The sequence below is a fragment of the Hibiscus syriacus genome, unplaced genomic scaffold, assembly GCF_006381635.1.
Source record: "Hibiscus syriacus cultivar Baekdansim isolate YM2019G1 unplaced genomic scaffold, ASM638163v2 tig00111409_pilon, whole genome shotgun sequence".
Lineage (NCBI taxonomy): Eukaryota > Viridiplantae > Streptophyta > Magnoliopsida > Malvales > Malvaceae > Hibiscus > Hibiscus syriacus.
The window spans coordinates 905,907-977,995 of NW_024063086.1; the positions used below are offsets into that span (position 1 = coordinate 905,907).

The window sequence follows — 72,089 nt, forward strand, 5'->3', positions numbered from 1 at the left end:
TTTTGTTGTTTAAAAAAAACCCAAATCCCCCTCTATTTTTTCTTTTTTAAACTCCCTTAATCCTCTTCCTAGAAAAATGGTTACCTCCCCAGTTATGTCTTCTCTTCAGATATAAGTCATGATCTTCATAGGGAATGATTTCCCTATATTTGAGCATGTAACATCCCAACTTCAGGGCTAGTGACTAAAATGTAAGTTCTGAGACTTTGAGGTCTGATTTCAAAAAATTAAAAAGTTCAGGGACTTAATTGGAGAATTTTTATATTGGATTTAAAAGTAAAGTTTGAAAGTAATAAGGGTATTATGGTCTTTTCAAAGAGAAGATTTTTATTTTCTCTTTAAAGGGGTATATATACACGTGGTAATTAGGAGAGGAAAAGGAAAAGTCTGGAGATGAGCTTCCTCATCCTCCTCTTCACCGTGAGCTCTTCATGTCTAAGGTGAGTTCTCTTGTTAGTTAATTATTCATTGAATTTAAGTTGGGTTTATGATTCTTAAGTGCTAATTAAGCCTAAGGAAGGCTTAAGTTAGCTTTAAAACAAAGAATGAAAGAGTTAGGAGATATTAAAGTTAAAGAGTTTTTAAATGAAATCTTAAATAAGAGTTGATAAGTTAATTTAGAGGCTAGATTTGACTTGTCAATGGTTAAATTAAGAGATATGAAGTGATAGAATTAAATTTAGAACAAGTAGAAAATTTGGTATGATTCTTGAATTCTATGTAGAGGATATGATTTTGAGGTTAGAGATATGATAAAGGAGTATTAATGAGTTTAAGCATGTGTATGTAAGTTAAGAATATGAAAGGGGATGAAATATGAAGCATTTGAGCTGAAATGAAGTGATTTTCAGGCTTAGAAAGTGATTTCTGTGCAAGGGGTATCGATACCCATTCAACAGGTACCAATACTTCAAGAGTAAAAATAGAGAAGATCTTCAAAGGGTATATATACTTGGGGTAGGTGGTATCGGTACCCTAGCACAGGGATATTAACACCAGTTTAAGGGTATCAATACCATCAAATTTCAAACATAATTTTGGTATCGATACCAAGGAAGGGTATCAGTACTGTAACACCCTAATTTAGGGTCTTAAAAATTAAAAAATTATATAGTGGTGAATTTAATTGGTATTTTTGGAAGAAATTGGGGATTAAATTGTAAAATTTCAAAGTTGGCAGATCATTTTAAGAAGTACAGAAAGTTCAGTGGCTAAACTCATGATTTGACCATTTTTCTTTAGGAGTTAATATAACCCACCATTTCTTGTGTATTTCTGTAGAAAAATGTTCATATTTCCTCTCCCGATCAACAACTTTCAACTCCGATCTACTCGCCGTCCGACCTCCAATCGATGAACCGAAACCACTATCGTGTTCGTTGTCGACCGAAGAACAAAACCCCTCAAACCTTTCATCGTGAATCATCGTCGTTCGTCGTTAATTTCAATCGGAAAGTATCGTCGATAATAACTCAATTTCGGTTGGTTTTTTGTTGATTCACGACGATCCGGTCATCCGTTTACGACACCTCCCGTACCATCGTGTTCCTTGTGTTGTTCCGAGTTTGCCGGTGTCATCCTTGGTCTCCGAAGACGGCGGCACGTGAGGAGGTGAAGTGGTCAAAGTTTCCGATTTGTTGAAATCGAGCACTCCACCGTTCAAAATTATGAACCGAGCTTTGTAAGTTCCTTTAAATCGCTTAAAATATTTTTAAAGAATTTTTCGTGATTTATAGGCTGTCGGAAGAGGTCCCATGTGCCCCCACGCGCCGCCACTGCGGGTGGGGAAGGTCAAAATAACCGGTTGGACCGGTTTTGAACCAGTTTGACCGGTTCCAACCCAACCCGATCCGTTGACCATTGACCGTTGACCGGCGTTGACCAAAGCTTTGAATGGCTTTGATCGGGCATTAAACGACCTTTGACTTTGACCGAGTATAACTATCCTGACATTTTTCAACATTCCAAATCCGATTCCGCAGTTCGTTTTTCGAAATTCAGACCCGAAGGCCTCGAAATTGCCAGTCAAACCCGTTGACTTTGATTTTGACCGAAAATTCCAAATTTTCAAAAAGTCATATTTTATGCTTTCGACGTCTTGAATCCGAATCTGAATCCAAAGTCCGTTTTGCTAAATTCGAACCTGGTAAGTTGTTTTTCATTGATTTATCATCCGACTTGATCCATTTTTTAGAATTAAGCTCCGCTTTTTATGTAATTTCTGTTGATATGGATTCGAGGAAATATTGGAAGATGATTTCAAGATCGAGGGCGTTCGAATGGAATTTAATGGTCGATCAGTATTGCACACAAATCGAGGTAATACTTTACTACCTCTTTATGCTTTATGGAACATGTGAATATTGGTAAATGCATGATTAAGATAATATTAGTCTCATTGTGTAGTTAATTAATTTCTATACTCAATCTAAATACGGTAAAAAGGTTCAGGATTAAATTACAAGTTATGTGATTAGTGATAAAGAAATCAACATGGATCTGTAACTTATAATTTATTTCATCAAAGCTTAAATGTTAAAGGTACTTGGATGAGAAATTATGAGAATACTCTGGTAGGGTAAAATTATGAAAATACCCTTATGTTATAAAAAGACAAGATTTGGAATATGGAAGTTTGATAAGAGGTTTTTACAAACATATTAATCTGATAAAAATATTGATGTGCATAAGAAATGTTATTTTTACTTGGAAATTATGGATAACCGGTTTTGATCCTAGGAGGGTTTTGAAGGATATTAGAAGTCTGTTAAGAGAATCTTTTCAAGATCAGAGAGTGTTCAAGAAAGTAATTAATCATAGGATCTATAAATTATATTATTTTCGTTAAGAGCTAATATCGAAATTAGCTGGTTAATAAATTATGAAAATGCCCTTGAGAGATAAAATAGTTTGACTTGACCCTGAATGAGAAAGTACTTTGAGGATTTGTACTTACCTCAATTAAGTACGAATTTAATTGTTAAGGTCCTGTCTTTGTACAAAAAATTCATGATATTCCGTTTGTAAAATTTGAGAAGGCACTTGACCCAAAAAAAATTCGAGTAATGAGTAAATACCTGAAGAATAATTTATGGGAGTATTCTGCTGTCAGAATTGTTCGAAATGACTGAAATAAATGATAAGATTGAATTTAAATAATAAGACAAGATGGAAAAAAGTGATTGAAATACATCAGATCTGTAGAATGACCAGAATATCACTGTAATTAGGGTTTCAAACTCTAGTTGTTATGTTGGGCTAGGGTTTGGGCAAAAATAGTTGGGCCTATTTTTGTTTGGTCCGATCAAGCCTGTTGTAATTCAGAGCACAGTTTCGGGTTTGTATCATGTAAAAAATGATAATAGTAATAATAATATAAATAATAATGATATTATTAGTATATATTAATAATAACCCGGACAAAAATGGGTATCTACAACTGCCCATCTTTGGCCATTCTTGTGTTAACAAGAATAGGGCAAAGATAGAAATACTACACGTTTTTGTCCGGTTCTGTCCGGACACTGTCTCAAGTGGGATTGACTGATAACTCGAATGATTTAATCATCATTCTCGAAAGACTTACTGATGGCCCAAAGGACTTACTAATTTTGGAAATAATTTGTTGAGTAAGAAACTTTGGAAATCACTTTCTTATTTTTCAAAAATTTCATTTTCTGAAAACATTAAATGAGAAACTTTGGAAATCACTTTCTCATTTTTCGAAAATCATGTGGAAATATCTTGCCCGAAAGTCTTATGGATGGCCCGATGAACTTATCATTTTGCTCAAAAGACTGACAGATGACCCGAAGGATTTAATCATCATGCTCGAAAGACTTACTGATGGCCCGAAAGACTTACTAATTTTGGAAATAGTTTACTAGGTAAGAAACTTTGAAAATTGCTTTCTTATTTTTCAAAAATCATTTTCAAAAAACATTAAATGAGAAACTTTGGAAATCGTTTTCTCATTTTTCAAATTCATACGAAAACTTCCTACCCGGAGGTCTTACGGATGGCCCAAAGGACTTATCATCTCACTCCAAAGACTTACAGATGACCCGAAAGATTTAAGAATCATGCTCGAAAGACTTACTGATGGCCCGAAAGACTTACCAATTTGGGAAATAATTTACTAGGTAAGAAACTTTGGAAATCGCTTTCTTACTTTTAAAAAAAAATCATTTTCTGAAAACACTAAATGAGAAACTTTGGAAATCACTTTCTCATTTTTCAAATTCATGTGAAAACATCCTGCCCAAAGGTCTTATAAATGGCCCGAAGGACTTACCAATTTGGGAAATATTTTATTGGGTAAGAAACTTTGGAAATCGTTTCTTACTTTTCAAAAATTTCATTTTCAGAAAAGATTTAAATGAGAAAATTTGGAAATCGCTTTCTCATTTTTCGAAAATCATGTGGAAATATCCTGCCCGAAGGTCTTATAGATGGCCTGAATGACTTATCATCTTGCTCGAAAGACTTACAGATGACCGAAGGATTTAATCATCATGCTCGAAAGACTTACTGATGGCCTGAATGACTTACTAATTTGGTAAATAGTTTACTGGGTAAGAAACTTTGGAAATCACTTTCTTACTTTTCATTTTCTGAAAGAATTAAATGGGAAACTTTGGAAATCGTTTTCTCATTTATCAAATTCATACGAAAACATCCTACCCGAATGTCTTACGGATGGCCCAAAGGACTTATCATCTCGCTCGAAAGACTTATAGATGACCCAAAGGATTTAAGCATAATGCTCGAAAGACTTACTGATGCCCGAAGGCCTTACTAATTTGGGAAATAATTTACTGGGTAAGAAACTTTGGAAATCGCTTTCTTACTTTTCAAAATTTTCATTTTCTGAAAATACTAAATGAGAAATTTTTCTTATTTTTCGACTTATAAAACAACTTAATGGTCGGGTAACATGTCCCACTTCAAAGTAATGCTTCCTCTTTGGATTATACCCCCTTGTTCTTCAGGTTTTTCCTCTCTAAACATGATTCCATACATTTGAGGTTTGAATTCTAGCTTCTACTTGTTGGGATTTTGATATCATGAATCCTCCCTTTTAGTTGGAAGATCTGTAAAAATCATACGTTTATGTGTGAAATGCGAATGCAATGTAATGCATTTTCATTTATGCCAATGATGTTCTCATGCATGCATAAATGCTAATTAAATTTCTTTTGACTCCAAAGTGGGGAACCATGTTTTTTCCTCTTGATCACTCTTCTATAGGGTTTATTCATATATCAGTGTAGCAACTTATGATTTCAAGCTTGCAAATTTGAAGAGACATTTGATCGTCTTATGTCTTTGTGTCGTCTCTGCCTCTCATCAGCATTAAAGTTTCAGAAGAAATGCTTCATTTCTTCCTGCGAACAAAAATATGATCTTGATGCCACTTTTTGTCCTTGGATCAAATGCGCTATCAGAGTTTTTTTTCCCAGGACTAATGTTAATTGATTATTGGCCTGTTTGCTTTACAAGGTAAGCTCTGCTCAAAATCAAGGTCTGCCCCTGACACTCCAAGTTGTAAGACTTATTCTCAACGTTTTTTGGTCTGAATTTTGTTACCTAAACGTGATTGGGTTTTTGGTCATGCCCTAAGGTGGGTATTTTCATGGCTCCTCCCTACTTGGATGCCAAAATTCATCATTGAATGGTTACATTCTTGCATTTTTGCTATGTGTTGGGATATATGCCATTTTCAAATATGGAGATCCTCTACTTCTCGACGGGTTACCAACAACGTCACAAGGAAGTGTTACAAGTTCCATCCACCCGTCCTTCTGATCTCTCAGATCACTTGCTTTAAAGAATGTGAAATGCTTCATTATTCTGGCATCGTTTATTTTCTTTCTCCAATAGAGGCAGAATGGGCCTCACCTGCTTCAAGGACCTTTCGCATTTGAGATTATTCTGTTTGAAATTTTTTTCTCCTTTATTTTATTTTAGAAATCAAAGAACGAAAGAATTTTGTAAAGTATTACTCTTTAATTCAGGCTCACAATTGCAGTAAATCATAAACAAGAGTTCACAGAATATCAAAAGAATCAACAACTCTTTTAATATTTTAAAGTTATAACTCTTTGACAAGTGTCAAAATTGATGGGTTGGCTTCAGGTTAGCTTTCCTATTTTCTATGGTTTCAGCCATTGAAACAGCCTCATTTGTTTATATGCCAGGTGAACCTTGTAACATGTCCTTCTTTCTTGGCTTGGCATATTAAGTGGATGTAGACAAAATGAAGTAACTAGCATATTCAATTGCTAGACTTTTTAGAACATTTCATTTCAATTCTCTGAAATCTTTCATTTGCTCAAGCTTTGTAGACTCCTATAACAAAGCCAGTGCATAAATATAGGTCTAAAAATGAAATTCCTAAGTGTTCGTATGAAATTCCTGAGTGTTCATGTGAAATTGATTATAATAGGTGTTCCTTAACTCCCCTAGTCTATCTTTACTGAAACTACTTATTTAGATAAATTTGATTTAATTTTTCCATTGTTTGGCTAGCTGAATTCAACTTTATTGTATATATATATATATATATTATAATCGCCTTTATCAGGCTAGCTGAATATTATTCATAAAGTCGAGGCATTTAACCAATTTCTTTAGAGGGATAGCTCAAGCTTTATTGTATACATATATAATTAAATTCTGGCTATACGGATTCAATTTCTTAAGCTTGTCAAGAAGAACCTATTATAGTCTAGGTGTTGTTGAAAGTAAAAAATATATATCATATTTAGAGTTCAATTTCCAAGCAACTGGCCTAAACTAGATTCACCTACTCGATTATTCTATATATGAATATCATGGTCTTCATTGAACGTCATCAATAAAAGTAGAAACCAATCAACTTTGTAATCTTATGTACCAGATGCCCCATTTTGCTTACATCATTACATACATTAATACTAAGCCCTTAATTGTCTCTTCATGCAGAGAGAAGGTTAGCTTGGTTCCTGCAAGAGAATGGTATGGTGTTCGAGTGTATCTTCTGGGGTAAAGTACAAGGTCCTTGTTTTATCAGTTTTCAATCTTGTCACTTGGTCAAAGATTTATAACTCTAATCATTTAAAGAGTTTTTAATTAAGTTGATATTCAAAGAATTTCAAGTTGCAAATTTGATTCAATGCTCACCATCTTTAAAGTAACATAAATTCATTTAAATATCCTTACAAAAAAAGATGAGAAAATACAAAAAACAAGTTCAAATAAGATGCTGCAAACATAAAGTGCGACTATATTGGATCACGACCTTTAATTGTTCAGCTAGAATACCCTATTTCTCCTAGAATGGTAGGTGTTCAATTAGATTAAGGTTTTTACCCTCACATTCTCCCCATTTCTCGATCATTTCACTTGTTAGGGCTACTTTGGATAAACCCTCGGATGCAAAAATCTTTGTTTCCTACTTAGCAACATCTCGGTAAGTTTCCACTTCCTTGTTATCCATCAACATTTTCTTCCCTAGATGAAAATAAGGCCCAAATTTATATCCAAAATGATTCTCCTGGGTGATGATAGTTTTGGCCTAGTTCTGAGCGCATATTGCAGTTGTGATTAGCGTAGTATTTTTCAGGCTCTCTAAAATGTCCAAAGCCCCACTTGCCTTCAGGAAATCTGATATAGGTGTTTGAGGTGTCTTTAGGGTTGTATCTACCCAAATTATTCTTAAACCTATGGGTAAGTCTCAGATTACATCCATGGGAGCCCTTTTTCTTAGATTTCCTTCCCCATCCTCTTGCGCTCTGTGTTCTTCATAGGATTTGACTATATTAATCTCTGTTGAGGCAACAATTTCCGAGCATTGAACCTTAACCCCTTTCTCTTCTAACTTGCACATTTGAATTGCTTGCTCTAATGGGTCCTGGAACTTTCCATCAAGTTTCTATGAACCTTAACTGAACAATCTGGGGTTCTAGTCTGGTTTATCCAAGGAACCTCCTTATATATCCACTTCTCATTCGGAGGCCACTGTGACTGGACATATCGCGATGTAATCAATCTGAATGTGAGCATTTTTTAATGCAATTTTTCACACAAAAAGTGGAAGGGAGAGAACTGAAAACCCTGCACTTTCTTTTTCTTCTCATCTAATCCCCTGACGAGAGACTTCTTAGTGATGACTTTAGAGATATAAATTGGTTCTCTTGACTGGATGATTGTGAAGGGTTATAATATCTAATCATGAGAGATTGATCCTTCTTAGCTTTCTTGATCAGCATTCGAACCTCTTATATGCCCCTCTTCTTTGAGTAAAGCTTATCTCTCACAAGGAAACCTTTACCTCTCATTACTTCTTCATTCATTGTTGGTTCAGTGGGACCCTCTACGACCACATCTGATTTTGGAGCTGGCTTGAGATATCCTGCTCCTTAACAAGTCCTTGATCATCTGTCTCTGTCATTTCGGCTTCACCACTGACATTCATAATCCCATTCAAAGCCTTTACAACAAGCTCCTCTAGTGGCTTCTCTCTATGGATCACAACATTCACCATCTCCATTAATTTGGTCATCTGTTATCTTGATTCATTCTGGAACCTTTTTGCTTGATCGATCATCTTTTGTTGGGTCTTTACGAGTTGCTCCTAGATTCTCTTGATTCTACCAATACCAGCTAATATCTCATTCATTTCTTTCTATCTTTCCAGAAATACAACCTGGGAACTTAAATTGGCTTTCATAAACTCTGCCACAGTATCCTTCACGAGTTACTCTCACGTTTTCATGATTGATGCATGTAAAAAATGCTTACATTAAAGCAGTGCAAATGCAAATATATATGCCAAATGAAAATGCAAAAGGTGTTAATTCCATAAGTGACCACCATAGAATAACTTTTATTTAGACAACAAGGTTTCATTACATCAAGTAGTCAAAATAAAATTGAGATTCTTCATTTCTTTATTTCCTTGAGACGTATTCTCTATGGAATCTAATATTGCACCCCAAAATTGTTGTTGTACTTTTTCACATTTGATGGCGCCGGTATCTTTAAATTATTTATGGTTGAATCTTGAGATCTCTATTTTTACTTCTAATGCGAAGTGGTCTTCATGTCTTCGTGAAGGGCCTTCTCGTCTTAGGTATGATTGCATTAATCGCTTGAAGAAATATCTTGGCTTTTGTGTCTTCAAAGGAAGTCTTCAATCTGTTTCAAATTTCTTCATTCATCAAATGTATTTCTTCATGGATCATTAGAACATCTTAGGATCGCCTTATTTTGACTACATGGCTAAGAGTTTCTTGTCTCATTATGAACAGTCTTCTTATTTAGTCAATCACTTGCAAATTAATCACCTTTGGATGACATGATGATGCAAATACAAGAAAATAAAATCAAAATAAAATAAACACAAAATAAAAATGGGTTAGTACACATAAGATAAAAAACCAGATAGTAAGTACTATAAGCATCAAATACAACCTACCCTCATAGGTTGACTGCCCATACATGGTGTAATGAATCCTACCCAAACATGCTTTCTACCCACATACTTTGTTATTCAAAAAAAATCCTAATCGCATGATATCTAATTCACTGACTTCGTACAAAAATATATAACCTAACTGCACACTCCTTTAGTTCTCATTTTGTTTTGAAAATAAAAAATAAATTCGAGGAAAAGGTTAGAGTGAGTTTTCCCTTTGTGATTTTTGAAGAGCAGCGGACAGAAATTCAGTGTGAAATGGGCAGAGTTTCGGTATTTCTAATAGAGTCCTTGAATTTTCCTTTGTTGATGCCCCCTTGGGCCTGTCAGACCCTCGATCCTCACCCATTATAGGCTTAAACACAAGGCATATGTACCCCATAGGTTACTTGCTAAAGCCCATGTAGAGAAAATTAATTTTTCTCACGTAAGCATTGCGTTCACTCATACTTAACAAGATAGAGCATAGTTAGAAGGCTCTAAATAATCAAATGGTTATAGCACGAGTGAGGGGAAACTCACAATCCTTTGCCTTGATCAAAAAAGAAAAAAATTAAAAATATGTAGAAGTTTGAAACACATAAATCACACATGCGATGCAAACAAAACATAAGGACCAAAATTTAAATATCATTCATATTCACCATTTTCAACTAAAAAGTGACGTATAATCGATTATGGCCTGACTCTCTAAGGTCCCCAATGAAGTCGCCAAGCTATCGGAATGGTCATCGAGCTTTTTTAGGGCTATAGCAAGGAGCGATCCAACTTAATCTTGGGAAAAGGTTGGGTTTTAAAATAAAACAAATAAATATTTTTGGAGTCGCCATCGACTTTTGGGTTAGGTAGGTCAAATACCTAAAAATACATTTTAAAAGATAAAAAATGATATGCTTTTAACCAGAAATTCGTTTTGAAAAAGGGTTCGGGAGTCGATTACGTGCGGTGAATAATTAGCACCCCCACAACGTCCGAAATCGGCACCTAAATGATTATATGTCATCCAAATATTGAAATTGGCAAATTCGAATATACATTTAAATTATGATCCCCCTTTAAAAATATATATAAAGGGTATTATTTTGCGCGAACAATTCTCAAAATACCTTCCTTGTCAGTTAAGGGGGCATTTCAATGGATTCCCTATACAAAATAATATTACCCAAATACATATATTAATTATATTAAAAAATGCATTTGAATATAAAACTGGAAAATTAATGTCTCACAAATGAATTAAATAAATAACGCAACACATACTATAAAAATAACATATTACAAACACTGAAAATGTAATAAACCCATATATTTAAGAACAAAATACAAATATCCAAAATTACATACTGAAAATTGAAATAATAAAAAATACATAGCTTACAGTGACCAACATGAATACACATAAATAAAGGGGGACAAAATCATAAACCTAGGAAAGTTGCAATCTGGGGCTAAAATACAAACTCCTGAAACTTGAGACCCCCTCTCTTAATTTACCCCATGCGCAAAAACCTGAAACCAGATTATACCATATTATAAGTTTTTAGGAACCCTTTATAAAGAGAATCTCTAAAGATATTCAACAACACTACTGTTTAGTGACACCAGATTTAGACCATTCAAGATTAAGATATTTTGGCACGAAGGGAGCCATGAGTACCCACTTTGGGGAATTACCAAACCCATCATGTTGGGATAACAAGGTTCAGACCAAAAAGACGTTGAGAATGAGTCTTAGAACTTGGAGTGTCAGGAGCAGACCATGCAAAGAGTTTTCCTGGTTGAAAAATATAGGCAGAAGCCACAGGAAATGATGAATAAGTTATCAAATGTTTTACGAACCAGTAACTATGGCGTTGAACCAATGTAGTGGTCATGTGATGTTTTCATAAATTCTAATTTTACCCAAGATGAAGGTTGTCTTCTACAACCCTCGAGGTTAAAAGTGAGGAATTGTGAAGATTTCTTTCCACGAAATGGGCGATGAAATTTTAACAGCAAGAAACTAGTGGAGCCAACTAAGATTGAACGATAGGTTGTTGTTAAACTTCTCGGTGGGATATGATATAAATATTATTTTTTGATATATGATTAGATGTGGAGATATGAAAGGAATTAGGATAGACCCTCCATTTGATGTGTTTCAAGAGTCAAATCAGAACAGACGCTGCTCTCCTGTTGATATAGTGGATAAAATGTTTGAGGACATCCAATCTAAACTTCATGGAGCTCCATGGTTCATCCTTTGTATTTTACCTGATAAATTTTTTTATCTTTATGAATCTTATCGAGTTTGGCATAGTCACACAAGTGTATGGTGGTACTTTACGAATTTGCTTCTAAAGATCAATACAAAGTTGGAGTACTAAATTCGATGTTAGAAATTGAGCAAGCACCTTCAATTCCAGTTGTTTCTAAGATTCCAAAAATCATTCTTAGTACGGATGTGTCTCATGGCTCTCTTGGGAAGTCTGATATTCCATCAAATTGCTGCGGTGGTCAGCTCCAAGCAGTGGCCTTTGATTTTTCGGTACAGGTAAATAACACATACACAGTTTCCAATACCTGAAAAGGTGGATCCTCTTTTCAACGATGAAAGCTCTAGCGGATTTCTATAGAAGTTCAGGTAGAGAAAACCAATCTTATCAGGGGGAAAAATTTGCTGGGGTAAGAAAAAACTGACTCAAGTCAAGAATTGCAAGAGTGTGTAAATCAAAAGTGAAGGCAACGTAATCAGGAAGAGAACAGATATCGCTCTTGCAACCATTCCAACCACATATCAAGAAAACATGCATTTATAAATGATATATGAATTTGTGTCATTGCATCATACATCATTTCATATATACATGATAAATTTTGATCCTCTTATGAGGATGTCTGTAAAATCTATTTTGAGAAATTTTTTGTCTCTCTTAAGATGGTTTCCCTAGAAAGTTTAATCGTGACCTTCTTAGAATATATATTCTAGAAAACTCAATCTTGTCTTACTAAAAATTATTTTCCTTGAAGTTTCAACTTGACATTCTCGCGAAAAGGAGTCAATCTTTCAATGTTATTATTGACTTTCTCGCGAAGGGGAATCAATCTTCTAGTGTTGTCATTCTTGACTTTCTCATGAAGAGAAGTTGATCATTTAGTGATTGTCCTTCTTGACTTTCTCACGAAGAAGATTCAACCTTTTAGTGGTGTTATTCTTGACTTTCTTGAAGAAAGGAGTCAACTTTTCAGTAGTATCATTTCTCAACTTGACTTTCTCGTATAAAGAAGTTAATCTTTCTGTAATGTTGTCTTCAATCCTGACTCTCTTAGGACTTGTGTCCTAAAAAGTTCAATTAAGTCTTCCTAAAGATTGTTCCCCAAAGAACCTTATTCTTGCTTTTCTTAGGCTCGTTTCTCTATAAGTCTCAATTTAGTCTTTTTTGAGATCGTTTCCCTAGAAACCTCAACATTGTCTTCCATAAGACCGTCTCTCTAGAAATTAACTTTGTCTATTTTGGGTCATTTCTGTGAAAGTTCTAATTTTGTTTTCTTAAAGACCTTTTCAATTTTTCAAAAGATTAATGATAAATGAATTGCATCTCTGCATTCATTATTCAGATACGTTGCACTTTCAAGATGAATATTTTATAGGTTTTTCGAGAAAACTAAAGATTTATGACAAGCAAAAGTCATCAACTAATTCAAAGTCCCAAGAAGGGAGAAGTTCAAATGGCACTCAAGTCAAAGCAGATTCCAATATCTGGTGGCTGCGAGAAAATTTCCCACAAGAGAAATGGATTTTCAAAGATTCTCTCAAATTTTGAACCTTCGGGTATGATGTTTTCAATTTCTCAAACGTGAACTAATGATTGGTAATGTTTGATTTTTAGATTTGATATTCTTGAAGATAAGAGAAGCTCGGTTCATTTCTTTCCAAAGAATGATGAAGTGAATCAAATTTCTTTGAAAGATCTGGTTTCCCCTAAAGAGTAGTGGAGCATATTCTCTTTCTTTTATATTTGGTCTTCCTGAAGAGCAGCAAAATAAATCACGTTTGATTCAATCTTCACTGAAGAGCAGCGAAGTGGATCAAAATTTTCTCGAGTCTAATCTCCCCTAAAGAGTAGTGTAGCAGATTCTTCTTCTTTAAGATTTGGTCTTCCTGGAGAGTAGTGAAACAAATCGATTCCGATTCAGTCTTCCCTGAAGAGCAACGAAGTGGATCAAAATTACGTGTCTGATCTCCCCTAAAGAGTAGTGGAGCATATTTGTCTTCTTTCAAATTTGGTATTCCTGAAAAGCAGTGAAGCAAATCAAGTTCGATTAAATTTTCCCTGAAGAGCAGCGAAGTGGATCAAAATATTCTCGAGTATGATCTCCCCTTAAAAATAGTGAAACCGATTCTCTTTCTTTCAGATTTGGTCTTCTGAAGAGCAGCAAAGAAAATCACGTTCGATTCAATCTTCCCTGAAGAGCAGTAAAGTTGATCAAAATTTTCTCGAGTATAATCTCTCCTAAAGAGAAGCAAAGCAAATCAAGTTCGGTTCAATCTTCCCTGAAGAGCAACGAAGTGAATCGGAATTCTCAATTTCTGATTACTCGAAAAAGTGGAACATATTCTTCTTCTTTTAGATTTGGTCTTCCTGAAGAGCAGTGAATCAAATCAAGTTCAGTTCAATCTTCCATGAATAGCAGCGAAGTGAATAAATTTTCAGATTTAGTTACCCAAAAAAGTGGAGCAGATCAAGTCCGACCTACCCTGAAGTTGTAGTGGATTAACCTTTTGAAGTCCTCGTAACCAGGCAAATATGATCATCTTTTAATCTTTGTGTAGATGGTCATTTTGTCCAGGGTTTCATTCGAGTTTCGTTTGGGTTTATATATTATTATTATTATTATTATTATTATTAATTGTATATATATATTATTATTAGTATTAATTTTATGGGGTTAATTCTTACTAAAAAAATGATAGAAATAAACCCTCATATATGCTAATTAATGAAAATTATGTCTTTACAGGTTCATCACTTATGATATTGGGTAAGCCAAGCGAGAATATGTTCAGATTTAGAGGGAATAAATCGTTCGATTGAGATGGAGGCGAAAGTCAAGAGAAGACCAATTAGGGAAAATGACGCTGCGATCAGACAAAATTAGGTCATTATTTGTCTTTGCTACATTCTTGTGTTCACAACAACGAGCAAAGAGGGATAGCTGTAATACCCTAATTTTGTCCGGACGATTTAAATCCATTGGAGGTAGTTATGTGTCAATTTAAAGACGTTCACACATGGTCGTCAAATTAGTTCGAGTGACTTGCCTGGGTGAAAAGAATTTTAGGCTTTGAGAAATGTCGAACATTTATTTGGGTTTGGTAACCATACGTTTTTATGATTGAATTTTAAAGTCGAAACATGGGATACCCAAATTAAGTGCCATATTCAAATATCCATTTACATTCCATTATACAAAATACGACTGAAATTAAATTCTCATACCCATTAAACAAAGCCCATCATCCCAAGCGTAAGCTACAATTTAACCCAAATAGTGGAAGCCCAAAATTGGAAACAGCCCTTGTGCAAAGTGTTGTGTGAGAAATCCCAGTTGATTTGTTGTCAAGTGCCTGCAACAACGATGGCCATTCGATCATATGGAATCCAATGGATGAGGCAAGAAGAACTATTTTGATGAGTAGGGTTTTTAAAACCCTGTTATGTTTACGCAACTGGTTTTTGGGCCGTTAGATCTAGCTCCGAAATCTAATGGCACAGATCACTCTTAAACGCACCAAAGCAGTACGTGGGATTCATGAGAAATGTTCAAACTTCTCGATCATTCATATCACGAACCTAGATTATCTCACTGTCGTCGATTCTTCTAGGTCATCGACCACGTCCGCAACACCGAGGTCACTCACTCGCACCTCACCTTCGTATGTGTCTCCGATAGTGGTCCCAAAATGACCTGCGAAGAGCATTCTGCCAGAGACGAGGAAATCCTTATACAAGACAGAGTCATTGCCTTAAATTTTTTAAGATAACACGCATATAATGACAAGAGAAGAGAATCACATTTTTTGGGGGAAAAGGGAGGCCTTTTGCAATCTGGTTATGATAAAACCCACAAAAATGAATGTAACAGGGGTCTTCCCCATTCTTTTTTTTATTAAGAGAAAACAGATCATCTCCCACCATTGGAAGCTACACAAAGATTTTCCCCCTCATTTTAAACAAGCAATACAAACAAACTATCTCACTTTTTTTTTAAAAATAAAACAGAGAGCACGAGAGAAGTAACAGAAATTTCAGATACTTTTCGCAAGGTTCTAATCATATTTTCTTCAGTAGTGTTTTTTTCTTTTACTTGTTTGAATCTCACTGTTTTCAAAGCAAATTAGGAGGAGAGAGGTAGAACGTTACCTGAGCCATAAGAGTCTTTTCATCGGAGAGTGTTTGCTGGAGTAGAGGTCATTAGGGGACGGGTTCTCCTAGCGTTTTGGGGCCATGCATGGTGTTCATAAGGTTTGGTTTGGAGTGTTACGGTTAAACAATTAGGGGTTAAAGCCTTCGAGTGGTTCCAGCATCGAGAGTGCCAGTCAGAAAGTGTAAAACTAACGTCGATTTACAGCCGTGAGCAGTTGTAGTGAGCCCCAGGGTTTCAAATAGCGTTTGCAGCCGCGTTTTCGTTGTATCGCGTTTGCAGGCATAGCGGATGCTATTGCAGTCACTGCGGATGTCGCGGTCGTAATTTTTTTTTTAAATTTCACACAACTTATCCTAAAACATAATAATTATAATTATAATTATAAGAAAACATTTTTAATGAATTTTAGAATGCTTCAATTTCAATAAAATTTGAAATTTGTGTATACATAAAGTTTTTTTTAAATAATGTATTATTGAATTTGAATTACTATTTAATTACATTAGTTTAACATGATAATAAAATGTAATGAATTATGAAAAATGAATGTTGAAATGTTGAATGGAATTCGAATAAACTTAAATAACAAAAAATAACTAAATTAAATAGAATTAAAATGAAAGTATAAAATTTAAATTGTAGAAATTTAGATTACTGAAATTAGGACTAAATTAAAAAAAACTAAAGTTTACATTCTAAAGTTAGGATTAAATTATAAATTTTAAAAGGTGAGAGGATGACAAAGTAATATATCCTTGAAAATATATTTTATAATTTATTAAAAAAACAATGAAGTGGGAGTGGGACGGCCCACTTTATATTTTCCTTGAATTGAAAATCAGTTCATCTCTTTCCATTAAAAAAAAGAAAGAAAATTCAAAAGCTTTGCCTTTATCCTCTCCAACTCCCGTCTCCCAAACTCTCAAAAACTCCTTCGAGCGTAGATCATATTCAACGATGGTGGTCAACGTGCGATGATAAACACATGTAATTAAAGAAAAAATATCTATTCTCTTCTAAACTTAGATCTAGATCTAGGGATTGTTTACCTTTGTATTTTTGGGTGAAATTTCATTTTTTTAAGTTTTTTTCCGGTAACAGTAGAATAAGGTTATTAGAGTATCGTTATCGGCGTTATACGTCGTTATCCGTTAAATTACGGGCACGACGGACCGCTATCGATGTAAATCCGTTATCCACCGTAAAAATCGTCGATATCGGTTTCTGACGGTAGCGTAACCACAAAATAACGGCCGCGTTTGTGTTCCGCTATTTGAAACCCTGGTGAGCCCTTAAGGCCTCGTTTGAAGAAATGGGGATAAGGAAAAGTAATGGGGTCGGTTTGGTCTAGTTTCTACCTCTGTGGCCGTCGCGAGTGTTACTAGGTAGGATTCGGGCTTCATCGAAGCATGTTCGTCGTGGTTATGTTTAGCTTTGAAGGAGGCGGCCGGGATAGGGGGTTTGAGGGAGATAGAAGAGATTTAGGGAAGAAGAGAAAAAATGAGTGGGTTTAGGTTTTTATTTAGTTCGTTCGATGACTATCGTCGGACGATCGGAGCAGTGGCGTTGGGAGGTAGTCGTTGAAGTCCACGACTGCGTGAGATGAATGTTGAAAAGCAAAAGATAGGGGAAGAAAGGAGCAAAGCGACTGAGAGTCTTAGTTTAGGTTTAGCTTGAGATTAGTTTAAAATAAGGTTTTTATATTAAATGATTAGGTTTAATTTCTTTAAGATCCCTGTAAGTTCGCCTTGTATTTATGCTTTAGTCACTAATCTTATGTTTTTTTATTATTTTATTTCAGGTTTTTATGTCCTGATTAAGTAGTTTTACCGTTTATTATTTGTTGGTTAACTATGTAGACTCCTTTTTTGGAATAATTAGGTTTTATTCCTCCTAGTTTTAGCATGAATTTACACTTAGGTCACTGTCATAATTTCGATCTTGCATGCTTAATTTCCTTTCACTTTCAATATAGTCACTATGCTAGAATTTGCTAAATTCATTAAAATTTGGTCCTAGAACTTTGATTTTAAATTTAATCTTTAGATTTAGGTTTCAAATATTTTAGTCCTAATCTAGATTACTTTATACTTTAGATTTAGTCCTTACATTTAGATTTCTTTTAATGAAGTCCCTTGTTAGGCAATGACATTCTTTAATTAGTTGTATATATTTGCTTTGCATGTTGATATGTTTACATATGTATGAGTATGTGAATGATTAATTCAATAATCACATGTCATTGTTGCATAATATGTATGATACTCCCATAAGCATAACCTAACTCGATCCAAATAATTTGATTAAGGGTAATACCTTTTCGTTTTAAAATTGACGTGAGGTGATTGTCTTAACTTATGAGAAAGCTATTTCTGACAATTTTAAAACGAAGATGTATCCCGTTAAGTGAAACCCTAAAATTTGAACGCACCTAAAAATTAGGAATGAGAGAACAATAAATGTTCGTCTATTTAAATTCTTCGAGAAAAGATCGTTAGAACTTATCTAAGGTTCAATCTCGACATCTTTAAATAATCGAATGTTCTTCTTCTTTCTAAAAGGATTTGTAATTTGTAATTTTAATTTGTTTAATTTCGTGCATGTGAATATTGAAATGAATCATACTATTTCTTTATTTCGATTATAGTAGGAATTGATTGTCTCAAGGTACTAGAGGTCGTTTCTTCTCGATCAGAAATTATTAAATATTACTTGTTTTCGTTCTAACATTCACGAATGTTGTTTTAAGGGATCATAAGTTGAATTAAGTTCGAATTTGTAAATTTTATTGCAAAGACAATTAATTAATCGACTAGGTATCGATTTAGGGCCCTGTGGGGATCCTAATCCTTCCCTACTCGTAACCGACTCCCGAACTCAATTTTTTGGTATGCAGACCGTAAATTTGTTGTTTTAATTAAAATTGATATTTTTATTAAAATGACAAATATTTTTGGGTGTCCAATCACACCCTAATCAAATATTGGTGGTGACTCATCGAACCTTATTTTATTTAAAGGGAATCCCAAATTTTTAGAAATAAGAGATTTTTTAAAATCACATTACTTTTAATTAAAAATTAATCAAAAGATAATTAAAATGTTTTTTTTAATCTGAAAAAATCGTTTCGACAGTATGTACATCTCTCAATATCTTAATACCTAAAAATAAACACATAATTACACCGATGTAAGTATATTTTTATATTTTCACATATAAAAATAATATTAATGAGTTATCTTCAAATACTTTTTATATTTTTATTATTGTTTAAGTTAATATGTTTCAAATATCATAATATTAATAGTATAAATATAATTTAAATGTTATGTTTTTAATTTACAACATATGTCTAAAATGAACATTTTATATTTTTAAAATATTTTTTTACAACAATTTTCAAAAGTGATGTGAAATCAGCCCTAAATCAATCACTTACGTTTGACCAGTGAATTGTATTAATTTTAGAAATAATTCCATTTAAAACTAAAAAATTATTAAAACATAATTACACCAAATTTTTTTCTTAAAAAAATTAATTACAATAATTTTAAAAATATTAATCACTTTTAGAAGGCAATTATTCCTCCTACTTATAACGTGAGAGTGCATATTATGGATTTATTATTGATCCGAGAGTATTTTCTCGTCTTTCTTTTTCAGCTTTTATTTTTTGAGAATAATTTAAAACTTTTTACTCGACTCAATCAAGCTTATCTCTACTCAGTTCTAGATGCATATACTGACTTTACTAATAGACAGAAAATAACACGCGGCAAACTCTCAAGACGCACTACAACTTTTGCAGAATATTTTCTCGTCTTTCTTTTTCCGCTCTCATTTTCCAAGAAAATCACAAGAAAAATAAAGAAAAAACACCCCCTAAAATCATGCAAACAAGTCAGATCCAAAATCCCAATCCTCTCTATGACATAATCATCTTAGGGGCCTCAGGATTTACCGGCAAATATGTAGTAAAAGAGGCTTTGAAGTTTCTCAATACCCCATCTTCTCCTCTTAAAACTTTGGCACTAGCTGGTCGTAGCCATGAAAAGCTTACTAAAACTCTTCAATGGGCAGCTCACCCTAGTTCTCCTCCTCCTGATGTTAGTATTATCATTGCTGATACTACTGACCCAGCTTCGCTTTTGAGTCTTTGTAATAAAACAAAGCTCTTGCTTAACTGTGTTGGGCCTTATAGGATCCATGGTGAGCCTGTTGTTGCTGCTTGCGCCTCTTCTGGGTACCCTTTTCTCCTTTTTGAATCTTTTAAATATTCTTGTTTCTGTATTTGGAATTTTTGTTTTTCTTGTTAAATGTTGGAAATCTGGGTTTCTTTAAGCTTACTTGAGCGATAACATGCTATACAAGTATGAAATTGGTACTTGTTTGTGGGGATTTATTGTTGATAATAATAAGATTGTGGTGGAAATTAATGAATCACGATGGTAAAAAACTTGAATAGGATCTTGATGTTTGTGGGAATATAGTAAATTGGGTGATGTCTGCATTGGTCCCTCCTGTTTTCAAAGTGAATCCGGCAATGGCTTTCACTTATTTAGGTCGGATAGCGGATAATATTTCATCCGAATTAGATCATTAAAACTGTGATATGTATCCGATAAAAAAAATTGGATATCTAATTTTTTGGATGTATGAATTTTCAGATCAGATATCTAGATCTGAACATGAAATTTAATTTGTACAAAAAAATTAGATTTAAATTTTATGTTTTGGACTTTATGCATTATCTTTATATATATATATATTCACACGCAATACATAATTAAATATCTTACTTTTTTAGGGTAAAGTATATAAATTGACGCTCGACTACATGGTGTTGCTTTGTTGAGTTCTCTGACTATTAAAAGTTATAAAATGATCACCCAAATATTCATATGTTTCAAACTCGTCATTTTCCGTTAAAAATTTGACTACTGTATGAACTGAGGATTAACCTGTTGACTGAGATATAATAAAATCTAATCGCAGAACCGTTTGAGTTGTATTTTGTGGATTGATTATGCATTTAAATTATTTCGTCGAGCTAATGTTTGAAATATTTTGCCGTCGAACTAGTGCTTGAAAGCAATGACGGTGCTAGTAGACATTATTAAAATATGATTTTATCATATCTTAATCAACATATTAACGTTCAGCTCAAAAGGTCATCAATTTTTTAACGAAAAATGATGACTTTGGAACGTATGAATAGTCGGATGATCATTTTGTAACTTTTAATAGTCGGTGATTAAACAAAACATCGCCCTATAATCGAGAGACTATTTTATAACTTTTAATAGTCGGAGGATCATTTGCATACTTTACCTATCTTTTATTGAGCTAGGGCCTTAGTGGGTTAGTGTGTTACTCCCATATTGGGCTAAAGGCTATCTAATCTCTAAAGACTCAACTTTTTTTTCGGATTTCAGATAATCCGAAATTGGAATTTAGTCTATTCATATCTGATTTGGTTATCCGTTTTTTCCCTCATATGTTTTATCTGTTTTTGGATCGGATTAAATCGATTGGATCGCTTTTTTTTACACTCCTACATTTAGGGGCAGATAGAATAGGACAAACCCTAAATCAGAGATTAATGTTCTCCTAGACGCACTCAAACCAACGTCTCGTAGATGTTATAATAACAACTATGCTAACCGAGTTAATATTCAATTGGCATATATCATCATTTATCTTGTCACAATCATTATTCATTTACTCTTAATATTTAATTGGTTTGTCATAAATACAAGTAATACTAGCTTTCCTAACTTTAACTAGTGCTATTGAAAATCAGATTTTTTTTTCTAATCCTTTTGTCTGGCCTTTGGTTATTCTATCTTAATATTCAAATTCACAACTTTCAGTGGAACCATTTGTCTTATAACTGGCCAATCAATTGCCAATATTCACCTCTGTGGACGAGTCTCTTGCAAGTTAGATGTAATCTTGTTTATGTATTTAAATATTTGTGCCTTGTTCTTGAATGTTGATTATGCATAAAGTGGTGAATTTTGGTTTTTTTTTTATGGGATTTGATTTTAAAGTAAAAAGTTTTATTTAGTTTAAGCTTTCATTTCATTTACAGCCAAGGCATTTGATCACATCATTAACTTGTCTGACAATTAATCTTGCTAATTTCTTACTTTGTGGTGAATCTCTATGTAATTCAAGTTGTTTACACTGTTAGGTGTGATTATTTGGATATAACCGGGGAGTCTGAGTTTATGGAAAAAATGGAGGCCAAATACCATGAAAAGGCTGTGGAGACGGGTTCCTTGATTGTTTCAGCATGTGGATTTGATTCAATTCCTGCTGAAATGGGGTTATGTTCAATACTAGGCAGTGGGTGGCTCCTGCTGTGCCGAACCATGTTACTGCATATGTAAGCTTGGAGTCTGATAAAAAAATTGTTGGGAACTTTGCGACATATGAGTCCGCAGTTTTGGCTGCGGCAAACATGCATGAGTTGCAGGAGTTGAGGCGTTCCCGACCCAGGAAACCGACGCTGGTGGTAAGCGATTTTTCGACATTTCTGTTTGTAGTTGATATCCTAGCGTGTCATGGTTTGTTTAAGACATTTAAGTTGTTGCAGGATGGGAGTGGCCATTGTGATTGTTCTAGATATATAAGTATTCAATGATGCTCTTGCTTGTTTGGGTACGATGCCGTATCTTCCATGCGTCTTCCACTGAAGACGCCGGATGATCCTAACGTCTTCCCAAAGCACTATAGAGACCACCTTACTTGAAAAAAATAAAATCTACAAAACCCCTTACACAGAAATTCATTTTTTTCATCATCCTACTTGAGCAAATTTGCCTTACAGAAGTCATGATTGGTGGTAATAAAACTAGGACTAGCTAGCTGCAAGCGTTAATGATGGTGATAATTGACCTAGAGCTAGGTGGCTGCCGTAATATATGAGACTGTACTGACACAAATATAGGCAATATATGCTATATTTGATTTCATCAATCTTTCTGGCTTTGCATGTTTAATATATGAACTTAGTTTGCAGGTATAGCTCATGGAATCTCTTTGATGATATGATGCTTTGGAAACCATACTTGTTTGAATCTCTCCTGAAATGCAACGAGAGCTGTAACTTTGGAATATTTTTTTTGATTAAGAAAACGAAAAAATGTTTCTTTTCCAGACAAACTGATTCTTATATTTTGAACCATGCGATTCCCCGGTTAAATCTTGCTTATTCAATGTCTAGAATTTTGAATCATGATGATTCTTGCAATGTCTTGTAACAGTTATTTACTTGTATGGTTTTTTGTTTATTCAGTGTTGAAAATTTCGAATTATGATGATTCTTACAATGTCTTGTAACAATTGTTTACTTGTATGGTTTCAGATTCCTGGTCCACCTCCCCCGGAAGGACCAATTATAGAATACCAGGAGAAAATTGGTCTTAGGGCTGTAAAGCTACCCTCGGCTGATGCTATTGTTGTTCAAAGGACTCTTGTTACTCTGATGGAGAACCCCTGTGGTCTCCCTGGGATTAATGAGAGTCCTGAACATACTGAAAAGAGAGAGGCCTACTGGTTATCTGTCAAGCCAGCTCATTTCGGAGTGAAAATAGCATCTAAATCCCTTTTAGGCATCTATCGGATCATCGGAGTTGGGATTTTCATTGGACTCTTGAGTAGAATTTCATTTGGGAGGTGGCTTCTGTTGAAGTTTCCCTCTTTTCAGCTTCGGCTGGTTCCGAAAGACCGGTCCATCGGAGGAGGAGCTAAGAAGCTCATCATTTAAGATGTGGTTTGTTGGACATGGTTTCAGTGACAGCACCCTGGCTTCAGAAGGAAACTCGAAACCTGACATGCAAATCATAACCAGAGTAATGGGACCTGAGATTGGCTATGTCACAACTCCCATAAGTCTAATTCAATGTGCTCTCATAGTTTTGAGCCAACGCGAGAACTTACCGAAGGGTGGAATTTATACTCCCGGCATCGTCTTTGGTCCAGATCTCCAAGAACGGCTGCAAGAGAACGGAGTTTCATTCGATCTCGTTTCGAAGACCGCTCTCCGTGCCCCTACTGCTGCTTAAAACTGTGGTAAGCCTTTTGCATAAGAATAATGTACTGTTTTTTTCTTTTTCTGTTTGGAACATTAACTTAGTTTTGAATCAGTTTCTTCTTGATGAATAAATTACATACAACAATGTACTGATGAAAGTTGGTTTTCCCAACAAATCCGAATCCCTTTATCAAACCTTTCTACATTAGCAGGACCAATTACATTTGAACTACAAGCTGCAATTGTCCAATAACCAGCCCTAGTTTCTTCATTCAATTGCTCTCTCTCCCATCAAAGAACCTCAAATCCCCTGCCCCGCCCGCCCCTAGCGGTCTAAATAAATAGAACGTTAAGTGAATTATTTTAAACCGTTTGTATAATGCTCGTTTATTAAGTTAAATAAACGAGTATAAATAAATTTTTTATCTTTATTTAATAAAGAACAAACACAAATAGAGGTGTGTTTGGTTCGTTTATGTTCATGAACAAGTTCGTTTATAAGCTTGGTTATGAACTTGTTTATCAACTCATTTATTTATGTTCATGTACAAGCTTATTTATAAGCTCATTTATTAGGTTCATTTTCTTTTATTTCTTTATACTTTAAATAAGAGAAAATAACTTGAGTGACCGAAAATATTTTATAATATATGATTTTAACCAATTTTTTTTGGGTTTGCAAAAATAATCAACGAATTCACAATACAATTTTCGAATTCGTAACAAGAATTTACATTTCGTAACACGAATTTGTAAATTCGTAACTCAGTTTTCAAATTCGCAACTCGAATTCACTAATTCGCAATTCAATTTTGAATTCGTAACTTGAATATGGATTTCACAACTTGAAAGTTGAATTCACAACTCGAAACTCAAATTCGCAATTCGAAATTCAAATTTGCAACTCGAAAATCGAATTCGTAACTCAAATTTCGAATTGCACCTCGTTATTTTTGAGTTGTGATTTTCATGATGCGAAATGTAAATTCTTGTTGTGAATTCGAAAACTATGTTGCGAATTTAGCTTTTGTGTTACGAATTCGAAATCGAGTTGTAAATTCGTTGGTTATTTTTGCAAACCAAAAAAGTTGGTTAAAATATATTATAAGGTATTTTTGATCACTCAAGTTATTTTCTCTTTAAATAATGGTGAATGTAGTGACAAACTTGAACACAAGGTGAAATTTGGAGTTTAAACTGTGAGTCTTAAGGAGTTTAAGTACTAGTTGTATAATTTTATCATTTTTCTTTATCCTACAAATAAAAAGATAAAAACAAAATCGAACTTGTTCGAGTGCATTTACATGTTTGTGAACATATAATTGAACATGTTCGCAAACATATAAGTGAACATGTTTACTAACAATAAATAAACGAATACGAATATCTTTAAAAATAAATAAACGAATACGAATTAAACATGAATATCTTTAAAAATAAATAAATGAACACAAATACATTCTTATTTGTTCAAGTTTAGTTCGTGTCCCACTTTCTTTCGTCCTATAATATATTTGTCTCCTCGAGTTTGATGCCTCGAGTTCCGATGGGTAGATAACTCTTTTCGGACTCATGAACTGTAATAGATGGAGGATGATTCACCACTATATCAGGATTTGTCTATGATGAAGTTTACACTGTATAATTGGATTCTATCTTATAAGAGTAATTATTTATTTATTAAATCCAATCAAATCAACCCATCACTCATTATATATAGATTTATTTAAAATATGAAATAATCAAATGCATATAAAACCATTTTTTACTTTCTTAATTCGGTAATAAAAAAAAATATGAGATATTTATTCGAATTAAAATAACCCATACATTTTCAAAATCAAGTTTTAATAAAATTGATCGAATACTTTTAATATAAAAATTTATTTAATTTATTATAAAAATAAGAATTGATCGAAGAAATCAAATTCGATTAATTTGGTCAATTGAATTTAAATATAACATTTTGGAGCATTACTACTCACGTACCTATTAGAGAGTTCACTCTATTACAAAGGTCAAATAAAATGAATATTTAAGATGTATTATGATTTACAATGTAACATGTTTTGAATCCTAATGATATGGTATACATGATGTAATATGCTATGAATGTTCTCATATTGATGATATGATAGGCATATTTCTGAGATGACGTGCATTGTGAAGAGATGTTATGATAATTAATAGATGTCATAAAATTTTAGGTAAAGTACATAAATGGTCCTTGACTACATACGTTATTTTGTCGAGTTTTTCGACTACTAAAAGTTATAAAATGATCCTCAATTATAGAGTATTTGTTTATTGAGTCACTCGACAAATAAAAATTATAAAATGAACACCTGACTATTTATATGTTCTAAACTCGTCAATTTTCGTTAAAAAATTGATGACAATCTGAGTTAGATGTTAACCCGTTGACTGAGATATGATAATCGTTTGAGATTTTAAGATCACATTGACAAGTTTGGAATATATGAATAGTCGGATGACAATTTTATAACTTTTAATAGTAAGAGGACTCAACAAAGCATTATCTTATAGTTAAGAGATCATTTTATAAATTTTAATAATCGATACTCAATAAAATAACACCTTATAATTAAGGGATCATTTATGTTCTTTATCTAAAATTTTATTCACTAAAGCACGATTACTTTATGATTAGATAATATTATGTAATAGAAAATTTACGTGCATTTATGTTTCATTCTTCGTCATTTGTATTATATAAGGGTGTTCAAATCAAGTACCCGAGTTTTTGGGTACCTGAGTAGTTTGGTTTCTCTTCTGTGTCTCGATCGGGATGTTACGGGTATCTGGTAATCAGGTAATTGATTTTGTAGATACTCGTAATTCGGGTATCCAAATATCTGATTTTTTTATCATTTTTAAATTATTAATTTTAAAAAAACATATATAAATTTAAATGTTTAAATTAAATACTCCAAAATCCAAACATACAATTTAAAAATTTGAAATACAAAATTTAATAATCCATAATATAAATAAAACATAAAAGTTCATAGCTAACTATATGAGTAGATATAATCAACTTGATACTTTCATTTGCCATTCTTATTTCCTATAAGCAATTCTTTTATTAGATGTAAATAAACAATAAATTTTCAACAACCAATATCTTACCAAGATGCAAAACGACAACATAACTAAATTTTCATCATAACAAATATCAGGTAAAACTTTTATCAATGAAATATAACTAAAATTTAATAGCTTACCAAAATTTGGGACTTATGGCTATGGGCATTGCTCTTCATACGTAACATTAACTTCATTTGTTTCATCAATGATAATTGTTAGTTGTTTTGAAGTTAAATCTTACATTTCTATATTAAGTATTTAAAGTATGCAATCGTTTCAATGTAGTACATATGTTTTAAAATATAAATATTTAAATATCTAAACATGAAATTGAAAACTAACATTCTTCCATATTCTCCAATTCTAGCAAACTCTCATCTACTGTCAATTTGGGTGAGTGTTAGTTTAATTTAATATATATATATATAACTGGATACTCGGGTAATCAGGTACCCAAAAAATCCAATTTTGTGACCAGGGACTGACCTAATAAATGTCGGGCTGGGTACCCAACCCGGTCAGGTAATTTATTTTAGAAAATTACCTAATTTTTTTAAGTTCAGGTCGGGAGGTTCGACGGACCGAGTCAATCGATTGTGTATTTTTGAACACCCTGATATTATATGCACCATTTAACGCAAAGTTTAATGTGTGATTTATTTCTCACACATAGATACATATATTTCTTTAATTTCTCTTTTTTGACAACAAAATTTTTAAGTTGTTTAGTTTAATCCCTTAATTTTGTTTGACTAATTTTTTCAATTTTTTTCATTTTAGATTTATTTTTGACTAAATTTGAACTACATGCTCTCCTACCACTATAGAAAAACCATGTAATTTTAATTCCTATTTTAAAAACAAACATACTCTCTCTGCAATTTAATCGCTTAACTTTATATTTTATTCAATTTGATCTTTTGACTATATTTTTTTATAAATTATTTCTTTCCATCATTTCCTTGACTATTTTATATTCTTATCAATAGTTTATCCTCAAAATACTTTTTTTGAAAAATAATATTATAAATATGTTTTGTAATTTTAAATTATATTTGATTTATTAAATAACATTACAATGTGAAAAAATTATAAATAAACATACATGATTAGATAAAGTTGATAAATTAAAAAAAAGTCATACTATAATATTATAAATAATTACAATTAAATTAAAAAAAAGCTCGAACAACTTGACTCGAAAGAATTTTAAATAAAGTTTAAATGATAAAATAAGATTTGTCAACTCAACTAACTATTTTTTTAATTCAACTCGATAGAATACTAACCCCAAATTATTTCACTTTTAAATAAAAATTCTAAAAATCTAAATAGAATAAATTAAGTGATTTCCTAATAACTTCAATAATACGTTTAATAGGGTAAACTACACAATTAATCACTAATCTTTGCTCTCTCTCTTATTTCACTCAGTATACTTTAATGTTTTTTTCAATTTAATCACTCAACTTTTGTTTTACTCCTATTTTGGTCACTCTATGATGACATGGATTATTTTATAAATATTTTTCATGTGATGTGACATAATTTATTAATATTTTAATATCGAGTAAGATTATAATAAAAATAAATAAATTAAAAACTCAAATTATACCCTTAAATTTAAACCAAAGCCCTAAACCTCTAAATCATACCTAAACCATATATCAAACCCTAAATCCCAATTACAACCCACCCCACCCTCAGCCTCACCCTTCTACCGGTGGACGATGGCTCATCAACGACAATTCGGTTCGTCACCTTTTCCAGTTTCTACTGGAGCCTTTCAATGCTCTCCACCATAGCCTTTTATGATCGCGTTTTAGTCTGTATTTGCTGAACATACACATGACTTGATCAGGACATCACCTTCTTGCACTGGATGGGAATCAGAGTTGTGATTTTAGTATTGGCCATTCTGGTAGCAGGCTTCATTGAAGTGAAGCGTAAAGATGCAACTCATGCACTGGATAAGAATAGCTGAGGAATTCATGTCAACTGGGCACTTGGAATTTATTGCTACCGTATTATTTTGGACAACAATTTCAATTGAAAATTATGCGAGCACGTTGTTAGTTTCTTTATACACAGATTTAGTGCTGGAGTTGATGGATCAAATTGGCTTCCAAATAACAACTTGAACAATGGGCGATGAGACACCGTCCACTAGCGGGAGGGTGAGGGTGAATTGTAATTTGGAATGTAGGGTTTGGTATATGGTTTAGGTATGATTTAGGATTTGGGGTTTAAATTTAAAGGTATAATTTGGGTTTTAAATTTATTTATTTGTAATATTATCTTATGTGGCATTAAAATATTAATAGATTATACCACGTCATATGAAAATATTTATAAAATAATCCATATCTTTATAGAGTGACCAAAATAGGAGCAAAACAAAAGTTGAGTGATTAAATTGAAAAAAAATTAAAAGTACACTGAGTGAAATAAGAGAGAGTAAAGTTGAGTGATGAATAGTATATTTTACCCTGTTTAAAAATGTAAGAAAATAAAGGATCTTTTAAAAAATTATTCTCATTTTTCGCTCTGTTCTTAAGTGTGATATCTTCGACTCGAATATATTTGTCAAAGCAGATTTGAAGTATTACAATTTTTCATTTTTTAAGTATTCGTTTAACACTCGTATCCAACACATTCATTACATCAGTAAAGGGCATAAGTTTTCAAAAATATGAACAAACTTTTTTAAAAAAGACAATCCATTCGAATCTATGTAACGGAACTCATCTAGTGACCTCGGTGGTTAAAGGGAGTGTTGTTCTCCCTACATGTCCTTGGTTCAAGCAAACAAGAAAAAGAATTGCAGGTCTGCAGCACATATACACTGCACTGCACCTGCGGTAGCAAGATATGGTTGCATCAAATTTTCAGGTAGAGAGGAGAGGAAGAAGACGATAGTTTCTTTTGATCAATCGTCCAACCATAAAAACAAACACTCCCCGAGATACATATTTGCCTTACCTTACTCATGGAGTGAACTATAATCTTGTAAAAGGTCTGCTACTTAGAGAACTGCACAAAGAATATAGATGTGTCTGAAACTGTTTAATAACATGGGAACAGTAACAGGATAAGTTGTATCGAGAAGAACATCGATTATCAACTAAAATGTTTCATCTGATTTGAACAAATATGTAACACATTGGTATTAGAGTAAGTTTACAAATATAATTGCATACAAAATAAATAATGCTCCATACTCCACCCATGCACCCCTGGTTTCACATTTGGCCAGTGTCAATCTCCTCTATCCTAGTTAAACTTGCAACTAAGGTAGTAGAGAAGAAATTGACACTTTTTCGAAATACATGCTTTTGCAGAAGGGATCCTACCAATTGGACTGTTAAGCTGATCGAAAATCGCAACTAAACAATATTGCAATAGTGCCTCTATCTAAATCACGACCACCTATTGACTTCTACGGTTCTACCGGTAAGGCAGTATCTTCGGGATGTACAGCTCGCTTAAGTTCCTGACCCAATCTGTCAAGTATTTGATATATTCTATCAAATTTAGGGTGTGACCTATCAAATACAGTGAACTCATGGACTTCGTTGTCTATTTCAATAGAACTTGCTCCTGAAGGTTTTTGAACCCCTATGCTCCTCATTTGAAGCCTTACACTTGCTGCGCTGTCCCAATCTCCCGCTGCAGCAAAAATATTCGCTACCATGGAATAATTTCCTGGATCAGAGGGATCCAACTCAAGAAGGTGATCAAGCACCTTCTCTGTGAGTTCCGTAGCATCATGCAATCGGCATGCCCCCAAAAGAGTACCCCATATAATGGCATTTGGCTCAAAAGGCATGGTATGCATAAGTCTAAATGCTTCCTTCAAGCGCCCTCCTCGGCCTAAAAGGTCAATCATGCAACCATAATGCTCAATTTGAGGAACAATCCCATAATCTTTCTCCATTGCGTAGAAGTATTCTACACCCTCATCGATAAAGCCTGCATGGGTACAAGCACACAACACACCTACGAAAGTAACTCTATCTGGCTGAAATCCTTGCATCTTCATTCTAGAGAAAACATGAAGTGCTTCTCTGCCACGACCGTGCATAGCAAATCCATGCAGCATTGCATTCCATGAAACTACATCTCTTTTTGCCATTCCATTAAAGACACTCCGCGCCTTGTCTAGACTGCCACACTTTGCGTACATATCAACTAATGCATTAGACACAGTAATGCTACATCTAAAGTTAAGCCTCTCTATTGAATCGTGCACTTTTATACCCACTTTTAATAAACCAGACTCCGCACAAGCAGCCAATATACTAATAACGGATCCATCGTCCAACCTCAATCCATGTCGCTCCATTTGATCATACAAGTCAATAGCCTCTTTCGCCAACCCCTTTTCTGCATATCCGGATATAATAATAGTCCAAGGAACCAATGTCTTGAGCGGCATCTTATCAAATAAAACTCTAGCCATGTCCATATCCCCTGCCTTGCTATAACCCATAACCATAGTTGACCAAGACACCACATTCCTCTGAGGCATCTTTTGAAACAATTCAAAAGCTTCCTCCATTATTCCCGCTTTAACAAATCCATCCAAGATTGTATTCCAACTAACTATATCTCTCTCGGGCATTTCATCGAACAACTTCCTAGCTTCCCTCAACTGCCTAACTTTCAACAACCCTGCCATCATAGAATTCCATGAAACAACATCTCTATCTTCCATTACCGAAAATAACTTCCAAGCTGCTTTAACACCCAATTCTCCAAACTTCGAATAACTATCAATAAGAGCATTGGGTACAAAAATATCACCCAAAAAACCATTCTTTTCAATCTGGGTATGTATCATTTGCAGCAATTTCAAACTATTACAAGCCTTCAACAGAAAAGGGTAAGTGAAATTATCAGCCAAAATCCCGTTCCATAGCATTTCAAAGTAGAAAGAAAAAGCCTGGGTTGGCTGTGAGTTCTGCACACAGGCTCTAATCAAAGTGTTGTACAAATGAACATTGGGGTCTTGAATTTGGTTAAAAACGTTAAGAGCCAAGGCCAATTGGCGGCATAGAGAGAAAGCTGAGATCAACTTGGGAGCAATATAAAGGTCTTGGTGAAGATTTTGTTTGATAATTTGGGCTTGAAGCTGTTTAACATGGCTTAAATTGTTGCATTTATGGAGGTCCTGGAGTTTTTGTTCAAAAAGTCTTCTTGTAGAGGACCATGAGGGGGATTTAAGAGGTATTGACATGGGGTTTCGAAAGGGTTTAGAGATGGGAAGATGGTGGGAGTTTTGCATGAATATGGGGCTTCGCTCTGGAGACTTTGCTGTAATTCTTTCTCTCTTTTTTTCTTTTTCAAAGGGATTTTGTTAAGCTGAAGCTATCCATGTTTTCCTCTGGCAAAGATTCTTTCTTTGCCTTAGTTAAATCTCAGTTGGATATATTCATTTGGGCTTGGCTTCATAAATTTATGGCCTGCCTTCCATCTCCTGTCCATTTAGGGTTTTTTTATTGTTACTCTCTTGGTTATAAAGTTTCGTCTTGATTAATTTAAAAAGATCTGTTTTATATACATGATTTTATTATGATGGGCGAGTCTCCCAACAGTAATTTTTTACATATATAAAAATTTAAAATCGAGATATTTCTTAAGTGATATTAAATTGTTTATCACTTGAACCAACACTTGTTATCAATATTTCAAGACGTACATAAATAATTTTTTTCTTGATAATGTGAATAAAAGCATAGAACAAAAGTTTTCTCTTAAATAGTCCAATATCGTTATAATATAATTTTTTTAATAATTTATAATGCATATACATCCTATCGTAAACACTCATTTTCGTTCAAAGTTAAATTTAAATTTCATTTTTCTTTATTTTCCTTTGTTATGTTATTACTATTATTTTATAAGTATTATTACTTTACTGATACTATTGTTATATATTATGAATTATTGTTACTTATTCTACGTATTATGTTATTTACTATTATTTTAATTACTAATTATTATATATTATTAGCATTATTTATTATTTAATAGTCGTATAATTTTATAGTGGTCAAACATACACCAATGCTAATTTCTTTTATTGATCATTGCTAGGGGTGTAAAAAACTGACCCGACCTGTAAAACTGACTGAAACCGACTCGAGTTAAAACCGTTTTTTACCTGTGCTGATGATTTGAAACCAACTTGAGTCGGAACTGGTGTTGACCTGAACCCGAGTTGGACCTGGAAATTATAGATATGAACTCGATCTGCATCCGACCTGAGAACGACTTGAACCCGAATTGAATAGACCCGAACCCAAACTGCATCCGACTGATATGAACCCGAACCCAAGATTGACATACTAAATAACTGGTATTACCCGACCTGTTTTCAACCTATGAATCTGTCATGTAATTGACTCAACCTGTAAATGATCCGACATGTTGTTAAAGTGATATGATATTATCCTGATTTATAAGTAAAGTTACAATTAATATAATTATGTTATTTTCAATTTATAATAAACTTATGATAATTAAATTATTATGATAATTAAATTAATATGATTACTCTTTGAAATTTTATCATAAATTATTATGATAATCAAATTAATATAATTACTTTTTTGAAATTTAATTTTATATTAATTATAATTTGTATATTATAAATTTGATTTTTATGTTAATTCCAATTCATAAATTTCTTACTATTTCTTATATTATAAATTTTATTTAAAATCACTAAATTAAATTTAAATATTATCTTATTAAACTTGATTTTATTAAATTATATTAACAAAGTTAAAATATTCATAAATCTAATTTACTTTTAATGTGAAAATTGAATAATAATTTAAGTAAACTTAACTTGATATTTTAAAATCAAAATATATTAATTGAAATAGACTTATTATATATTAAAAACTTGAATAACATTACAAATATTAATTAAATATTTATAAATGAATGTAATTTCATTACACTTAAAAACACTAAAAACACAATAAAATCAACTAAACAAAATAAATGTATGTTGAAATAAATGCTCTCATATCTTATAGCTAATGTTTACAAGGCTAAAAAGCCTAACTATACTACTAGAAATGTCATCATCGAGCATATACCTAATTGCTGCCAACATATTTAATTATGGGCAACTTTCTAGTTTTAAAAGCCAAAATTCCACCAACATAATTAAACATGAGTAACTATTTAGATAAAAATTTATAAGGTTCTAAAATTGATTTAAGTCAGACCAACAACAATAATTTACAAGGCATCAGTGAGTAATAGACAGCAGCAATCGACAAGCATCAATGTACCAATTCAGCAAGCATTGTTGCATCGATTCAACAAGCATCCTATATTAAGAAAACATACAATCAGTGGTAAAGCCAAAGGGAATTCGATGGACAATAGTGCCAAACATTTCCGACTTTACCAAACACGTACAAATATCAAGTAGAAGCAAGCAATGTCAAACATAAGCAAACAATATAAAACAGAAGCAAGCAGAATCAAGCAGAATCAAGCACCAAGTATTGCATCTTGTAAGGTAGTAAGGCACTCTACAAAAGAGAAGACATATTAATAAACAATTTGAATTTTTATTAAATAAACATTATAAATATAAAATATTATTAGGTTACCTTAAAAGGGAATAAAGAAGACAAAATCTCCTATTCAAATCTCCAATTCAAATTATTTTAGAGACATTTAAACACCCTAAAATTAAAATAAAATAATTAATAAATAAATTGAAATATTAATGACATTAACATAAAAAAACAATTTGGATTACCTTTACAACGAAGACTCGTTAACCACAGAAAGGTATTCTTCGTCCTTATCATCTGACTCAAAACCATACAACCAATTACGGTTGTTACAAAAATCTCAACATTTTAGGTAAGAGTTTAGCTCTTAATTTGTTCAAAATTCGACCTCCCATACTAAAGGAGGATTCAGATGCAACTGAAGTAATTAGAATAGCCAATATATCTCTCGCCATACGAGAAAGTACCAAATATGAAATACTTTGATTTTTCTAATAATACAAAATATCAAATTCAGTTTCTCCAGTATGAGGGACAAGAGGCAAACTGATGTAAGAATCAACATCAGATCGTCCACTCCTTGATGCAGCTAAATTGGCATCGAAAGTCTAAAAAAATAAAAGACAAAGATTAGTAAATGAAAACAAGAAATAAATAAAATAAATTCAACTTAAAATTATAATTACTAACCTGAAATAAATCTGATTTTCAAAAAGCTCGAGGCCGATTGGAGCTTGACTCACTTATGCCCAAGGATGTGTTACTTTGGACAGAAGAAGAAGAGGAAGAATCACAAGATGCATTTTTTGAATAAAATACATATAAGTCAAGAAACTCATTATAAATGAGAATTACCCTCCTTTGAACCTCATCCTCAACATGAATAACATTGTACAACTCTTTCAGAAGTTTTAATTTATATCGAGGATCAAGTAAAACAACAAAAGACAGAATCATTGAATGATCATACCAATATTTCTCAAATAGTTCAAGCATGGGTCTAGCCATTGTAGAAATACCTTCACATGGATCATTATGAGCATCACACAGATCATTATGAGCATCACACAATAGTTTTTCAATTGAAACAACATTAGCCAAATACAAGTTAGAAGTGGGATATTTAGAACCAGAGAACAGAGTAGTAATTTCATAAAAAGGCTCAAGAAAATCACATATTGTTTGAACAATTTCCTACTCTTTATCAATAATGAAATCTAACTCATTTTCCCTATTAACAAACAAATTAATTTCTAATCTAGCCTCAAGTGCCCTATGAACCATCAAGTAAGTAGAATTCCATCGAGTAGGAACATCCAATACTAACTTACCAGAGAAAGAAGTATCACAGTCTTTAACAACTAATTTAATTGCACAAAGTCAAGAATCAGAAGAATCAATAAACTTAACAATTTCACGCAATTTATTAACAGAAGAATCAATTATATTCAAACCTTTTTGAACTATCAAGTTCAAAACGTAGGCAACATATCTTATATGGAAGTACTTACCATTGCATGGAAGAGGAGAAATGACATTCAAATCATCTTTCAGTCTTCTGGCCATTTTATCATTTGCAGAAGCATTATCAAGTGTAATGGTAAATGCTTTTTTTTAAGACCCCAACTCACATATCATCTTTTTAACAAACTTAAATATTTACTCCCCATCATGAGGAGGGGAAAACGACGAAAATTAAGAATTTTAGACTGAAGTTTCCAGTTATTATCAACATAATGACCAGTAAGAGCAAAATAAGAACATGAAGTACAGGCAGACCAACCATCACATGTAAAAAAAACACGACTTGAAACAGTATGCAATGAATCAAGTAGCAATTTCTTATGCTTTTCATGCTCCAACATACAATACTTAGTAACAGTATACCTAGATATATCCTTAATAGAAGAATTAAGGTAATGATGTAAATCCCTAAGTTTTTCATGCTCAACAATACTATATGCATAACCATGACACAGAATAGCCTCAACAAACAATTCACAGTATTTTTTTTTGATCAAAAAAAGCTACACTAACAGGATTTTCAGCAAGAAAATCTTTATATGCTTGGCATTTCTTAGTATGCCTTTTAGGGTTAGAAGTACCAATATAAGAATCAGCTTTATACCTTTCAACTTTGCAATACTTACACTCGGCATAAACAAAATGTTGAGTTAATCGATCGATGGAATTGGCCAAGAGGGGGGTGAATTGGCAATTAAGATTTTGGTGGAAGCTTTTACAGAAAATTGAAAAGATTTACACATTAATTTAGAGTGGTTCGACTTTCTCAACCAAAGTCTACGTCCACTACCTTAGCTATCCACACTAAGGATTTTCCAACAAATTCACTAATTTGTTCTTTCTTTTGAGGCCAAAGAGATAACCTTACAACACCCTCAAGAATATACCCCAATTCTTGAGAACACTCTTTCTAAAAAAGAAGATTACAAATTTGCAAACTTATAAGGTAGATTGTTTGCACAATTCTAGAACAGAGAAAAGAACACTAAAAAAATGAATACAATTAAGTACAAGTAGTGTTCTTGAAATAAAAAAGAATATTGAATGAAAAATAGGCTTGAAATGCTCAAACTTGAGGTTTGATGCTTTCTCTTTGATTCTCTCTTGATTCATGTTTCTTGTGTTTTCTTGTTTTTGATCAATGACTTCTAAGCTTGTTTAAATACACCTTCAAATGATTCTGAACGTTGAGGATGATTAGTGGAGTCAATAGAGTCTTTTAAGTGTGAAAACAATTAATAAAATCAGTTGGGAGAGTCAGTGCATCGATGCATACCCAAGGTGCAACAGTGCATCAAGTGTAAAATTTAAATATTTTGACCGTTGGACACTTAGTGCATCGGTGCACTAAAAGTGCATCGATGCATGAAATGCATTCGATGTTTCAAAATAGCCAGAGTGCATCGATGCATGGCTGGTGCATCGATGCATCAAATGCATTCGATGTTTTCATAAAACTCTGAGTGCATCGATGCATAGTATGTGCATCGATGCATGAAATGCATTCGATGTTCAAAATATTCCATGGTGCATCGATGCATGTATTGGTGCATCGGTGCATCACTCTGAAAAATTGATTTTAGGCTGATTTTGGTTCAAAATACTTTGTGAAAATTGTTTCAAAAATATATTAAGTATAAAACACAATTTTACACATTTAGTAAGGTTTGAAATTGATCTTGAAGACTTGGAGTAATATTTTGATATTTGAGTAATTAAATCGAATATACTTAGAAAATTATTTGTAAAATCTTAAAATTCATTTATACTTAATTTGTTATATCGAAACATCAAAATGTTTTCAACAATCTCCCCTTTTTTGATATAACAAAACATGTGTGTAATTTTAAGATTTTTTTTGAAAATAAATTTTGAAAAATTAAGTTTGAAATTACTCTCCCTTACTTTAATACTTCTCCCCTTTAAAACATTCTAACACTTTAACATTTCTCCCCCTTTTTGTTAAATCAAAAAGACTTAAAAATTGATTTAAACAAGGTTTTGAAAAACATAGCCAATTGATATATATATAGCTTAAGCTGCTAAGATCAAAGATCAAAAGAGAGATTAGCCATTAGTTTTATAATCAATATTCATAATCAAATGTGAAATGGCATAATTGGTCATAATGAACTAATATGATGCAAAAATTAAGAAACATTAAGCTCAAAATAATAAAGTTAAAATCAAACCAAATATAATATTAAGTTCAAAAATCCATAAAACAACAAATAAGTTCAAAACATCCAACAACCATCAAATTTAAACATCCAGAAACATCAAAATCAATCCAAGTTTGAAAATCCAAGAAAACATAACAAGGAAACAAATTCACTCCATCGGAGGATCGAAGGAGGATGATAATGAGCACAAACTTCAAGAGTGTGAACGTCCATACGTTCACGCATCTCCCGCTGAAACTCAGTAATCTGAGACTCCATGGAGGCAAACCTCAGATCAAACGACTCCAAGAAAGATCAAAAATAGGGTGGTGTTTGATCTTCTTGTCGTGCTGGTTCCGGTGCAGGCTCATCATCTGGTATATGATCGTCGATATATTGCATAAGTTGTTGAAACTTGGGATCATCATCAGTAGCCGGTGCCGGAGGAGGAGGAGCATGAGAAGAGCTAGGAGCAGCCCGTGAAGAACTAGCTCCTGGGGTTTGCTTACCGGGTCAAAAAACCCAAAGACCGGTTTCCTCGTCTTGTTTCCAATCCACTTTCTTCAATGAGGTGAGATTGATTTGATTTTGGAGAGGGATAGGATTATCGAGAGAGACGTTTAGACCGAGTTTGATAAAAAGGTTACTAAGAAGACATCAATAAATCAATGTTTCGACATGTTTTGAAGGAACAATGTTTATGATGTCCACTAGTTGACTGAATATAATGTGGGGGAGATTTATTTTGATCTTATTCTTAATACAGTGCATCCACCATAAATCCCTAGTATGAAGAGTGGAGTACCTACCTTCGGATGGTCTAAACCACCAAGAGATCATCAAATGAAGAAAACGATCGTGATGAGATCGTAGTGTACTAACACTAGAGTTTGGAACATAGGGATATTCCACATTTTCATTCTCATTATATAACCCATCATCATCTAACCCAAAACGGAAAGCTATAGTCTCGGGGTCAATATTAATATATTTGCCTAAAAGATATGATCTAATGGCTATAGTCCCACATTGAGTTTGATTTTGAATGCATACCACATTGGAGTAGAAGATGCAGACTAACTGTTGATAGACGATAGGTTTGAGGTGAAACAATTTATCAAACTTCCAAGTTTTAAGAATCGAAAGGTATTCGAAGTTAATATCAATCATGACTTGAAGAGAAGGAATACACTCTTCCCGGATTCTATAGGATTGGAAGGAATTTCTGTAACTAGAGTACAATTTGTCTCTACGACGTTCAGGGATATCAAAATAGGATCCTATTTGACTATTAGGTGGAGGAGGAATGAGATTTAGGGGTTAGTTTGAACGAGAATGACTCGATGATGTTCTAGGGCGTTTGGGATTAGACATGGTTTAGGAATCAGAAAAAGGAATATAACATGCAAATTGAAACACATGTATGGAATTTAATCAATCCCAAAACTCAATTGAGTCCTCAATAATTCAAGGTTCTCTAAATCAAATCCTAATGGGCAAGGTTTTGAAAACTATTTGAAAATAATTTTTGAAAAATCATAATATGTATATGAAAACAACATAATTAAATAAAAAACATCAAATTTAAAAATTAAATTCAGATTTTCGAATAATTTTTTTATTTCGAAAATTCAAAAATTTATTGAAAATTTATGAGTTTTTGATGAAATTAGTTGTAAAATCTAGTTTGTAATCATCAAACAATCAATGCCCGATATAATGTTCATCCTAGAACTAATTAAAACTAGCCCTAAGATCAAGATTCAATAAAATAGGGGTTTTTAGAAAAATACCTTGAAAATTTTGGATTTTGTGAGAATGAGAAGTTGTGTTGCACGATTTGATGATAAGAGCATGATAAGGAGTTGAAAAGCTCGAAGATTCCGATAAAAAAAACCAAGGATTTGGAGCAATTTTGATAGTAAGGAGAGAGAGAGGAGCGGTAGCCAAGAGAGAGTTTTAAGAGTGTTTTGAGAAATGAGGAAGAAATAGGGTTTTTACCCAAAAACCCGATGGATGCATCGATGCATGGCCTTGTGCATCGATGCAAATTCAAGGCATGCATCGGTGCACCTTCATGGTGTATCGATGCACATTCAAGGGGATGCATCGATGCACTGTTAAGTGTATCGATGCATGAAGCAAAAAAATGACAAAAATCCATTTTAAACACTCAAAAATGCTAAATTAATTAGCTCTAGTAGTTTGCAACTCATATATTGAAAATTAATCATGTTCAATCAATGAAATTAATCTTTAAACAACATTTGAACATAAAATTAATTTTCACAAAAGAATATAAACTCCCCCTAACTAATAGCAATAAATGCAATCAAAAATTACTATTATAAGCATTTTTCATTTATTCTTAAAAATGCTAAAATTATTTTAAACACTAAGTGACGATAGGTCAGTTAAACCTAATTCTCTCCTAAGTGTCCAAAATCTTTCTTTGTCTAAAGGTTTTGTAAAGATATCCGCTAATTGGTGCAAAGTATCAATAAATTCTAGAACTACATCTTCCTTAGCGACATGGTTCTAATGAAGTGATGTCTAATTTCAATATGCTTAGTTCTAGAGTGTTGGATGGGATTTTTAGTGAGAAAAATAGCACTAGTATTGTCACACTTGATAGGAATGGTACCTACTTCAATTCCATAATCAAAAAGTTGTTGTTTCATCCATAAAACTTGTGCACAACAACTACCGGCTGAAATGTATTCCGCTTCAGTGGTATAATGTAACACAATTTTGTTTCTTTGAAAACCAAGAAATCAGCATATTGCCAAGGAATTGGCAAGTAACGGAGGTGCTTTTCTATGTAATTTGCATCCTCTATAATCCGCATCAGAGAAGGCATGCAAGCTAAAGCTAGAGTCTCTAGGATACCAAAGTCCTAAACTAGGAGTGTCCTTAAGGTATCTAAAGATCCTCTTAACAGCTAGTAAATGTGATTCCTTAAGGCATGATTGAAATCTAGCACATAAGAAAACACTAAACATAATGTACAGTCTACTTGCGGTTAGATAAAGCAAAGAACCAATCATTGACCTATATAATTTAACATCCACACATTTACCTCCTTCATCTATGTCAAGCTTTGTTGATGAGCTCATTGGAGTGTCATGCGGTTTCCTATTTTTCCAGTCCAAACTTCTTGAGCATGTCTTTGACGTACATAGATTGAATAATGAAGATGTTATCTTTTCTTTGCTTGATTTGCAGTCCCAAGAAAAATGAGAGCTCCCCCATCATGCTCATCTCGAATTCACTTTGCATTAGCATTAAAAATTCTTGGCAAATAACATCATTAGTAGAACCAAATATTATATCATCAATATAAATTTGAACTACTAATAAATCTTTACCTTTATGCTTTAAAAACAATGTAGTGTCAACCTTCCCTTTTGAAAAACCTTTTTCAATTAAAAAGTTTGAAAACTTTCATTCCAAGCTCTAGGAGCTTGTTTTAAACCATAAAGCGCTTTTGTCAATTTAAGAACATGATTTGGAAATTTTAAATCTTTAAAACCTGGAGGTTGTTCCACATACACTTCTTCCTTTATAAAACCATTTAAAAATTCACTTTTAACATCCATTTGATATAATTTAAATTCATGAAAACATGCAAATGCTAATAACATTCTAATTGCTTCCATCCTAGCTACGGGGGCGTATGTTTCATCATAGTCTATGCCCTCTTCTTGAGTATACCCTTGAGCAACAAGTCTAGCCTTGTTTCTCACTATATTCATCAAGCTTATTCCTAAATACCCATCTAGTACCTACAGTAGATTTATTACTAGCCCTTTCAACTAATGTCCATACTTTACTTCTCTCAAATTGATTTAACTCTTCTTGCATAGCCATAATCCAATGTTCATCATTTAATATCCTTTAATATTCTTAGGCTCTATGCATGAGATAAATACAACATAATTGCAAATATTTCTAAGAAGATCGAGTTGTTACCCCTTTTGATGGATCACCTATAATCTCACCATCCTTGACATAGTTGTATTCCCTTGGGAAAGATACTTCCCTTTCTTTAATGGTTGGATTCTCGAGAGGATCTTGAGTTTTCTCATCTTTATTTCTTCCTTTTATGATGGTTCTCCAACGTCATGTCCAACGTCATTTGTATTTATAACACCTACATCATCATTCAAACAAGAATCCTTCCTCGGAAGGAGATTATCATTGAAAACAACATGTATAGACTCTTCTACAACCAAAGTTCTTTTATTTAATACTCGATAAGCTTTAGAATTTAAGGAATATCCTATAAAAATTCCTTCATCACTTTTAACATCAAATTTGCCAAGATTGTCTTTAGTGTTGTTTAAAACAAAACATTTACATCCAAAAGGATGGAAATGGCTAATGTTAGGCTTTTTATTTTTAAAAAGTTCATATGGAGTTTTATTTAAAACAAGCCTAATCATTACTCGATTAATAACATAACAAGCGGTATTTGTGGCCTCTGCCCAAAAATATTTTGGCAAATTGTTTTCACAAAGCATGATTCTAGCCATTTCTTCTAAAGTTTGATTTTTCCTCTCAACAACTCCATTTTGTTGAGGGGTTCTAGGTGTTGAAAAATTATGGCTAATGCCATTTGAATTACAAAATTCAGTAAATCTAATATTTTCAAATTCAGTTCCATGATCACTCATAACACTAGTTATAGAGTAACCTTTTTCATTTTGGATTACTTTTGAAAACGTGATGAATTTTTCTAATGCTTCATCTTTAGTACTTAAGAATAGAACCCAAGTATATCTAGAATAGTCATCTACCAAGACAAATGCATATTGTTTTCCACCCAAGCTAGTAGTTCTAGATGGCCCAAAAAGATCTAAGTGGATCAATTGTAATACTCTACTAGTTGATACATCGTTAATGGATTTAAAAAAAACTCGCTTCTATTTTCCTTTAGCACAAGCATCACTGATTTTATCATTATCAAATTTTAGTTTAGGCAACCCTCGAACTAAATCACCTTGAATTAGTCATTGCAAAACGCTCATACTAGCTTGTCCTAGTGTCATATGCCATAACCAACTATCATGCTCATCCTTAGCAACTAGGCATAAATTAGTCATATCAATAGAGTCTAAATGCACTATGTAAATGTTTCCTATTCGATGACCAACAAGCATAATCCGATTAGATGCAATGTCAATGACTTTACAACCATTAGTTTCAAACATGACATTGAATCCCTTATCACATAATTGACTAACACTCAAAAGATTATGCTTTAACCCATTCACATATAAAACATTTTTAATTTGTATGGAAGAGGTATTACCTATTGTACCTATACCTTCAATGTGACCTTTTGAATTATCACCAAAAGTCACTTCTCCTCCATTTTTGGCGATAAGCTCTATGAACCGGCTTTTGTCCCTGGTCATGTGTCTTGAGCATCCACTATCAAGGTACATGAGTTTGAATTTGTTTCCCGTGCCTTGTAGTAATGCTCCTTTTCCTACAAACATAGATTAATTTCTAATTTTGGTACCCAAATTCTTTTGGGTCCATATTCATTAGTTTCCAAAATCCTAGTCCCCTTAGGTATCCATTTGTGTAGGATATCCTTATCTTTAGTAGTAATGAGTCCTTTAGGGACCCATATACTTCTGATGATTTTTCTATTAGAGGTTCTTTGGGGACCTCTATGATTGTAGTTTTTAAAACTTTTTCTAACAAAGTTGGATTTTGAATTTTCTCTATTTTCAAAACGTTTTGTTTCAACTTTATCAAAAGAAGCTTTAAGATCATCAATTTTCTTTTGATGATCATTATTGACCTTTGAAAGTAAATTTTCCAAATCCAAAATTTTCTTTTCAAACTCTTCTAGTTTGATTTACAAATCTTTGATTTTACTTTCAAAATCATTGTTGGTCTTGGATATGAGTTTATTTTCATTTTTCAATTTTGAGACATCATTTTTATATTTTAAAAATAATTTCTCATAATCCGAAGCCAACCCATTATATTCCTCTAATAACTCATCATAAGATAAATCATCTAATTTAGACGAGTTAGAGGTTACCTTAGAATCTTCCCCGAATGCCATCAAGCACAAGTTTGCTACTTCTTGTTCCTCTTCATCGGAACCTTCTTTATCGCTCCATGTAGCCACATGAGCCTTGTGCTTATTCTTTGATTGACCCTTTCTCTTTAATTATGGGCAATCATATTTGACATGCCCCGGCTTTTTGCATTCATAGCAAATGATAGGGTCTTTCTCTTTTGGTTCATTTTTGAGGCCTTCATTTCGTTTGAATTTTCTTCCTCGGTAAGGTCTCATCATTTTTCTGAACCGTTTGGCAAACAATGTCATTTCCTCGTCATCGTCATCTTCATCCGAATCACTCTCATCTTTTGTGGATTTGAGAGCAACTCTAATATTTTTCTTCTTCTCCTTCTCCTTTGGTGTCTCATCAACCTTATTGAGGTCCACCTCATCTTCAAGCATCATTTCATGAGTTAGGAGGGAACCAATTAGCTCTTCAAGAGTTAAGGATTTTAGGTTCTTAGCCTCGATAATTACCGTCTTCTTGGATTGCCACGATTTTGGAAGTGAGTAAACTAACTTCCTCACAAGCTTTTCGTTTGGAATGATTTCTCCATATGATTTGAGACCATTGACAACCGTTGAGAATCTATCCGTCATAGCTTTGATATCTTCATTTGGTTACATCCTAAAATTTTCATAGCTATGTGTTAGAAGACTAATTTTAGATTCTTTTACCTCATCGGTGCCTTCATGAGTGACTTGTAGTTTATCCCATATTTCTTTGGTGGTTGTACAAGATGAAACTCTTCCATATTTATCTGGTCCAAGAGAACAAAATATGATATGGATGACTTTGGAGTTGAGCTGGAATATTCTTGTCTCTCATTCATTCTACAATCTTGGATGGGTGAGAGACTTGATATATTTGTCTTCTACAACATTCCATGCTCCCATGTCACTTGCTTGAATGAAATACATCATCTTATTCTTCCAATAGGCATAGTTAGTTCCATTGAAGAAAGTAGGCTTGTTGACGGGCATCGAATCGAGACCGGAGTCGACATTTGAAGTAAAGGCCATTGATGACTTGATAATCGATGTAACTCTTCCCGAATCGACTCAAGAGGTGATTAAACCTTCAAATGAGTGAGGCTCTGATACCAATTGTTGAGTTAATCGATCGATGGAATTGGCCAAGAGAGGGGTGAATTGGCAATTAATATTTTGGTGGAAGCTTTTGCAGAAAATTGAAAAGATTTACACAGCGATTTAAAGTGGTTCGACTTTCTCAACCAAAGTCTACACCCACTACCTTAGCTATCTACACTAAGGATTTTCCAACAAATTCACTAATTTGTTTTTTCTTTTGAGGCCAAAGAGATAACCTTACAACACCCTCAAGAATATACCCCAATTCTTGAGAACACTCTTTCTACAAAAAGAAGATTACAAATTTACAAACTTACAAGGAAATCCTCACAAGGTAGATTGTTTGCACAATTCTAGAACAGAGAAAAGAACACTAAAAAAATGAATACAACTGAGTACAAGTAGTGTTCTTGAAAGCAAAATGAATATTGAATGAAAAATAGGCTTGAAATGCTCAAACTTGAGGTTTGATGCTTTCTCTTTGATTCTCTCTTGATTCTTGTTTCTTGTGTTTTCTTGTTTTTGATCAATGGCTTCTAAGCTTGTTTAAATACGCCTTCAAATGATTCTGAACGTTGGGGATGATTAGTGGAGTCAATAGAGTCGTTTAAGTGTGAAAACAATTAATAAAATCAGTTGGGAGCGTCAGTGCATCGATGCATACCCAAGGTACATCGGTGCATCAAGTGTAAAATTCAAATATTTTGACTGTTGGACCCTTAGCGCATCGGTGCACTAAGAGTGCATCGATGAATGAAATTCATTCGATGTTTCAAAATAGCCAGAGTGCATATCGATGCATCAAATGCATTCTATGTTTTCATAAAACTCTGAGTGCATCGATGCATAGTATGTGCATCGATGCATGAAATGCATTCGATGTTCAAAATATTCCATGGTGCATCGGTGCATGGATTGGTGCATCGGTGCATCACTCTGAAAAATTGATTTTAGGCTTGATTTTGGTTCAAAATACTTTGTGAAAATTGTTTCAAAAATATATTAAGTATAAAACACAATTTTACACATTTAGTAATGTTTGAAATTGATCTTGAAGACTTGGAGTAATAATTTGATATTCGAGTAATTAAATCGAATATACTTAGAAAATCATTTGTAAAATCTTAAAATTCATTTATACTTAATTTGTTATATCGAAACATCAAAATGTTTTCAGCACAGAACCATCATCAGATTTGGTGAATGTGTAGTGGTCCCAAACAAGAGAGGTTCTCCTCCTAAATTCGGAACCAGTGGACTTCCTCTTAGAGGATTTATTTAAGTCAATTGCTTCAGACATTACATCTTTGACATCCCCTTGCAAAAAAATGGTTAGTTTACATTACATCATTAAACCAGTACATAATTAACATTAACAGGAATAAACCAGTACATAATTAACATCAACAACAATAAACAGTACATAATTAACATCAACAGCAATAAATCAGTACATCATTTACATCAACATCAATAAACTAGTACATAATTTACATCAACAACAATAAACCAGTACATCATTTACATCAACATAATAAACCAATACATCATTATATCAACAACAATAAACCAGTACATCATTTACATCAACAACAATAAACCAGTACATCATTTACATCAACAACAATAAACCAGTACATCATTTACATCAACAACAATAAACTGGTACATCATTTACATCAACAATAATAAACCAGTACATCATTTACATCAACAGCAATAAACCAGTACATCATTTACATCAACAACAATAAACTAGTATATCATTTACATCAACAACAATAAATCAATATATATATATATATAAACAACAATAAAACTATATATATATATATATATATATATATATATATATATCAAACATATACAAAGAAAGGAATGGGCAGTTTACCTCTTTCAGAATGAATGTCATTCTGATCTATTGGGTTTTGACCTACAAAACAAATAAATAATAAATTAATTCGAATATTAAAATAAAATTAAAAAATGAAAAAGAAAAGAATGGGAAATACCTGAGTAATTTAACTCGTACGAAAAATTATCCATGAAACCGTAGGAAAAAAATAAAGGTTTCAAATAGTTTAGGGTTTAAGGTCTGGGTTAGGGTTGGTTTGGGTTTGGGTTCAGTTTGGATTTGAGTTCATGTTTAGGAGGGTTAGGGTTAGTTTGGGTTTAGGGTTAGGTTAGGGTTAGGGTCTGGTTAGGGGTTAGGGAAGATGAATAGTAGTTTAGGGTTAGGGTTAAAGAAGATAAATAGTTTGTGTTTTGGTGTTCGATCGAAAAAACCAAGTTGGTTTTAAGATTTGGGTGTTTGTAAGGATTTAGGGAAGAACATAGATGAACAATGGATGAATTTGTGGGTGTTTGATCGAAATAAATATGATATGGTTTATGTTTAGGTTTTTTGAAGATCAAAGGAGGGTTTTGGGGAAGAATTGGATGAACAAATTAAGAACACAGAAGAATATTTGGGTGTTTGATTGAAAAAACACGAAAATGTTTTGGTTAGGTGTTTTTGAAGATAAAATGAGGTTTTTGGGATGATCTGGATGAACAAATGAAGAACACGGAAGAATTTTGGGTGTTTGATCGAAAAAAAACACGAAAATGTTTTGGTTTAGGTGTTTTTGAATATCAAAGGAGGCTTTTGGGGATGAACTGGATGAACAAATGAAGAACATGATTGATTTTATAGAGAGAAGGCAGAGGATTTGAGAGAATAAGAGAGTTAGAGAGAGAGAGCAAAATAATGAAATGAGAAAATCGGTGAAAATGTAAAAAAAAAATCTATTTATACGGGTTTGTTTAGGTTTCGGGTTTGGGTATAACCCACGTGTTTTTAACTTTCTGTGATATTGTAGCGTGGTATCATAGTTTTAAATTTGTTCAATTTAGTCCAAATTTAATGATGCAATATATTAATTTAAGATTCATATTTCAATTTTTTTTCAATTTAGTCCAAATTTAATATTACAGTTTATTAATTTAAGCTTCATATTTAAAATTTATTCAATTTGATCCTTATATATTTTTCCATTCTTCCAATTAATATATATGTTTATATTAATAAATTAATATATAGGTTATAATATATTAATAAACTTTTCAATATATAGTTTATATATGCTATATAATTTATATATAATAATGAACTATATAATATATAGTTTGTATATACCATATACTATATAGGTTATATATAGTAATGAACTATATAATATATAGTTTGTATATACCATAGTCTATATACTATATAGGTTATATATACTAATTAACTATATAATATATAGTTTACATATACTATATATTTGATATATACTAATGAACTATATAATATATAGTTTATATATACTAATGAAATAAAAATAATGTATAGTTTATATATACCATATAGTTTATATATATTATATAGTTTATATATACTAATAAACTATATAATATATATTTTATATATATTATATAGTTTAAATATAATATAGTATAAATTATTTTATATAGTATATAAATATCAACTATAGTATATAGTTTATATGGTTTTATATATTGTTCATATGTAAATTATACTATATAGTATATATAGTTTATATATATAATATACAGTATATAAATATAAACTATAGTATATATATAGGTCATATGTAAACTACATAGTTTATATATATAGTTCATATGTAAATATCAGGTATTGTTTATATGTAAACTATAGTTAGTATATAAACAATATAGTTTATATGTAAACTATAGTTCATATATAAATATCAACTTTAGTATATATATAGTTCATATGTAAACTATATAGTTTATATATATAGTTCATATGTAAACTATAGTATATAAATATAAATTATAGTATGTAGTTTATATAAATATAAATATACACTCTAAACCCTAAACTATAAGCCCTAATACTTAAACTCTAAACCCTAAACCCTAAATATATATATATATATATATATAAACTATATAGTTTATATTAATAAACTATATAATTTATACAATATATGTTATTTATAATTATACATAATATATAAATATAAATTGTATAATTTATATATAATTCATATATAAATTATGTAGGTTCTATATAGTTTAATAGTTCATATATAAACTATATAGTATTATAGTTTATACATGGTATATATATATATATATATATATATATATATATATATATATATATATATAGTTTATATATATAATATATATTCTTTATATAAACTATATAGTTTGTATTACATATATATATATATATATATATATATATATATAGTTGTTTTAATTTTTTTCTCAACTTTTAAAATGAATGCAATTTAGTCCATTTTACAATATTTTTCATATTTGATCCCTTTTGTGTTGTTTAATTTATTTAAATTTTTATTTATAATTTCATATTTGTTCAATTTAGTCCTCCACATTTTATTTGCATCTAAAATTGACCCATACTTATTACTTATTTCTATTTATTAATTGGCCATAAATTTTTAAATGAGTATAATTTAGTACATTTTTGTATTAATTTCAACCTCAAAATTTAAAATTATTTCAATTTGATCCCTTTTGTGTTGTTTAATTTATTTAAATTTTTATTTGTAATTTTATATTTGATCAATTTAGTCCTCCAAAATTTATTTGCATATAAAATTGACCCATTATTATTACTTAGTTCTATTTTTAAATTGGCCCATAACTTTTTTAAGTGGGTATAATTTAATACTTTTTTGTATTAATTTTAACATCACAATTGAAATTTATTTCGATTTGATCCCTCATCAATGTGTGTTTTTAATTAATTTAAATTTTTATTTGTAATTTCATATTTGTTCAATTTAGTCCTCCAAATTTTATTTGCATCTGAAATTGATCCATACATTTTACTTAATTATATTTTTTAATTGGCACATAACTTTTTAAATGGGTATAATTTAGTACTTTTTTGTATTAATTTCAACATCACAATTTAAAATTATTTTGATTTGATCCCTTTTGTGTTGTTTAATTTATTTAAATTTTTATTTGTAATTTCATATTTGTTCAATTTAGTCCTCCAATTTTTATTTGCATCTGAAATTAACCCATACTTATTACTTATTTCTATTTTTAAATTGGCCTATAACTTTTTTAAATGGGTATAATTTAGTACATTTTTGTATTAATTTCAACATCATAATTTAAAATTATTCTGATTTGATACCTCATCAATGTGTGTTGTTTAATTTATTTAAAATTTTATTTGTAATTTCATATTTGTTCAATTTAATTCTTAAATTTATATTTTTCATAAAATTAAATCATGATTATTTATATTCTTAGTAATTTACTATAAATCATATACAATTACAAATTGCAATTCAACGTTCGCGAAAGACGAAAATAATTAATCCAAAAATAAAAATTAACCCGATTTGAACTTAATCCGTATCTGATAGAGATTCGACTTGAATTTTATCTGCCAATGATGCGACTCGATCTGAACGAGATCCGTCTAAAGTTCATCCGAACCTAAATTAACATGCTTTTTAACTTGTTCGAACTTGAACTGTCTTTACCTGAACTGGCAACGATCCGAACTGAATCTAACCCGACCTGAACCCAAAATGTATCTGGTGTCAAATCAACCTGAAAATAACCCGATCTGATTTGACCTGGACCCGACCTGATCCGAGTCGAAGCATCAAATTTACCTGACTTGACTTGTATCCGATTTTACCCGACCTACCAGGATCCGATTGAAACCTAAACGATTATCTGATTTTACAACCTAATCATTACATCTCATATTTACAAAGCTCAAGGTACGAATTACAAGCAGGCCTACACTTAGACCAACCCACCGGCTCAACACTAAAACAAAAGAGAAAATCCTAAGAGGCCTAGGGTCTCCAGCCGCCGCCAACCACTCCAAGGGTGTTCTCCATGCGCCGACGGAGTCCTTTCACCGATGGTCACGGTAGTCAGGTTTATCGATGATTTGACCTAACTAACACCCTATAAACCTATAATGCCCGAACTAACACCGTTTGACAATATTTCCCTAACTAAAACCTTTTGGTTGAGTTGCCACAAAGGCGCATCCCTAGGGATGCACTTTATCAGGGTTTTAGCTTACTGGGATGCCACGCGGGTAAGACGCATCCCTGGGGACGCGCTTTCATAGGGTTTTAGATGATTGGGATGACATGCGGGTAAGGCGCATCCTCGGGGGTGCACTTTCGCTTGGATTGGTGACGTGTCTGGAAGGCGCATTTCTAAGGGCGGGTCTTCCATTAATTTATATTAAATGCCATCCGTTTTTTTCTCACCTACCACATTCCTCCTCCCTCTATATAAAACCCTTCAACCCCCTCATTCTTCACACCAAAACATCTCTTCCTCTCTAATATAACTCAAATTCTCTCTACATTTGAGTTTTAAATTTCTTATTAGTGGTAAGAAATTTATTTTTATATTATTATAATTTTTAAAATAGTTCTTATAATTTTTTATTAATATAATTTTATAATTATTATTTTTATTAAAATAATATTTATATAATTATTATTTATTTAAATTTATTAATTAATTATCATTTGTGCTAATTATATTTTTTGTCTACAGTTGTAATGGAAAACGAAATGCTGTTGTGATTAGATGCAAATCATATCTCTAAACATTTTAGTGATATGATAATATTTTTTTAAAATTTATGTTAATGTTTATTATTATTTTTAATTTAAATTTATCATGAATTTATATTAACTCTAAATTTTTGGAATGCTTATTAATTAGGAAAATGATCGTATTTTGAAGACATTTATTAAAAACCCACGAATACCGACACCAACACCAACATGTATTTTGTCGTATCTGTCTTCTGCCGGGTTTGGGTATATTGCACAAATTATTGGCGGTTACAAACTCGAACCTATCCTAATTTCCGCATTAGTTGAAAGGTGGAGGCCGGAGACACACACATTTGTATGTGGTGCGACCAATGTGATTGACAGTCAATGTGCATGGAGTATCTTGGAGTTGCTCTGCCAGATTTCAATGGAGGTAGAATAGATTTATCATGGCTAAAAGCCAATTTTGAAGTTTTGAATGAAAATGCTTCTGAGGATGAAGCAAAGGCATGTGTACGGGCTTATATTCTACGAATCATTAGAGAAATATTGATGCTCGACAAATCTCGCAACCAGGTGCATTGTATGTGGTTGCGTCATCTTATTGATTTTGATGAAGCTGGAAATATAGTTAGGGCGCTGCAGTTTTAAAATTTCTATTTAGAGAAATGTGTCGTGCAATGAATTATAAAAAAACTGCTATTGGTGGATGTCTCATGCTCTTCAATCATGGGCGTGGTTCCGCATGCCTTTCTTATGCCCGATCGTTAATGGGCCATACATATTCCCTTTATTATTGAGGTAATTTCTAAACTAAATTTTAATTTAAATATTTTTATTAAGTAGGGTGATATTTAATTTATATTATATTTCATAGGTGGTTGATGAAAAGAAAGAATCATAGAGATATCCCTACAAAACTAGGGGAAATCCATTTACTTATTGATAAAAAAACTGGGTCTGAGGTATGTTTTTAAATCGATTTAAATATAAATAATTTAATTTAAAATGCTTGATATAATTAGAATATTATATTTATTAGAATTATATATTTACATTTCAATTTTAGTGGACACCTATGTGAGCGATGAAGTAAAGGCTTGTATCCCACCCCACCTGAGTGGGTCATTAGATGTTTGGATTTCAGTTGTACCTCTTATATGTTATGCTATTGTTGAGTGGCATCCGGTTGATCGTGTGCTCTGTCAGTTTTGTTGTATGTAATATATTCCTGGAGCACCTATGAATTTAGACGACATGCATAATATAGACAGAAGAGGAAAGAAAGAGGTCAACTGGGTGGTGAAACACAGAGATTGGATTGTGATTTGGGAGAACTAGTATGAACACTTGCCCCTCGATAATTTTACGCTGAAACTGGTCATATGGTTACGGATAACTATATGGAGTGATTTAACGAAAACGGAAAGCCGTTTCTATTTTTGGCAGAAGCATTAGGAGTTAGCATTTTTAGGTGCCGAGATAGATGTCCACCATCTCAATATCATCGTCCCCTGACTCGTGGATGGAGAGAAGCCGCTACCGATTAGGCATCAGTCACACCACCATAACCATCACAACATCTATATCCACTGATGATGATGCCACAGGGGTACATGCCCAACCCTCCAGTTCAGATGCCATCTCCGCAAGGGTATATGCCAAGCCCACCAGTTCATATGCCATCTCCGCAAGGCTACATTCTTAGCCCACATGGTACATACCCAGCCCGCAAGGTTATATTCCTAGCCCGCAGGGTTTTATGAAACCCTATGGAGTTGTATATATGACTATGTTTAATGATCCAACATATGATTCATATGCATCTTATTTGGCTGGTGGTGCTTCTCCACAAACACCTTAAACTCTATCTGGATCACATATATCGATGCCAATGTTTTCACAGTTTTCTCAATTCTCTATGAGCGGTGGTATTATTAGTAACACTCCTCCAGGGTCGTTATTTTATACAGGCCCTTCATCATCATCTATGCCAAATTAAGAAAATGTCGAATGATAGTGAAAATGAGGAGACTGAAGAGCAAGTAATACGAAGAAATCCTTAGCGAAATAGACAACCATCGCCATTTGGAACTCATTCGATAAGACGACATCGGTGATCCAGTTGTATTTAAATGTTATTTAAATAGTTGTATTTAACAAATTTATGTAATTTTACTGTAACACTCCAATTTAGGGGTAAAATTTTAGAAATGATAAATTATTGAATTTAAGTGATATTTTGGAAGAAATTGTAAAACTTCAAAGTTTGCAGACCATTTTAGAAGTTGAATGAAATTCAGAGACCAAGCCCTGAATTTTACCATTTAGTGTCGGTAGACACTCCTTAATATGTGCGTGAAATGGGTTTCTGTTTGCAAAAACAAAAATCAAATTAACAAAACTTCCTCTCTTGCACCCATACTTTCAAACCCGATCACGACGTCGTTTAGCCACCGTTCATCTATCTGAAACCACCATCGTGTTCATATTTGACTACCTCACCTCCGTTGTCACCGGCGCGTGAGGGAGGTGAGGAAGTCAAAGTTTCCGACGTTTCAAAATCGAGCTCTCCTCCATTCAAAATTGTGAACCGAGCTTGGTAAGTGTCTTAAAATGCCATAAAATAATTTTAGGAATTTTTCTAGAATTTTTGGGACTCTCTACAGTGGCTCACGCGCCGCCCATGCGTGTGAGGAAGTCTCAAAACGTTGGGTGAACAGTTTGAACCGATCTGACCTAATTTGACCGGTCCGACCTGGTATGACCCGACCTGACCCGACTTCCCAACCTGACCCGACTGCCCGTTGACCGTTGACCACCGTTGATCAAACCTTTGACCGGCGTTGACCGGCCGTTGATTTTTTCGGGTATATCTATCCTAATATTTTTTGACGTCCGAGTCCAATTCTGAAATCCGTTTCGCCAAATTCGAATCCAGTAAGCTATTTTTCATTGATTTATAACCCGATTCGATCCATTTTTCAGAATTAAGCTCTGTTTTTATGAAATTTTTATTGTTATGTATTTGAGGAATTATTAGAAGTTGAATTGAAGATCGAGGGTGTTCGAATGGAATTTAAATGGTTGATCAGTATGGCACAAAAATCGAGGTAATACATTACTACCTCTTTATGCTTTGTGGAACATGTTGATAATTAATAAATGCATGGATGTATATGATTTGACTATTATGCCTATTTGATTATGGATGGACACGAACGTAATACGGTTAAGAGATAAATTATGAGAATACTTTGATTACGTAAAATTATGAAATACCCTTATGTTGTAAAAATGACAAGAATTGACTCTGGAAGTTTGATAAGAAATAATTTCAAGTTCAGAGATTATCCGGGAAAATAATTAACCTTAGGATCTCCAAATTATAATTATTCTTGTTAAGAGTTTTAATAACGAGATTACATGGTTAAGAAATTACGAATTTCCCCTTGAGTGGTAAAAGTAGCCCGAATTGAGCCTGAATGAGGAAATACCTGAGAAGTCATGCCTAATACGATGAATTACTAATTTCATCGTTAAGTTTATATTTTTATACAGGAAATTTCGGATAATCAGTCCGTAACCTCTGAGAAGGCACTTGATATGAAATTTCTGAGTTATGAGCAAATCCCTGAATACTAATATAACCCTCTCAGACCGATGCGGTTACCCGATCCGATCTGGAGTGTCACATTAGGGCCACTGGAGCAATCCACTGTAAAAATAGCGGAAAATTTTAAACTTTCATTAAACATGTAAATTAAAAAAATGATTTAACAGTATACAGAAATAAAACAGATTTTTAGACTCGTATATAAAACAAAATACAATTACATGCCCCCTAATCACATGTACCATACTCTGCAAACAACGCCGTAAGAACTTCTTTACTGATGTCAATAGATGCACTGGTTCAATTCTTTGAACCTGAAAAGGTGAGTAATAGAGTGAGCTTTTGAAAGCTCAGTAATACAAAACTACCAGATGATGCTGAAGAATATGCAGATACAGATAAATGTATATTTCCTATTTGATTCAGACATGTACAGATTTTTAGGCTGAGCTGAGGTCCCACTGATATCTTAGGTAGTAACAGACAATAATATTTTTGTTCGAAGGGAAATATTTTGGATGACTGGGTTCAGGAGATCATAACAGATTGTCTAGTGTGTTCCCGCAAAACCAATGAAAATATTCAGATCTTTTCTTTTAAAACAGTGGAAATTTAAAACATATTTTTATTTAAAAGTAGAGTCTGTAATAACGGTAACGGTAACGGTAACGATAACTTCCTTCAACAACACCCTCCCATAAAACATTTATAAAAAACCATAGTAACCAGTCCAACCAAACACTCCATAATGTGTAGGTTCCCCAGAACCATACCAAAAACTATAGTAAAACCCTCCAACCAAACACTCCAAATAAAACATGTTCCGTCCGTAAATGGATATATCAAAAATCAAAACATAATTCAGGTCAAGTATCATATCAAAATTCATATCAAGTATCAGATCAGAATCCATGTCAAGTATCAAATCACAATCCATGTCAAGTATCATAACATAATTCAAATCGGAAATCAGATAAAATACTCATGTGGTTAGGGAACACACTAGAGTTTACATATATTATTCAGAGGTACTAGATAATCTCAGCATGCAGAGAAACACGGATCTTCAATATACTGATAAAATATCGAAATTCAGAATCACTATTGGAAGAGTTCAATAACTGACGGAATCATCAATTATTCAGAATATGATTTGAGTGATAAGGAAGAAATGAAGGTTCGAAACATTTACGATAAGTGTCGATCTATCAGAATATCGAGCAACTCAAGCTGAACAACTCCCAAAACTGATACTTATCGACTGGTCAATTCATTACTCTTCCAGGATATTTATTCTTTAATACAAAAAATTCTTATCCAGAGATCATCTTCGGAATCATCACTGAATAGATCTTTCAATGTCTTTGTTTCATTTCATGCTTCCCCAATATCATGAAATGCCGACGTGCTTGATTTATAGTTCATGACCCAGAAGAACGTTACATATTGTATGTTCATTAACGTTTCTATACTCTTCCAAATCACTTATTAAATTCTTAGTCATTAAGGTTACTCTTTTCACTTAGTAGTCAAATCCATTCCAGTTACTTCAGAGTTTTACAAATTAAATTGGACGTCTCTGAATTTCAGATACATATTGTACTTCCGTTCAATTCAATTTGATAGTCGTAGTTGATTTGTCTAATGACTATCCACTTCTTAATATCGAATGCGAACTAGAGTTTAACTGAGCTGAAAACTTCAAAAATTATCATCAAGCCAAACTTGAGAAGATGAACACGCATTCAAGCAATATCTATGTCGTCCAGGTACTGACCTATCATTAAGATTGATCAACTCACTTAAGCTATGTTTCATAACTTTTAAAGGTAGTCCAACACCTATGCTTATTTGGATTCCTTAATTAATCCAAGACATTTACTTAGTATAGGCCATAAGGGTATTTTGGTTATTTTAGTGTTTAGTTTTATTCCATTTATTTCAGAGCTCGAGGATATCCAATCATTCCTAAGCTTGGTGATGTTCTTGGGTCATTTCTATTCCAGGGTATTTCGGTCATTTTATAGATCCACTGTATTACAATCATTTCCTTTCATCCGATCTTATTATCGAATTTGAGCTTATCATTTATTTCAGTCATTTCGTACAATTCTGTTAAAAGAGCACTATCGATAAGTTATTCTTAACTCGGAGATTTTCAGGTTCATTGCCTTCTAAAAAGTTACAATCAGATTATCAAGAATTTTCTGTACAAAGACATAATCTTAACAATCAAATCCGTACTTAATCAAGTTAAGTACGAATCCTCAAAGTACTTTCTCATTCAGGGTTAATTCTGACTATTTTACCTCTCAAGGGAATTTTCGTAATTTCTTAACCAGATAACTTCAGTATTAACTCTTAACGAAAATAATATAATTTAGAGAACCTATGAATAATTGTTTTCCCGAACATTCTTAGATCTTGAAATGATTCATTAACAGACTCCTAGATTCTTGCCCAAATCCTCTTAGGTTAAAAACCAATTATCTATATTTTCTAAGCAAAACTAGCATTTCTTATGCACATCAGTAGTTTCATCAAATAAACATGTCTTTAAAACCTCTTATCCAACTTCTAGAGTCAAATCTTATCTTTTTATAACATAAGGGTATTTTCTAAATTTTACCCTACCAGAGTATTCTCATAATTTCTCATCCAATTACCTTTAACATTTAACCTTTGATGAAATAAATTATAAGTTACAGATCCAGATTGATTTCTTTATCACTAAGCACAGAACTTATAATTTAATTATAACAATCCCACAATTTCTTATAAAAGTCATATGAACCATAATCAATTACTAAACCTTTTTAATGTATTCAAATCGAGTGTAGAAATTAATTAACTACACAAATAAGACCAATATTATCTTAATCATGCATTTACCAATATTCACATGTTCCATAAAGCATAATGAGGTAGTAAAGTATTACCTCGATTTCTGTTCCATAATGAATGACCATTAAATTCTATTCAAACACCATTGATCTTGAAATCATCTTCCAATAATTCCTCAGATACATAACAATAAGCATTTCATTAAAAATAGAGCTTAATTTCAAAAAATGGATTGAATCGGGTGATTAATCAGTTAAAACCAACTTACAGGGTTCGAATTTGGCGAAACAGACCCTAAAAATGAATTCAAGACATCAAAAAATGTCAGAATAAGTATACCCGGTCAAAGTCAAAGGTCGTTCAATACCGGTCAAAGTTCTGGTCAACAGTGGTCAACGCCGGTCAACGTATGTCAACGGTCAACAATCAATCGTTTTACACAAATATCACCCTAACCGAAATTAATTACAAATTTATCCACATTCTAAAGATATTTACAAAACTAATACCCAAATTTTACACAAATATTACTCTAACCGAAATTAATTACAAAATTAACAACCCTACGAGCAGTGGCGGCACGTGAACAGTGATACGGTGTCGGAAAATTCCTGAAAAAATTCCTAAAAATTATTTTAAGGCATTTTGAGATACTTACCAAGCTCGATTCATAATTTTGAACGGCGGAGAGCTCGATTTCGAAACATAAAAAACTTTGACTTTCTCACCCCTCACGCACTGGCGCCGGCGACGACGAAGAAATGGAGAACACCGGTGAACTCGGAACGATGCAAGGAACATGATGGTGTGGGAGGTGTCGAAAATGGATGGTCGGATCTTCGTGAATCGACGAAAAACCAACTGAAATCGAGTTAAAACTGACAATACTTCCAACTGAAATTAACGACGAACGACGACGATTCATAACAAAAGGTTTGATGGGTTTTATTCTTCGGTCAACAATGAACACAATGGTGGTTTTGGTTCGTTGATCAGAGGTCGGAGGTGAGTAGATCAGAGTTGAAAGGAGGGTCAACGGGGGAAGGAAAATGGGAAACATTCTGGAAACTGGTCAGGAAAGGGGTTTATAATTCATCCATAAAAAAATAGGTAAACCATGAGTTTAGTCACTAAACTTTCTGTACATTTTAAAACGGCATGCCAGCTTTGAAATTTTATAATTTAATCTACCGTTTCTTTCAAAATACCAATTAAATCCAATACTTTATAATTCTAAAATTTAACCCCTAAATTGGGGTGTTACAATTCTCCCCTCCTTAAAAGAATTCCGTCCTCGAAATTTATTCATGTCACATAATCTCATAAATGAAACTTCCATCAGTTCTTTCATATCTTTCATGTAACTCTTGTAGAAATACGGATCCTCCACTAATCCTTAACCAATTGAGTATACATTCTTATCAGAACTCTCCCTCATTTTAATAAAAGAATCCGAACTAAAATTTTCTTGAAGAATCAATTCAGTCTTGGTCAATAGAATAGGCTCATAGAGTAGTAGCATATCCCAATTTCATTTCCGGAGTCAAGTCATAATTTCTCAGAAGAGTAACTTTCACATGGTTCTTGAGGTACTTTACAAAATTTAGACAAACGTTACCGGTATTCCTTTTTGTACAAGTATAGCCTTAACGGATAGAAACTTTGATTTACTCGTGAAGATAGGGACTCAGCCCTGGAGTTTCGGCTCAAAGAGGTACGATTGTAGTATAGGGCATGTATTGATCAAACATCTTTTGAAATTCGACCGATCGGTCCTACTTGAAAATTTTGACTCAAACCAAAGCTCTGATACCACTAAATGTAACCCCCTCAGACCGATACGGGTAACCCGATCCGATCTGGAGTGTCACATTAGGGCCACCGGAGCGATACACTATAAAAATAGTAGAAAATTTTAAACTTTTATTAAAACATGTAACTTAAAAAAATGATTTAACAATATACAGAAATAAAATAGATTTTCAGACTCGTATATAAAACAAAATACAATTACATGCCCCCTAATAAAATGTACCATACTCTGCAAACAATGCCGGAAGAACTTCTTTACCGATGTCGATAGGTGCACTAATTCAATTCTTTTAACCTGAAAAGGTGAGTAACAGAGTGAGCTTTTGAAACCTCAGTAATACAAAACTACCAGATGATGCTGAAGAACGTGCAGATACAAATAAATTTTATTTCCTTATTGATTCAGACATGTACAGATTTTTAGACTGAGCTGAGGTCCCACTGATATCTCAGGTAGTAACAGACAGTAATATTTTCGTTCGAAGGGAAATATTTTGGATGACTAGGTTCAGGAGATCATAACAGATTATCTAGTATGTTCCCACAAAACCAATGAAAATATTCATATCTTTTCTTTTAAAATAGTGGAAATTTAAAATATATTTTTATTTAAAAGCCATATTAATCCCTCCAACCGAACACTCCATAATGTATAGGTTCCCCAGAACCATGCACCCACCAATACTCCAAGTAAAGCCCTGAGCACAAAGTAGAGTAGTCTGCAGTAACGGTAACAATAACTTCCTTCAACAACACCCTCCCATAAAACATTTATCAAAAACCATAGTAATCAGTCCAACCAAACACTCTATAATGTGTAGGTTCCCCAGAACCATACCAAAAACTATAGTAAAACCCTCCAACCAAACACTCCAAATAAAACATGTTCCATCCGTAAACGAATATATAAAAAATCAAAACATAATTCAAGTCAAGTATCATATCAAAATCCATGTCAAGTATCAGATCAAAATCCAGGTCAAGTATCAAATCAGAATCCATGTCAAGTATCATAACAGAATTCAAATCAGAAATCAGATAAAATATTTATGTGGTTAAGGAACACACTAGAGTTTACATATATTATTCAGAGGTACTGGATAATCTCAGCATGCAGAGAAACACGGATCTTCAGTATACCGATAGAATATCAGAATTCATAATCACTATTGGAAGAGTTCATTAACTGACGGAATCATCAATTATTCAGAATGTGGTTTGAACTAATAAGGAAGAAATAAAGGTTTGAAACATTTACGATAAGTGTCGATCTATCGGAATATCGAGCAACTAGAGCTGAATAACTCCCATAACTGATACTTATCTACTGGTCAATTCATTACTCTTCCAGGAAATTTACTCTTTAATACCAAAAATTCTTGTCCAGAGATCATCTTCGAAATCATCACTGAATAGATCTTTCAATGTCTTTATTTCATTTCACGCTTCCACAATATCATGAAACACTGATGTGCTTGATTTGTAGTTCATGACCCAGAAGAACAGTACATAGTGTATGTTCATTAACGTTTCCAGACTCGTCCAAATCACTTATTAAATTCTTAGTCATTGAGGTTACTTATTTCACTTTGTAGTCAAATCCATTCCAGTTACTTCAGAGTTTTACAGATTAATTTGGACGTCTCTAAATTTGGATATATATTGTACTTCTGTTCAATTCAATTTGATAGTCGTAGTTGATTTGTCTAATGAATATCCACTTCTTAATATCAAATGCGAACTAGAGTTTAGCTGAGCTAAAAACTTCCAAAATTATCATCAAGCCATGCTTGAGAAGATGAACACACATTCAAGCAATATCTATGTCGTCCAGGTACTGACCTATCATTAATATTGATCAACTCACTTAAGTTATGTTCCATAACTTTTAAAGGTAGTCCAACACCTATGCTTATTTGGATTCCTTAATTAATCCAAGACATTTACTTAGTATAGGCCATAAGGGTATTTTGGTCATTTTGGTGTTCTATTTAATTCCATTTATTTCAGAGCTCAAGGATATCCAATCATTCCTAAGCTTGGTGATGTTCTTGCATCATTTCTATTCCAGGGTATTCTGGTCATTTTACAGATCCAGTGTATTACAATCATTTCCTTCCGTTTGATCTTATTATCGAATTTAAACTTATTATTTATTTCAGTCATTTTGTACAATTCTGTCAAAAGAGCACTATCGATAAGTTATTCTTAACTCAGAGATTTTCAGGTCCATTGCCTTCTCAGAAGTTACAATTAGGTTATCAGGAATTTTCTGTACAAAGACATAATCTTAACAATCAAATTCGTACTTAATCAAGTTAAGTACGAATCCTCAAAGTACTTTCTTATTCAGGGTCAATTCAGACTATTTTACCTCTGAAGGGCATTTTCGTAATTTCCTAACTAGATAACTTCGGTATTAACTCTTAACGAAAATAATATAATTTAGAGATCCTATGATTAATTGCTTTCCCGAACATTCTCGAATCTTGAAATGATTCCTTAACAGACTCCTAGATTCTTGCCCAAATCCTCTTAGGTTAAAAACCAATTATCTATATTTTCTAAGCAAAACTATCATTTCTTATGCACATCAGTAGTTTCATCAGATCAATATGTCTTTAAAACCTCTTATCCAACTTTTATAATCAAATATTATCTTTTTATAACATAAGGGTATTTTCAAAATTTTACCCTACCAGAGTATTCTCATAATTTCTCATCCAAGTACCTTTACCATTTAACATTTGATGAAATAAATTATAAGTTACAGATCCAGATTGATTTCTTTAGCACTAAGCACAGAACTTGTAATTTAATTCTAACAATCCCTCAATTTCTTATAAAAGTCATCTGAACTATAATAAATTACTGAACCTGTTTACCGTATTCAGATCGAGTGTAGAAATTAATTAACTACATAAATAAGACCAACATTATCTTAATCATGCATTTACCAATATTCTCATGTTCCTTAAAGCATAAAGAGGTAGTAAAGTATTACCTCGATTTCCATGCCATACTGATCGACCATTAAATTCCATTCAAACACCCTTGATCTTGAAATCATCTTCCAATAATTCTCAGATACATAACAATAAACATTTCATAAAAAACGGGGCTTAATTTAAAAAAACAGATCGAATCGAGTGATTAATTAGTGAAAACCAACTTACCGGGTTCGAATTTGGCAAAACGAACCCAAAAAATGGATTCAAGACGTCGAAAAATGTCAGAATAGGTATACCCGGTCAAAGTCAAAGGTCGTTCAACGCTCGATCAACGCCGGTCAAAGTTCTGGTCAATGCCAATCAACGGTCAACAGTCGACCGTTTTACACAAATATCACCCTAAAGAAAATTAATTACAAATTTTGCCACCTTCTAAAGATATTTACAAAACTAACTCCCAAATTTTACACAAATATCACCCTAACCGAAATTAATTATAAAATTAACACCCCTACACGCAATGGCGATGCGTGAACAATGATATGGTGTCGGAAAATTCCCGAAACAATTCCTAAAAATTATTTTAAGACATTTTGAGACACTTACCAACCTCGGTTCACAATTTTGAATGGCGGAGAGCTCGATTCTGAAACATCAAAAACTTTGACTTTCTCACCCCTTCACGCGCCGGCGACGACAGAGAAACGGAGAACAGCGGTGGACTCAGAATGATGCAAGGAACACGATGGTGCGGAGGTGTGAAAATGGATGGTCGGATCATCGTGAATCGACGAAAAACTAACTGAAATCCAGTTAAAACAAACGACACTTCCAATTGAAATTAACAACGAATGATGACGATTCATAACGAAAGGTTTGAGGGGTTTTGTTCTTCGATCGACAACGAACACGATGGTGGTTTCGGTTCATCGATCGGAGGTCAGACAATGAGTAGATCGGAGTTGAAAGGAGGGTCAACGGGGAAGGGAAATGGGAAATATTCTGGAACTTGATCGGGGAAGGGGTTTATAATTCATCCATAAAAAATAGGTAAACCTTGAGTTTAGTCACTGAACTTCCTGCACTCTTTAAAACAGTTTGCCAACTTTGAAATTTTACAATTTAATCCACTGTTTCTTTCAAAATACCAATTAAATCCAATACTTTATAATTTCTAAAATTTAGCCCCTAAATTAGGGTGTTACAACTGAAATAGAAGATAAGTTTAAATTAAATAATAAGATCAGACGAAAAGAAATGATAGAAATACCTTGGATCTGTATAATGACCAAAATACCCCTAGAATGGAATGACCCAAGAATATCACCAAGCCCAGGAATGAATGGATATCATCAAGCTATAAAATGAATGGAATAAAATTGAGCACCAAAATACCCTTATGGCCTAGACTAAATAAATTTCTTGGATTAATTAAGGAATCCAAATAAACATGGGTGTTGTACTACCCTTAAAAGTTATGGAACACAACTTCAGTGAGCCGATCAACGTTAATGATATGTCAGTACCTGAACGACATAGATATCACCTGAATGCGTGTTCATCTTCTCAAGTTTGGCTCGATGATAATTTTGGAAGTATTCAGCTCAGCTCAACTCTAGATTGCATTTTAGTATTAAGAGGATATTCATTATACAAATCAACCACGAAGACCAAATTGAACTGAACGGAAGTACAATACGTATCCAAAATTTAGAAACATCCGAATTACTCTTGAAAACTCTGGAGTAACCAGGATAGACTTGACACTAAATTACTTAAGTAACCATAATGATGGAGAATTTAGTAAGTGATTGCAAGAGTCTGGGAATACCAATGAACTTGTATTATGTACGGTTCCTATGGGTTATGAACCCAGAATCAAATACGTCGACAATTCTTGATATTGTTGCAATATGGAAAGAAAGTAAAGATTACTGGGATATCTATTCAATTCCTTAAGGTATATTCAACGATGATTCTGAAGATGATTTATGGACAAGAATTTTCGGTAATAAAGAGTGAATACCCACAAAGAGAGATGAGTTAACCGGTCGACAGGCATCAGTTTTGAGAGTTGTTCATCTCAAGTTGTTTGATAATCCGATCGATTGACATGGATGTTAATTGTACTGAAACTTTGTTTCTCCCTTATCAGCTCAAATCACTCTGGTCATACCTGAACAACTTTCCTGGTGCACATGAAAACATCGTGGGATTCTAAAGTATCAACCTTAAATGTCTGATTAGATCGGTTCGTAATCGATTCTCTTCAATAGGACCTTCGTTCCTGAAATCTAATCAAATGACATCAGTTTTATGTTATCCATACTGATAACTATAAAATGCCTCTGAAAAAATACTTGGATTCTCTAGTGTGTTCTATATGTACTACATGACGGTTTTATATGTTTTAAAATAAGTTTTAACGAAATTATTGATTTACTGGTTTGTGAACCATGGCAACATGGTATATGATCTCCGATTATGGTTTTCAATGAAAAATATGAACTTTTCCTGATTTATAGAATAATGGAAATTACTGGTTTATGAACTATGGTTTTATGTTTCACTGGTTATACTGGAACTGTTTTATTGGGATATTATATGGGTAGACTAGAGGTACAACTCTAATCAAGCTGGAAATTTCTTACGGACCTAAGGGGATCCTTGGGTAGGGTCTCAGGTCCCAATGTACTCCCTTGGGTTAATTATTTGACTACTATGGAAAATACAAGAAGAATGATGAACGTTAGTTAATCGTGCGCATGGGTATATTACTTTTTTCCAATATTTCAATCATTTTCGTATTACTTATTTATACTTCATATTAACTATTACATATTCCTAATGGCTTAGGTTACGAACTCTTACCTTAAAGGTTGAGTCTATACTACAAGAATTGTTTGGCAAAAATAAGAAGGGGTGTGAGTACATTATGGACATCAGCAAAGAAATGTGGACAAATGCGTATGACGGTGGGAATCGCTATGGTCATATGACAACCAACTTGGCTGAAGCAATCAATTCAACCTTAGAGGGGGCGCGTTATTTACCAGTCACACCGTTGGTCAAAACTACTTATTTTTGTTTGGATCAACTATTTGCAAAGCTCGGTGGACAAGCTCTTACTTGGATGCAGAACGACCATATTTATCACCCAAGGCTAGTAGCTGATTTATAGAAAAAAGTGGCTGCATCAAATGGGATGTTGGTTACAAATTTTTCTCACACCCGTGAATTGTTTCGTGTAACTGAAATGCCATGTCCTCTTCAAGTGATTGAAGCTAACTCTTTCAGAGTTAATCTGCAAGATAGGTGGTGTGATTATGGTTTCTTTCAAGCACTCAAATATCCATGATCTCATGTCATTGAAACTTGCTCACATTCGCATTTGGACTACAAAAAATATGTTGATCCTGTATACCAACTTTCACAAGTATTCAAGGTATATGAATTTGAGTTTCCGCCCATAGGTAACGAAAGAGACCCAAATGAGATTCAAACTTGGCTTACAATTGTACCATATCCGTTACTATTGAGGGCTCAGGTCGTCCAAAATCCACTAGAATACATTGTGATATGTATATTCGGGAGAAGTCAACAAAACAAAAAAGATGTAGACATTGTAGAAACATCGGGCACAATAGAAAAAAATATCCAGCTCTGTTATCATCACATAACCGTTAACCCTTATGTATTTGCATTTTCTATTTCAATGAATGTTTTTGTTTCTAATATTTAAATGTAATTGCATTTTCTATATTTCCCAATGTATGTGTATTTTCTACCTAAATTTTTCACTTACCTCTTACTTCAAGTAATTAACATTTTCAATTTAATCGAACCTTACCCTAAAGTACTTTAACCTATACAACCTTAATGAACCTTTGATCTATATAACCGGAACACTTTACATAATAAATTAATAATTTATAATAACCTTAAACAATAAAAATTAAATCTTTATTTAAAAAAATCAAAGGGAACACGCCTTCCAGCGTGGCTCCACATCAGTTGGAAAGCGCATCCCTGGAAATGCGCCTTACGCCATATAAGCAAACCCTAGTAAAGCGCATCCCCGGAGACGCGCCTTTGTGCCAGCTCAGCTGAAAGGATGTTAGTTAGGGAAATATTGGTCAAAGGGTGTTAGTTAGGTCAAATCGCCAGGGTTCTCTCCCACGCAAGTCTTGTGTATTTCCTTCATCAAAAACATAGAAATAATTGTTTAGAAAGAATCTTAAAATCATATTTTTCAGGGATTCAAACCCTTTTTTAATTTAATATAATAAATCAGAGATCTCAAATCTATTGATTAAATGGTAAAAATAGAAGATTTTTCATGTATAAGAACCATGCGAAAATCAATGTAAAAGGGGCGACATTCACAACCATTATAACCATACACAAAGATCAATAAAAGTTATAGTTTTTGGAATTGGTTGCATCTTTTCTCTCTCTTTGCTAACACGTACTACCTGGAAAAAATAGAGAAGAAGTGAGAGAGGAACAAAACATTTAAAAGAGAGAGAAAAAATGCCTTACCCATTAGGCTGGCGACGTTTGTGGTCTCTGGATGTCTCTTTTTATATATTCGAACGGAAGGAAGGAAGAATAGACCACCCAGAGAAACAAAGTGAAAAATCAAGACGATCCAACAGCGGATGACGATAGATCGGAACAAGGAAAATCGAACATTTTCAGCATTTTCTTGACAATCCAAGCATCTTTTGGAGAAATAAACCCCGAATTTGGACTCAAGAGGCTGAGACGAGCTTACAATGAAATTTAGGCTTCATCAGAGATCAACGGCTGGCGTCTAATAGCCGACCGACGACGACGACTGGTGGCAGGCAGGAAACGGGTGGCTGAGTTGTAGAGAGAGGTCAAAGCTTCTCTCTCTTTCAAAATAGAGGGAGAATTTCATATTAAAAAAAGGAAATTGAAAAAAGAAAGCTATAAATCGACGATTTATACCTCACCAAAACGACGTAGTTTGGGAGGGTTATTCCAGAACTTGTTTGTCAAAACGGGTAAACTCTTTCCTCGGTGCCCCTTCTTTTGATATTTAGTTCATTTTAGTCCCTAATTTCACAATTTATTTTTTACGATCAATTTTGATTTTTATTCAATTTAATCCTCTAATTTATTTTTGTTTATGATTTGCAGGTTGCATTTATTTTATTTTGCCTCTTCGTTAAATTTACTTTTTATTTATTTAGTTTTTTTTATTTTTTCAGGTTTTTTTAAAGTATAGATTTTTAGTTCTAATTATTAGTTTATTTTGATTTTAATTTATTTGATTGTTTAAATTATTCCATCTTTAATATCTTTCATTTATTTTAAATTTTACCTATTTTATTTAATTTATTTAGAGTTTAATTTATACGATCATTTTAATCTAACTATTTTTCTTTTATTTTGTTTATTTTCAGAGTTCCCCTAATTAAGACTATACTTTTTTTATTTCTAATTTAGTACATTTTTAATTTTGTTTAGTTTACTTGACTTTTTGTTTTTTATTCGTTCCATTCTTTGATATTAATTTATTTTAGTTTAATTTCAATCTACCTTAATTTTCATTTATGATCAATTGTTTCTATTTATTTTAATTTTGTTTGATTCCTGCGTTTTACCTTGTTTAAGATTATAATTTATCTTGTTTGGTCAGCACGTAAATTCTGTAGTATAATTGGATATGGTTTTCCTTATATTATTTTTTCTCTAATTTATTTTTTTAATACAAATTAGTTTAACTTTGTTTTAATTCTCTTTATTTCAAATTTTTGTTTATCCTATTTCGACGTTTATGTTTCCTTTTATTTCTTTTCATTTATTTGAGTTATTATTTTTATTTTAATTCCTTGTATTTATGTTATATTTTTCTTAAGCTTATCTTCATTTTGTATATTTATTAACTAATTCTACTTTTAGATGTAAATCAAAATTTATTTGTTAAAGGGGATCTCAAATTAAATTAATCATTTGAATTTATTTGTTTATTCTGAGGATAACAACATAACTGATTAGATACCGAAAGGACGTTATAATGGTGTTAATCCTTCCCCACATGTGAAAATCTCGGGGCCTGAGAGCCTACCTAAGAAAGATTCTCGAGACTACAGAGCCTACCCAGGGGCCACCTTAGGTCGATAAGGATTTACCAGTCGTTGTTGAACCTATACAAGGAATTACCAACAGCGACTGAACCTGCCAGAGATAGGAATTTCTAGTCTGTGTTAAACCTATACAAGGAATTACCAGCAGCGACTGAACCTGCTAGAGTCTTCATACCAGATCCCAGAGTACCCCAAATAAAAACATTTTCAGTCAGTAAATAGAGATATCAGAAATCAGAACAGAGATAAGAGAAAACATCCATGTGATCAGGGAACACAATAGAGGTTCCAGATATTATTCGGAGGTACATGATAATCTTCTCGGGCAGGGGAAACACGAATCTTCAGTATACCGATAGAATGCCTGAAGTTAGAATCACTATTGGAAGAGTTCATTAATTGACAGGATCATCAGTTATTCAAAACGAGATTTATCATGATCATATAGTATTCAGACATTTTTTCGGAGGCACCATGTAATCATAAAAGTATTCATAATCCTTTGCATCTGAGTTACTTGTGTTTTCAGATATGACCTTAGTGATTACATTATAAAGGAAAATCAGAGACATTTTGGGCATTAGGTTCTTGGAGAATTCATAGTAATTTGAGTTGATAAAGGAGAAACGAAGATTCAGGGCATTTACGATTTGTGTCGATCTATCAGAAGATCGAGTTAACTCGAGCTGAACAACTCCCAGAACTTATGCATGTCAATCGGTCAATTCGTTGCCCTTCCAGGATATTCACTGTTTAATACCAACAATTCTTGTCCATAGATCATCTTCAGAATCATCGCTGAATAGATTTCAAGGAGACGAATATATATTCTAATGGTCTTTATTTCATTTCCACGTTGTAACACTGTTAGGAAATGTCGATGTACTTGATTCATGGTTCATAACCCATAGGGACAGTACATCATGTAAGTTCATCAGCGTTTCCAGACTTATCCAAATCACTTACTTAATCCTTACTCATTGAGGTTACTTAGTTCATTTAGTAGTCAAGTCTATCCCGGTCACTTCAGAGTTTTCCACAGTAATTCAGACGTTTCTGAAATTCGGATACATATGGTACTTCATTTTAGTTCAATTTGGTCATATAATAAAGTTATTTTGGTATTCTAGGTTGATTTAGTCATTTCAGAGCTTGATGGTATTCAACTATTCCATGGCTTCGAGATACTTTAGGTTATTTTACACTTTAGGGGCATTTTTGTTATTTTACACTTCAAGGGCAATTCTATAATTCCAATATAGATCCAGAATTTAATTCAATGATTCCAAAGTTCAAGTGGATAAAAACATAAGTTCTTAGGTCGTCTCCCTTATCATAGCTATCCATTGTGCTGTTTACACTTTAAACGTATCATCACTATTCCACTCAATTCTGTCAGTGGCATACTTTCGATAAATTAGGCTTGAATGAATTCTAGTTCCTTTAGCGTTCATTGTATTTTGTTCTTTTGATCATTAAAGGTTATTATAGTTATTACGAAGCTCAAGGACATTTCAATAATTATTTTAAATTCAATCATATGCAATTTCTCTGATAATTAGTCAAGTATGTCCTTTCAGAGTTATTTTTCACCATTCGGGGAAGTCCTGGTCCTTTTCTTTTACAAGGCATTTTCGTAATTTTATCCTATATTGCTCTTTTCGGCAATTTCATATCTAAATAATCCTGGTATTTAACCTTTAAGAAAATTTATCAAAATTCACAGATCTTAAAATCAAATCATTTATTATTGAATCACTAAACTTATTATTATTATTTTCCATCGATCTTCCACTTTCTTAAGAGAGTCATATAAGTCATATTCGGTTACTAACTTTTTATAATATTCGGATCGAGTTTAGGGAGCGATCACTACATGCATATGACCAATTATAATCATCCATGCAAAAATCAATACCAACATGTTCCATAAAGCATGAAACATGTAGTAATGTATTATCTCAATTTCTGTACCATATCGATCGACCACATAAACTCTATTCGAACACCCTCAAATTTTAATTCAACGTCCAATAATTCCTCGGATAGATAGCAACCGACTTTACGTCAGAAAATGAACTTAATTGAGAAACCAATTTGAATCTGAAGATAAAATATTGAAAAATAGCTTATCGGGTGCGAATTTTGTAAACAGACTTCGGATTCGAACTCAAGATGTCAAAAAACATAAAATAGGGCTTTTCGGAAAAAAATGACTTTTCAGTAAAAGTCAACATACAAAGTCAACGAGTTGACTCAGGTGAGTTTACTCAGACGGGTTGACTTAGACCGAGTTGACTCGGTCGGTTCAAACATACCCAGTTCGGCTTGGTTGACTGGTTTGGCCCGGTCCAACCGGTTCTCGAATATTTCTAGGGTAGGGGAGGAAGCCCATGCACACGCGGAGGCGTGTGGCGATGGCGACAGCCTCGGGGTGGTCGGACGATTCTTCCTGGAGCATCAACACAACATAACAAGCTAAAATCAACTCAAATATCAACCATAAACCTTCTGAAATAAAAGAAAAAGTCGAAACCCTGACCCACGCTGGCTATCAGTAAAATAATAACGGTGAATGACAACCCCGGTCGGGTTTTGGTCGGAAAAGGTTGGGAAACTCAATGTTGGGGGCGATGAGGCGAACAAATAACCGGGTGGCTGAAATTCACATAAAATGGAATGATAGGGTGGGGTTCACAACAGTGATTCAAGTGTCGATTCATGCAG

The 72,089-nt window shown here is 32.9% G+C and overlaps 1 protein-coding gene and 1 pseudogene across 1 annotated transcript; one reads left to right on the plus strand and one right to left on the minus strand.

Moving 5' to 3' along the window:
* The first annotated feature begins 19,639 nt into the window (after positions 1 to 19,639).
* LOC120162901 lies at positions 19,640 to 24,114 on the plus strand (annotated as a pseudogene).
* A 5,932-nt stretch (positions 24,115 to 30,046) lies between these two features.
* Positions 30,047 to 32,417, minus strand: LOC120162896 (pentatricopeptide repeat-containing protein At3g29230-like). The gene has a single exon (XM_039172960.1). It carries the CDS (start codon positions 32,302 to 32,304, stop codon positions 30,457 to 30,459), a length of 1,848 nt encoding a protein of 615 aa, XP_039028891.1. The 5' UTR covers positions 32,305 to 32,417; the 3' UTR covers positions 30,047 to 30,456.
* Positions 32,418 to 72,089: the final 39,672 nt, after the last annotated feature.

Coding starts and splice junctions, on each gene's coding strand:
- LOC120162896 (XM_039172960.1), bottom strand. CDS start 32,304: ATGCAAAACTCCCACCATCTTCCCATCTCTAAACCCTTTCGAAACCCC.